This window comes from Salvelinus namaycush, chromosome 1, assembly GCF_016432855.1.
Source record: "Salvelinus namaycush isolate Seneca chromosome 1, SaNama_1.0, whole genome shotgun sequence".
NCBI classification, from domain to species: domain Eukaryota; kingdom Metazoa; phylum Chordata; class Actinopteri; order Salmoniformes; family Salmonidae; genus Salvelinus; species Salvelinus namaycush.
Window position 1 is genome coordinate 7,562,341 of NC_052307.1, and position 72,089 is coordinate 7,634,429.

The window sequence follows — 72,089 nt, forward strand, 5'->3', positions numbered from 1 at the left end:
ATGTCAACACAGCTAACTGCAGGAGGAAGAGCAACAGGTGATGCCAACTCAGCTCACTGCAGGAGGAAGAGCAACAGGTGATGTCAACACAGCTCACTGCAGGAGGAAGAGCAACAGGTGATGTCAACTCAGCTCACTGCAGGAGGAAGAGCAACAGGTGATGTCAACCCAGCTCACTGCAGGAGGAAGAGCAACAGGTGATGTCAACACAGCTAACTGCAGGAGAAAGAGCAACAGGTGATGCCAACTCAGCTCACTGCAGGAGAAAGAGCAACAGGTGATGTCAACTCAGCTCACTGCAGGAGGAAGAGCAACAGGTGATGTCAACACAGCTAACTGCAGGAGGAAGAGCAACAGGTGATGTCAACACAGCTAACTGCAGGAGAAAGAGCAACAGGTGATGCCAACTCAGCTCACTGCAGGAGGAAGAGCAACAGGTGATGCCAACTCAGCTCACTGCAGGAGGAAGAGCAACAGGTGATGTCAACACAGCTCACTGCAGGATCTGAGGAAGAGCAACAGGTGATGTCAACTCAGCTCACTGCAGGAGGAAGAGCAACAGGTGATGTCAACTCAGCTCACTGCAGGAGGAAGAGCAACAGGTGATGTCAACTCAGCTCACTGCAGGAGGAAGAGCAACAGGTGATGTCAACTCAGCTCACTGCAGGAGGAAGAGCAACAGGTGATGTCAACACAGCTAACTGCAGGAGGAGGAGCAACAGGTGATGTCAACACAGCTAACTGCAGGAGGAATAGCAACAGGTGATGTCAACACAGCTCACTGCAGGAGGAAGAACAACAGGTGATATCAGCTCACTGCCCACTGTTCCAGACGTCGCTGCGTGCTCCCTACTATTCCCAGAGGTTTCACATCAAGTTCTTAAATTATTTTGTTTCTCCTTACCAGTCAGTGATTAGGGAGTACCATGGCAGTAAATGGTTTCTTAGCACAGAGAAATGCTCTACGTCCCAAATGGCACCCTATTCCCTATTTACAGTAGTGCACTATATAGGGAATAGTTCCATTTGTGATGCAGCCTTGGTCTTGGCTAAGAGTGAGCAGGTGAAGTATAAGATAACAGGAACCATACTGGATAGTGATGGAGTCCTTTTCCTGGAACCATATTGGATTGTGATGGAGTCCTTTTCCTGGAACCATATTGGATTGTGATGGAGTCATTTTTCTGGAACCATATTGGATTGTGATGGAGTCATTTTCCTGGAACCATATTGGATTGTGATGGAGTCATTTTCCTGGAACCATATTGGATTGTGATGGAGTCCTTTTCCTGGAACCATATTGGATTGTGATGGAGTCATTTTCCTGGAACCATACTGGATAGTGATGGAGTCATTTTCCTGGAACCATATCGGATAGTGATGGAGTCATTTTTCTGGAACCATATTGGATTGTGATGGAGTCATTTTTATGGAACCATACTAGATAGTGATGGAGTCATTCTTCTGGAACCATATCGGATAGTGATGGAGTCAATTTCCTGGAACCATACTGGATAGTGATGGAGTCATTTTCCTGGAACCATTTTGGATAGTGCATTAAGTAATGATGACAATAAAGTGAAATGTGATGCGTTCAATGCATATACACTGTTTAACATACAATCGTGCGTGTGTGTATTTGTACGTGCATGCCTGTCTATGTATGTGTGTGTGTGCACATTCGTGTCTGCGTGTTATTATGTACATATCTATGTACGTCAAATTCTCTTCCGACTTCCGCGTATTTCCAAAGTAGTGAACGGTAATTATCCCAGTTAACGTTCTGATGAACTCCTCTAACGACCAGATCAATGTGCTACAAGGATCTAAGTTAGAATCATACGCTGGGTATTCATTATGAATGACAGAGACTCCAGCATATATCCCACATGGCACCCTACTCCCTTCATAGTGCACTATTTTTGACCAGAGCCCTATGGATTATAGTACGCTAAATAAGGAATAGGGTGCCATTTGGGATGCAAATACTTTCCTCTGACTACAAAGGAGAAACACGGAGAAGAGGATTGTTTCTGCCCCATGCTTGGTTAAGTCATAATGCCAACCCCATGTCTCCTACTAATTCATCTTCCAAGGGTGCGTCAGTGCCAAGAGCAGTACTAGCAAGACATGGCAGTAAATGCATCATAAAATCATTACCCTCGGAAGTCTGGCAATTAAATTGTCTGAGTGGAGCCGAATGGCAAGCAAGATGGCATCGGGAAAACACCTTGGGACATGGACCACCTTCCGGTGCCTTCTGAAGGTGAGGATATGCAAATTAACACTCCAATTTAATGGGAATTAACACAGGAAGGGAGGACAGATAGGGACACTGGAGTGAGAAATGGAAACGAGGCAGCGACCGGCCCCGCTACATGGCCGTCGTTCATGCTCTGCTTATGAACATCAGCCAGACTGACAAACGCAGGAAACCGTGAGGAAATTTATCACACTGAAAGTGACAAGAGAAGTGTGTATGTGAAAAGGGTGTAAATGAGGTGAAGTGAGGTGGTTCAGAGGCATTCTGCTGTACAGCTGGATATCACATTACACCACATAAGGCAGCCTGGTCTCATAGACTGGACTTAACATAGTAAACTTAAATCCGAGACACTCAATTAGTACAATTTGTTACGTTTGATATGGTTGCATAAGACAGATGGTTATCTAAGACAAAAATTAAAGTAGGGTGGTTGTTCGAGGTGGATGGGTGGGCGTGTAACGTGAACATCTAGTAACCTGAAGGCAGCGAGTTCGAATCTCATCACGGACAAATGTAGCATTTTAGCAAATTAGCAATTTTTCAACTACCTACTACTTTTTAGCTGCTTTGCAACAACTTAGCATGTTAGCTAACCCTTCCCCTAACCCTAACTTTAAGCCTTTCAGCTAACCCTTCCCCTAACCTTAACCCTTTAACTTCACTAGGGTAGGGGGCAGCATTCGGAATTTTGGATGAAAAGCGTGCCCAAATTAAACTGCCTGCTACTCAGCCATAAAAGCTAGAATATGCATGTAATTAGTAGATTTGGATAGAAAACACTCTGAAGTTTCTAAAACTGTTTACATGATGTCTGTGAGTATAACAGAACTCATATGGCAGGCAAAAACCTGAGAAAAAATCCAACCAGGAAGTGGAAAATCTGAGGTTTGTAGGTTTTCAAGTCATTGCCTATCGAATATACAGTGTCTATGGGGTCATATTGCACTTCTTAAGGCTTTCACTAGATGTCAATGGTCTTTAGAACCTTGTTTGATGCCTCTACTGTGAAGGAGGGGGGAATGGGAGCTGAATGAGTCAGAGGTCTGCCAGAGTGACATGAGCTGACCAAGCGCGTTCACGTGAGAGTTAGCTTGCGCTCCATTGCATTTCTACAGACAAAGGAATTCTCCGGTTGGAACATTATTGAAGATTTATGATAAAAACAACCTAAATATTGATTCTATGCTTCGTTTGACATGTTTCTGCGAACTGTAATATGACTTTTCGTCTGAACTTTCGCCTGGACCTGCCTGCGCGTCATGATTTTGGATTGTGAACAAAATGCGCGAACAAAAAGGAGGTATTTGGACATAAATTATGGATTTTATCGAACAAATCAAACATTTATTGTGGAACTGGGATTCCTGGGAGGGCATTCTGATGAAGATCATCAAAGGTAACTGAATATTTATAATGCTATTTCTGGCTTCTGTTGACTCCACAACATGGCGGATATCTGTATGGCTTGGTTTTGTGTCTGAGCGCTGTACTCAGATTATTGCATGGTGTGCATTTTACGTATTTTTTTAAAAATCTGACACAGCGGTTGCATTAAGGAGAAGTGGATCTAAAATTCCATGCATAACAGTTGTATCTTTTATCAATGTTTATTATGAGTATTTCTGTAAATTGATGTGGCTCTCTGCAAAATCACCGGATGTTTTGGAACTACTGAACATAATGTGTCAATGTATACTGAGATCTTTGGATATAAATATGAACTTTATCGAACAAAACATACATGTATTGTGTAACATGAAGTCCTATGAGTGTCATCTGATGAAGATCATCAAAGGTTAGTGATTAATTTTATCTCTATTTCTGCTTTTTGTGACTCCTCACTTTGGCTGGAAAAATGGCTGTGTTTTTCTGTGACTTGGCTCTGACCTAACATAATCGTTTGGTGTGCTTTCGTCGTAAAGCCTTTTTGAAATTGGACACTGTGGCTGGATTTACAACAAGTGTATCTTTAAAATGGTGTAAAAAGTTGGATGTGCGTCCCACATACCCTAGTGAGGTTAACCAACTCCTAAACTTAACCCCAACCTTAACCCATAACCCTAACCCCTAGCCTAGCTAACGTTAGCCAGCTAGCTAATGTTAGCCATCTAGCTACCTAGCTGTAAATCGAAACATATAATACGTTTTGCAAATTTGTAACATATTTTATGTTTTTCAAATTCGTAACATATTGTATGTTTTGAAATTCCTAACATATCATACGAAATGTGTGATGGAGAACCACAAATGAAAACAGCATACTAAATGGAGGCTCTTGCGTTTTACGTACAGAGTAATACGAAATGCCCTGAGACCAGGTTGCATAAGAAGGTTAAGAACTGTATACCATGAAAAGAGAGCGCAGTTATTCATCAGATGCAGACCTTGTGTGACAGAATGCTCTTCACAGTGAGTGAATTAATATAACTTTAGATATGAAATCAAATGGATTGCAATCTGGAGTCAATAAAACAAGCTTTGAACACCCACGATACACTCAAAGGCATTTTTTTTCACCTTTATTTAGCCAGGTTAGCTAGTTGAGAACAAGTTCTCATTTACAACTGTGACCTGGCCAAGATAAAGCAAAGCAGTGCGGCAGAAACAACAACACAGAGTTACACATGGAATAAACAAGGGTACAGTCAATAACACAATAGAGAAAAAAAAGAAAGTCTATATACAGTGTGTGCATATGGCATGAGGAGGTAAGGCAATAAATAGGCCATAGTAGCAAAGTAATTACAATTTAGCAGATTAACACTGGAGTGATAGATGAGCAGATGATGATGAGCAGATGATGGTGTGTAAGTAGTGATACTGGTGTGCAAAATAGCAGCAAAGTAAATAAAAACAATATGGGGATGAGGTAGGTAGATTGGGTGGGCTATTTACAGATGGACTTTGTACAGCTGCAGCGATCGGTTAGCTGCTCAGATAGCTGATGTTTAAAGTTAGTGAGGGAAATGTAAGTCTCCAGCTTCAGCGATTTTTGCAATTTGTTCCAGTCATTGGCAGCAGAGAACTGGAAGGAAAGGCGGCCAAAGTAGGTTTTGGCTTTGGGGATGACCAGTGAGATATACCTGCTGGAGCGCGTGCTACGGGTGGGTGTTGTTATCGTGACCAGTGAGCTGAGATAAGGCGGAGCTTTACCCAGCATAGACTTATAGATGACCTGGAGCCAGTGGGTCTGGCGACGAATATGTAGCGAGGGCCAGCCGACTAGAGCATACAGGTCGCAGTGGTGGGTGGTATAAGGCGTTTTGGTAACAAAACGGATGGCACTGTGATAGACTGCATCAAGTTTGCTGAGTAGAGTGTTGGAGGCTATTTTGTAAATGACATTGCCGAAGTCAAGGATCGGTAGGATAGTCAGTTGTACGAGGGTATGTTTGGCAGCATGAGTGAAGGAGGGTTTGTTGAGAAATAGGAAGCCGATTCTAGATTTAATTTGGATTGGAGATGCTTAATTGTGAGTCTGGAAGGAGAGTTACAGTCTAACCAGACACCTAGGTATTTGTAGTTGTTGACATATTCTAAGGCAAAACCGTCCAGAGTAGTGATGCTAGTCGGGCGGGCGGGTGCAGGCAGCAATCGATTGAAGAGCATGCATTTAGTTTTACTAGCATTTAAGAGCAGTTGAAGGCCATGGAAGGTTGTGCGAACCTGCAGGTTCCAAGTGGAGGCAGAATCAACTCGCTAGCTGATGTAAGACAATACAGTGAAGTAGGCTGTAAATAGCTGAGCCATTATTCCACATTTTAATTGTATGCCATCATAATTAGCGTGGATGAAATTTGAAGAACCAAACTATAGACTTCTGTAGGGCTGAACATGCCAAATTGATGTATGCATTTTAGAATGTTTTAACTACAGTTGAAGTCAGAAGTTTACATACACCTTAGCCTTCGCATTTAAACTCAGCTTTTCACAATTCCTGACATTTAGTCCGAGTAAAAATGCCCTGTTTAAGGCCTGTTAGGATCACCACTTTATTTTAAGAATGTGAAATGTCAGAAAAATAGAGAATTATTTCAGCTTTTCTTTCTTTCTTCTCATTCCCAGTGGGTCAGAAGTTTACCTAGACTCAATTAGTATTTAGTAGCATTGCCTTTAAATTTTTCGGGTAGCCTTCCACAAGCTTCCCACACTAAGTTGGGTGAATGTTGGCCCATTCCTCCTGACAGAGCTGGTGTAACAAAGTCAGGTTTGTAATGCCTCCTTGTTCGCACACGCTTTTTCAGTTCTGCCCACAAATCTTCTATAGGATTGAGGTAAGAGCTTTGTGATGGCCACTCCAATACCTTGACTTTGTTGTCCTTAAGTAATTTTGACACAACTTTGGAAGTATGCTTGGGGTCATTGTCCATTTGGAAGACCCATTTGCAACCAAGCTTAACTTCCTGACTGATGTCTTGAGATGTTGCTTCAACATATCCACATAATTTTCCTTTCCTCATGATGCCATCTATTTTGTGACGTGAACCAGTCCCCCCTGCAGCAAAGCACCCGCACAACATGATGCTGCCACCCCCGTTCTTCACGGTTGGGATGGTGTTCTTCGGGTTGCAAGCCTCCCATTTTTCCTCCAAACATAACGATGGTCATTATGACCAAACAGTTCTATTTTTGTTTCATCAGACCAGAGGACATTTCTCCAAAAAGTACGATCTTTGTCCCCATGTGCAGTTGCAATCCGTAGTCTGGCTATTTTATGGTGGTTTTGGAGCAGTGGCTTCTTCCTTGCTGAGCGGACTTTCAGGTTATGTCGATATAGGACTCATTCTACTGTGGATATAGATACCTTTGGGCCTTTTTCTTCCAGCATCTTCACAAGGTCCTTTGCTGTTGTTCTGGGATTGATTTGCACTTTTTGCACCAAAGTACATTCATCTCTAGGAGACAGAACGCGTCTCCTTCCTGAGCAGTATGACAGCTGCGTGGTCCCATGGTGTTTATACTTGCGTACTATTGTTTGTACAGATGAACGTGGTACCTTCAGGCGTTTGGAAATTGTTCCCAAGGATGAACCAGAATTGTGGAGGTCTACAACTTTATTTCTGAGGTCTTGGCTGATTTCTTTTGATTTTCCCATGATGTCAAGCAAAGAGGCACAGGTACACCTCCAATTGACTCAAATGATTTCAATTAGCCTATCAGAAGCTTCTAAAGCCATGACATAGTTTTCTGGAATTTTCCAAGCTGTTTAAAGGCACAGTCAACTTAGTGTATGTAAACTTCTGACCCACTGGATTTGTGATACAGTGAATTATAAGTGAAATAATCTGTCTGTAAACAGTTGTTGGAAAAATTACTTGTGTCAAAGTTACATGCACAAAGTTAACAAGAAATTTGTGGAGTGGTTGAAAAACGAGTTTTAACAACTCCAACGTAAGTGTATGTAAACTTCCGACTTCAACTGTATATGCCAGGGATTTTCTCAGCTTTATTTTACAATTTGCATCATGTTAAATATTAGCTAGCCACTATGGGGACCACCCATAACTAGCCAAGTCAGTTAAGAACAAATTCTTATTTACAACGATGGCCTACCAAAAGGAAAAAGGCCTCCTGCGGGGACGGGGCCTGGGATAAAAAAATAAAAAAATAAAATAGGACAAACACACATCATGACAAGAGAGACAACACATCACTACATAAAGAGAGACCTAATACAACAACATAGCAGGGCAGCAACACAACATGACAACAACATGGTAGCAACACAACATGACAACAACATGGTAGCAACACAACATGGTAGCAGCAAAAATCATCATCCATGGTACAAACATTGCTGTTCAACCCCTACTGTAAACTTTTTTCCCACCTTCCAATATTTCATAGATTGAACTTGAATATGAAGACTTTCAGGATGAATCAAACCACTGTATTTTTGATTCTTCAATATATTTAGTGTGTAAAGGCTCTCCAACCCTGTTTTTTTATGATTTATACATACTTTCCTAACCCTAACATTTGTCAAAATGTTTCTAGAAGATCAGAGTATTTTTAAATCTACCAGTTGGTGCTGAATCGGAGAAAAATATGCATATATTTAGATTAATTTCTTTAATTGATCCCTAATATTCTGAACCTGTTCTCTAGATGTATTCTACTGAGACTGTCGACAAAATTCTAATTAAAGGTACAGCATATTTAAAAGGTTAAACTGATCCTAGATCAGCCCTCTGTTCTGAGAATATCAAGGTATTAGAATATCCCTCCATGTTGAGTGTTGACAAACAGGAGTCTGTGTGCGTGATACTGAGCATCTCATCCAGCATCTCATCCAGCATCTCATCCAGCATCTCATCCAGCATCTCATCCAGCATCTCATCCAGCATCTCATCCAGCATCTCATCCAGCATCTTATCCAGCATCTCATCCAGCATCTCATCCAGCATCTCATCCAGCACAGGAAAGTAACAACGCTCAGACTGGCAGGTGGGAATATTCACGTGGTAATTGGGATGGGTGAACATTTTATATTCTGTAGTAGCATTTCATCTGGATTTTCTTATAGTTTGTTAAAGCAGAAGTTCACCCAAATTATAAACTGAAAAAAGTTAGCATTTGAGACAATGTTTCAACAGGCCAGGTGAACAACACCAAAGCATGGATTGCTGTCTTTCTTGTCTTGTTCATGGAATGTTTACATTGTAAGAAAACCAATATGTAGTTTCTTAATTTGGGTGAAGTAATACAATTGGTATTTCTTGGATTCCTGGATGGATTCCTTGGTACTCCCTGTATATAGCCATATTATTACCTCGTACCCCTGCACATCAACTCAGTACTGGTACTCTCTGTATATAGCCATGGTATTACCTGGTACTCCCTGTATATAACTACGGTATTACCTGGTACTCCCTGTATATAGCCACGGCATTACCTGGTTCTCCCTGTATATAACCATGTTATTACCTGGTACTCCCTGTATATAGCCATGCTATTACCTGGTACTCCCTGTATATAACCATGTTATTACCTGGTACTCCCTGTACATAACCATGTTATTACCTGGTACTCCCTGTATATAACCATGTTATTACCTGGTACTCCCTGTATATAACCATGTTATTACCTGGTACTCCCTGTATATAACCATGTTATTACCTGGTACTCCCTGTATATAACCATGTTATTACCTGGTACTCCCTGTATATAAGCATGTTATTACCTGGTACTCCCTGTATATAGCCATGTTATTACCTGGTACTCCCTGTATATAACCATGTTATTACCTGGTACACCCTGTATATAACTGGTACTCCCTGTATATAGCCATGCTATTACCTGGTACTCCCTGTATATAGCCATGCTATTACCTGGTACTCCCTGTATATAACCATGTTATTACCTGGTACTCCCTGTATATAACCATGTTATTACCTGGTACTCCCTGTATATAGCCATGTTATTACCTGGTACTCCCTGTATATAAGCATGTTATTACCTGGTACTCCCTGTATATAAGCATGTTATTACCTGGTACTCCCTGTATATAACCATGTTATTACCTGGTACTCCCTGTACATAACCATGTTATTACCTGGTACTCCCTGTATATAACCATGTTATTACCTGGTACTCCCTGTATATAACCATGTTATTACCTGGTACTCCCTGTATATAACCATGTTATTACCTGGTACTCCCTGTATATAAGCATGTTATTACCTGGTACTCCCTGTATATAACCATGTTATTACCTGGTACTCCCTGTATATAAGCATGTTATTACCTGGTACTAACTGTATACACTTGAGTGGCGTAGCGGTCTAAGGCACTGCATTGTATATCTTAATCTCACTTTCTATATACGAACTAAAAATACTTTCCTGCAACCCGCCTCACCCAATGTGGTACGGATCTCCTATTTTCATTTTTATTCCTTATAACTGGAACTTCCATCAGGAGCTAGCCAGCTAACTAGCTATTCGTCTTTGTTAGCCACGGCTAGCGGTCCTCGCCTTTTTTCCCGTCATCAGCCAGCCTTAGCTCGGACAACACCTGCCAGTCTGCACAGCGCGACATCAACCCAGAGCATATCAGACTGCTTCTCTCTACCATATCACCGGATTTCTGACGCTCTGGATCATTACACCGGATCATTACTCCGGATCATCGCAGCTACACCACCTCCTTTGCCAATTGGCCTGGACCCTTTATTGTCGACACGGAGCCCCACCGATCCATCACGACTGGACTGCCGACGTGATCGCCCGATGTGGTCTCAACAGGCTATTCTGTTACGATGTCGCAGAAGAATCAGCTACTAGCCCGGGCCCGCTAGCTATTCTGAACGCTGTGTTCCCTGCTCTACTAGCGTAGTAGTGACGACCGAACAGCACCCTGACTCACCTATTGCTGCTCTTTGACCCTATGATCCCTCGGCTACACAGCTGATGCCCCCTAGACTGTTTCAATAACACGGTACCTCATTTTGTTTACCTGTCGGTCCCAGCCTCGGACTCAGGTCTTGTATGTACCTAACTGACCCGCTCTGCCCATTCATCGCCATTTACCCGTTGTTGTCTTAGCTCTCCTGATCGACACCTGTGATTGCTTTATGCCTCTCTCGAATATCAATATGCCTTGTCTACTGCTGTCTTGGCTAGTGTGTACTGTTTTATTTCACTGTAGAGCCTTCAGTCCCGCTCAAAATGCCTTAGATAGCTCTTTCGTCCCACCCCACACACATGCGGAGACCTCACCTGGCTTAACTTGTCCCTCCAGATACGAAACCTCTCTCATCATCACTCAATGCCTAGGTTTACCTCCACTGTACTCACATCCTACCATTCCCTTGTCTGTACATTATGCCTTGAATCTATTCTTCCGCGTCCAGAAATCTGCTCATTTTACTCTCTGTTCCGAACGCGCTAGACAACCAGTTCTTATAGCCTTTAGCCGTACACTTATCCTACTCCTCCTCTGTTCCTCTGGTGATGTAGAGGTTAACACAGGCCCTGTAGCCCCTAGTTCCACTCCTATTCCCCAGGCTCTATCATTTGTTGACTTCTGTAACCGGGGGTGAAGTTGCAATCTACGGCAGAGATAGCCTGCAGAGTTCTGTCATGCTATCCAGGTCTTTGCCCAAACAGTTTGAGCTTCTACTTTTAAAAATCCACCTTTCCAGAAATAAGTCTCTCAATTTTGCCACTTGATATAGACCCTCAACTGTGCCTTGCACACCATATGTGAATGAATTGCCCCCCATTTATCTTCAGAGTTTGTACTGTTAGGTGACCTAAACTGGGATATGCTTAACACCCCGGCCATCCTACAATCTAAGATAGATGCCCTCAATCTCACACAAAAAATCATGGAACCTACCAGGTACAACCCTAAATCTGTAAACATGGGCACCCTCATAGATATCATCCTGACCAACCTTCCCTCCAAATACACCTCTGCTGCCTTCAACCAGGATTTCAGCGATCACTGCCTCATTGCCTGAATCCGTAATGGGTCCGCGGTCAAACGACCACCCCTCATCACTGTCAAATGCTCTCTGAAACACTTCGGCGAGCAGGATATTGACCTCATTCCGTCAGTAGAGGATGCCTGGTTATTCTTTAAAAGTGCTTTCCTCACAATCTTAATTCATTAAATAAGCATGCCCCGTTCAAAAAAATGTAGAACTAAGAACAGATGTAGCCCTTGGTTCACTCCAGACCTGACTACGCTTGACCAGTACAAAAACATCCTGAGGTGTTCTGCATTAGCATCGAATAGCCCCCGCGATATGTTACTTTTCAGGGAAGTTAGAAACCAATATACACAGGCAGTTAATAAGAAAGCAAAGGCAAGCTTTTTCAAACAGAAATGTGCATCCTGTAGCTCAAACTCCAAAAAGTTCTGGGACACTGTAAAGTCCATGGAGAATAAGAGCACCTCCTCCCAGCTGCCCACTGCACTGAGGCTAGGAAACACTGTCACCACCGATAAATCTACGATAATCGAGAATTTCAATAAGCATTTTTCTACGGCTGGCCATGCTTTCCACCTGGCTACCCCTACCCCGGTCAACAGCCCTGCACCCCCCACAGCAACTTGCCCAAGCCTCCCCCATTTCTCCTTCACCCAAATCCAGATAACTGATGTTCTGAAAGAGCTGAAAATCTGGACCTGTACAAATCAGCTGGGCTAGACAATCTGGACCCTCTCTTTCTAAAATTATCCCCTGAAATTGTTGCAACCCCTATTACTAGCCTGTTCAACCTCTCTTTCATATCGTCTGAGATCCCTAAAGATTGGAAAGCTGCCGCAGTCATCCACCTATTCAAAGGGGGTGACACTCTAGACCCAAACTGTTACAGACCTATATCTATCCTACCCTGCCTTTCTAAAGTCTTCGAAAGCCAAGTTAACAAACAGATCACCGACCATTTCCAATCCCACCGTACCTTCTCCACTATGTATTCTGGCTTCCGAGCTGGTCATGTGTGCACCTCAGCCACACTCAAGGTTCTAAACGATCAAGGTTCAATCACCGCATTCTTATCGGCAGACTCAACAGCCTTGGTTTCTCAAATGACTCCCTCGCCTGGTTCACCAACTACTTCTCAGATAGAGTTCAGTGTGTCAAATCGGAGGGCCTGTTGTCCGGACCTCCGGCAGTCTATATGGGGGTGCCACAGGGTTCAATTCTTGGGCTGACTCTTTTCTCTGTATACATCAATGATGTCGCTCTTGCTGCTGGTGATTCTTTGATCCACCTCAACGCAGACGACACCATTCTGTATACTTCTGGCCCTTCTTTGGACACTGTGTTAATAACAAACCTCCAGACAAGCTTCAATGCCATACAACACCCCTTCTGTGGCCTCCAACTGCTCTTAAATGTAAGAAAAACTAAATGCATGTTCTTTAACCGATCGCTGCACGCACCTGCCCGCTCGACTAGCATCACTACTCTGGACGGTTCTGACTTAGAATATGTGGACAACTACAAATACCTAGGTGTCTGGTTAGACTGTAAACTCTCCTTCCAGACTCACATTAAGCATCTAGAATCCAAAATTAAATCTAGAAGCGGCTTCCTTTTTCGCAACAAAGCATCCTTCACTCATGCTGCCAAACATACCCTCGTAAAACTGACCATACTACCGATCCTTGACTTCGGCGATGTCATTTACAAAATAGCCTCCAACACTCTACTCAGCAAACTGGATGCAGTCTATCAGTGCCATCTGTTTTGTCACCAAAGCCCCTTATACCACCCACCACTGTGACCTGTATGCTCTCGTTGGCTGGCCCTCACTTCATATTCGCCAAACCCACTGGCTCCAGGTCATCTATAAGTTTCTGCTAGGTAAAGCCCCACCCTATCTCAGCTCACTGGACACCATAGCAGCACCCACCCGTAGCACGCGCTCCAGCAGGTATGTTTCACTGGTCACCCCCAAAGCCAACTCCTCCTTTGGCCGCATTTCCTTCCAGTTCTTGCTGCCAATGACTGGAACAAATTGAAAAAAATCACTGAAGCTGGAGACTTCTATCTCCCTCACTAACTTCAATCATCAGCTGTCAGAGAAGCTTACCGATCATTGCACCTGTACACAGCCCATCTGTAAATAGCCCACCCAACAACCTCATCCCCATATTGTTATGAATTTCCTTTACACACCAGTATCTCTACTTGCACGTTCATCATCTACACATCTATCACTCCAGTTTTTAATTGCTAAATTGTAATTATTTCACCTATTATTGCTTTACCTCCTTAATCTTACTACATTTTCACACACTGTATATAGACTTTTCTTTTGTGTTATTGACTGTACATTTGTTTATTCCATGTGTAACTCTGTGTTGTTGTTTGTGTCACACTGCTTTGCTCTATCTTGGCAAGGTCGCAGTTGTAAATGAGAACTTGTTCTCAACTGGCCTACCTGGTTAAATAAATGTGAAATATATATATTTTTTAAATAAATCTCAGTGCTAGAAGCGTCACCACTGACACCCTGTTTCGAATCCAGGCTGTTTCACAACCAGCCGTGATTGTGAGTCCCACTGGATACTGGTTTTATTTAATTGTATTAATTTAACCTGTATTTAACTAAGCAAGTCAGTTAAAAACAAATTCTTATTCACAATGACGGCCTAACCCGAACGACGCTGGGCCAATTGTGCGCCACCCTATGGGAATCCCAATTACAGCCGTATGTGATACAGCCTGGAATTGACCTAGGGACACACAGTAGTGACACCTCTTGCACTGAGATGCAGTGCCTTAGACCGCTGCGCCACCCGGGAGCTAAATTGTGTTCTGATTGCGTAACTGTAACAAATCAGATTACTTCTAAATAGATACGAATCATAGTCATCACATTTTTGAGTAATATTTCTAAAATGATTATTTGATGACATGTCTAATGGTAAATGTTATTCACAATATACATAGCATATTTGCTTGGTCTCTTAATGTGCATCTCTGAGCTAAGTTTAACTCAACCATTTAATGCTAGGACATTGATTTCAAGATATTAGCTCCTTGTCCCTCAGTCTCTAAATAATTGCATAATGGTAAACCAAGACACGTGCATCTTATAGTATTCCGAGTCGTGATGCAAGGCCCGCAACCTTGGCTATACCAGGTGGATACGATTATAGGACTATAGCATTCACATGGTAATGGGGTCAGATGGTACAGTGCCTTACAAAAGTATTCACCCCCTTGGTGTTTTTCCTATTTTGTTGCATTACAACCAGTAATTAAAATTTATTTTTATTTGGATTGCATGTAATGGACATACACAAAATAGTCCAAATTGGTGAAGTGAAATTAATAAAATAACTTGGTTCAACAACAAAAGAATTACATTTAAAAAATGGAAAAGTGGTGCGTGCATATGTATTCACCCCTTTTGCTATGAAGCCCCTAAATAAGATCTGGTGCAAACAATTACCTTCAGAAGTCACATAAATAGTTAAATAAAGTCTACCTGTGTGCAATCTAAGTGTCACATGATCTGTCACATGATCTCAGTATATATACACCTGTTCTGAAAGGCCCCTGAGTCTGCAACACCACTAAGCAAGGGGCACCATCAAGCAAGCGGCACTATGAAGACCAAGGAGCACTCCAAACTGGTCAGGGACAAAGTTGTGGAGAAGTACAGATATGGGTTGGGTTCTAAAAAAATATCAGAAACTTTGAACATCCCACGGAGCACCATTAAATCCATTATTAAAAAATGGAAAGAATATGGCACCACAACAAACCTGCCAAGAGAGGACCGCCCACCAAAAATCATGGACCAGTCAAGGAGGGCATTAATCAGAGAGGCAACAAAGAGACCAAGGATAACCCTGAAGGAGCTGCAAATCTCCACAGCGGAGATTGGAGTATCTGTTCATAGGACCACTTTAAGCCTTACACTCCACAGAGCTGGGCTTTACGGAACAGTGGCCAGAAAAAAGCCATTGCTTAAAGAAAAAAAGGGCGTTGGGAGACTCCCCAAAAATATGGAAGAAGGTACTGTGGTCAGATGAGACTAAAATTGAGCTTTTTGGCCATCAAGGAAAATGCTATGTCTGGCACAAACTCAACACCTCTCATCACCCCGAGAATACCATCCCCACAGTGAAGCATGGTGGTGGCAGCATCATGCTGTGGGATGTTTTTCATCGGCAGGGACTGGGAAACTGGTCAGAATTGAAGGAATGATGGATGTCGCTAAATACAGGGAAATTCTTGAGGGAAGTCTTCCAGAGATTTGAGACTGGGACGGAGGTTCACCTTCCAGCCAGGACAATGACCCTAAGCATACTGCTAAAGCAACACTCAAGTGGTTTAAGGGGAAACAATTAAATGTCTTGGAATGGCCTAGTCAAAGCCCAGACCTCAATCCAATTGAGAATCTGTGGTATGACTTAAAGATTGCTGTACACCAGCGGAACCCATCCAACTTGAAGGAGCTGGAGCAGTTTTGCCTTGAAGAACAGATCAAAAATCCCAGTGGCTAGATGTGCCAAGCTTATAGAGACATACGCCAAGAGACTTACAGCTGTAATTGCTGCAAAAGGTGGGTGAATACTTTCCACTGTATATCATACTAGGGTCATAAACCCTCTACACTAATTCTCTGTCATCCTCAGACCAATTTAATTTTCTCTATTCAACACCTCCCATGAGGAAACTGATAGTGAATTAGTTACAATAAGCAGTACAACAGAAGATTTTGTATTTTAGACCTCCCTATGGCTCTTACAAAATAAGAATGTAAATGGAGAGAGTAGTAAAGTAAAATCTACATTACATTTATACACTCTTTGAAGTTTCTCCAATCAACTTTTGTGTCTCGTCTTCCTTGTGCATTCATCCCATTTCCATATAAAGCAGCCCCTTGTGAAAAACATCTATCTGTTCTAAACAGAATACACAGAGATAACAACTTTCTGCTCAATTAAAACCCACTCGCTGAAGAAGGAAATGATAACTTTGATCATTGTGGGGGGGGGGGGGGGGGATTCAAGACCAGATCTGGCACTTAGAAGCCGACCCATTCCTTCTGTCCTTCTTCTGCCCCCCTCTGTCTGTTTTCATATCTTTTCCCCTCCTCTTCTCTTTTTCTGGGTCCCTTGTTTTGCTCCTCTTTGAAATGTGGCGGCTGGATGATGTGTGTGTGTCTAGGCATATGGCCATGGTGAGCCAAGTCTCAGAGTCCTTTGGTGAGCGGCGTCTATCTGCCTTCCTCAGACGGCAGGCGGGCCACTGAGCTGACAGCGATTAGACCGCTCCCCTGCTGGTGGCAGACGGAATGAAGCGGCCTGATAACGACCCCTCCCCCCCACACTTCCCCCATCCTGCACCCACGCTCACCATGGGTGGTGAGTTTAGGGGGGCGCTCGCTCACAGAACGCACTGTTTCCTTTGAACCTTTTAAAGCCAGCCTGATGGAGTATTCACAGCACGTGGAAAGGAAGCATTTGAACCCGTAGTGGGATTGTGAAATTCAAGCTGGAGAAGAGCTGAGACGGTCATGGCAGTGGTGAATAAATCAGAGCAGAGATAGAGGTAAAGAGAGTGGGGATCACGGGTGGATTAACAGTGGCTGTGGCTGACAGCAGCTTTGAAATAGTAACTGTTGAAAGTTTCTCCTGCTCTCAGGTCTACAGGGAGGTGAGGATGTCTGGGGTTAGGTCAAAGGGGATACAGTCCTTCCACTGCATAATGGTGTGTAAATGAATGCTTTGGAGTCAGAGCAGAGCTTCCAGGCATGGCGGAGAATGAAGTCTTCAACTCCAAGGTATGACACTGAACAACATCCCTACATTAATTGTGTGTGTCTGGCATGTGTGTGTGTGTGTGTGTGTGTGTGTGTGTGTGTGTGTGTGTGTGTGTGTGTGTGTGTGTGTGTGTGTGTGTGTGTGTGTGTGTGTGTGTGTGTGTGTGTGTGTGTGTGTGTGTTAGCATTACAAGAAATAACTCAATGTGTTGAATCTAATTAACTTTTTTATTGGTTAATTTGATTACGGTTTAAAGTATAATTTTTATGAGGGTATAAAAACATATGCAATGAAGTATGAACTGAAAAAAAAACGCATTAAAAAAATAACATAGCCAGAGGCATTAGTAGCTTTGTGCAGTCCACTTGGTGTCTAAACACCCCAGAGGCTTCATGTCCCATCAATCATGCTCTTCACAAATTAATTAATGTCAACCGTGCCTGTATCAGACTAGGGAGGGAAAACAACAGCCCACTAAACAAACGTACCAAGCAGCACAAACCAATCCACATATAATACCCTCCTCGTCATTGTGTTAACCCTGCGACCCCCCTGTGGAATAATTCTCATTATTGTTATTATTATTATTAATATTATTATTTGGGAGGAGAGGGTAATCAGGCAGAAATAGATGAGCAAGGGTGAGGAGGTTCTCATTTATCTCAGCCATTATCTGTAATGAGCCACTCGTCGCTGTGCCCTGTGGCAATGGGGCTCTGCCATTAGGAAAACATCCCCCACCCAACACCACCCTGTGGCCACTGGGCCCCACTCTCTCCTTCTCTCTTTCTCTCTGTAATTGAGGGGGGAATAGACATGCTCGGCCGAACACACAGGGGCACACTTCTTATTGACACAGTGTTAAAGACTCATTAACACAACGATTGGAAGAACAGAGGGAGAAAGGACCAAATGAACTCTATATGGTAATCAGGTGAATAGCCTCGGGCTAAAAGTGCAGTTGTCTGTCAGACTGTGTTGTACCTGCAGTGTCTGGGGGATCGGTTCGTCTGTCAGACTGTGTTGTACCTGCAGTGTCTGGGGCATCGGTTCGTCTGTCAGACTGTGTTGTACCTGCAGTGTCTGGGGGATCGGTTCGTCTGTCAGACTGTGTTGTACCTGCAGTGTCTGGGGGATCGGTTCGTCTGTCAGACTGTGTTGTACCTGCAGTGTCTGGGGGATCGGTTCGTCTGTCAGACTGTGTTGTACCTGCAGTGTCTGGGGGATCGGTTCGTCTGTCAGACTGTGTTGTACCTGCAGTGTCTGGGGGATCGGTTCGTCTGTCAGACTGTGTTGTACCTGCAGTGTCTGGGGGATCGGTTCGTCTGTCAGACTGTGTTGTACCTGCAGTGTCTGGGGGATCGGTTCGTCTGTCAGACTGTGTTGTACCTGCAGTGTCTGGGGGATCGGTTCGTCTGTCAGACTGTGTTGTACCTACAGTGACTGGGGGATCGGTTTGTCTGTCAGACTGTGTTGTACCTACAGTGACTGGGGGATCGGTTGCCACAGTCAGTGCTGTACTGAGCTCCTGGATAAGTTTTTCTCAGTGGAGCCAATGTTGAGAGCTGAGGAATATGCATGGAAAGTAGATAAGCATGGATGCGCATCACAATGGTCAACTGGAGACTGTTATTGACACGACATTACTACTCTAACTGGCAAAACAGTGTAGAAGTGACTGACTGTAAACCATTTTAGCCTGCTAGCTAATCATCTTGGCCAATTTTGGGGCAAAACAATTGACTTATTTACCGTTAATTAGGCAACGCAAACACCTTAGCTTGTAAACGAGATGCTGTCACCAATATTTAAGGTGTCTACAGTAATCCTTACTTTTTGATGTTCTATAACAGCTCCACAGGAGGCGGGCTGCCTCCTGAGAATTCATAGGCGATCAAATAAACCCCAACTTCCTTCCATTCTGCTAGCAAACGTGCAATCTTTGGAGAATAAAATAGATGACGTACGGGGAAGATTAAACTACCAACGGGACATTCAAATCTGTAATATCTTATGCTTCACAAAGATGTGGCTGAATGACGACCCTATCAACATACAGCTGGCTGGTTACACGCTGTGTCGGCAGGATAGAACAGCGGTGTCTGGTAAGACAAGGGCAGCAGACTATGTATTTTTGTAAATAACAGCTGGTGCACGATATCTAAGGAAGTCTCGAGCTATTGCTCGCTTGAGGTAGAGTATCTTATGATAAACTCTAGACCACACCACCTACCTAGAGAGTTTTCATCTGTATTTTCCATAGCTGTTTATACTTACCACCCAGTCCGATGCTGGCACTAAGAGAAAACGCTCACCCAGAGGCGGCGCTCCTAGTAGTCAATGACTTTAATGCAGGGAAACTTAAATCCGTTTTACCAAATTTCTATCAGCATGTTAAATGTGCAACCAGAGGGAAGAAAACTCTGGACCACCTTTACTCCACACACAGAAACGCATACAAAGCTCTCTCTCACCCTCCATTTGGCAAATCTGACCATAATTCTATCCTCCTGATTCCTGTTTACAAGCAAAAATGAAAGAAGGAAGCACCAGTAAAAAAGTGGTCAAATGAAGCAGATGCTAAACTACAGGACTGTTTTATTAGCACAGACTGGAATATGTTCCGGGATTCCTCCGATGGCATTGAGGAGTACACCATGTCAGTCATTGGCTTCAACAATAAGTGCATCGATGACGTTGTCCCCACAGTGACTGTACGTACATACCTCAACTAGAAGCCATGGATTAAAGGCAACATCTGCACTGAGCTAAAGGCTAGAGCTGCCGCTTTCAAGAAGCCGGAAGGTTATAAGAAATCCCGCTCTGCCCTCCGATGAACCATCAAACAGGCAAAGCGTCAATACATGACTAAGATCGAATCGTTTAACACCAGCTCTGACACTCGTCGGATGTGGCAGGGCTTGCAAACCATTACAGACTACAAAGGGAAGCACAGCCGAGAGCTGCCCAGTGACACGAGCCTATCAGACAAACTAAACTACTTCTATGCTCGCTTCGAGGCAAATAACACTAAAACATGCATGAGAGCACCAGTTGTTCTGGAAGACTGTGTGATCACGCTCTCCGCAGCCGATGTGAGTAAGACCTTTAAACAGGTCAACATTCTGGCCGCAGGGCCAGACGGATTACCAGGACGTGTACTGCGAGCATGCGCTGACCAACTACCAAGTGTCTTCACTGACATTTTCAACCTCTCCCTGTCCGAGTCTGTAATACCAACATGTTTTAAGCAGACCACCATAGTGCCTGTGCCCAAGAACACTAAGGCAACCTGCCTAAATGACTACTGACCCGTAGCACTCACGTCAACAGCCATGAAGTGCTTTGAAAGGCTGGTCATGGCTCACATCAACACCATTATCCCAGAAACCCTAGACCCACTCCAATTTGCATACCGCCGCAATAGATCCACAGATGATGCAATCTCTATTGCACTCCATACTGCCCTTTCCCACCTGGACAAAAGGAACACCTATGTGAGAATGCTATTCGTTGACTACAGCTCAGCGTTCAACACCAGAGTGCCCTCAAAGCTCATCACTGAGCTAAGAACCCTGGGACTAAACACCTCACTCTGCAACTGGATCCTGGACTTCCTGATGGGCCACCCCCAGGTGGTAAGGGTAGGTAACAACTCATCCGCCATGCTAATCCTCAACACATGGGCCCCTCGGGTGGGTGCTCAGTCCCCTCCTGTACTCCCTGTTCAACAAGAACTTCTACCTCAATGTGATCAAGACAACGGAGATGATTGTGGACTACAGGAAAAAGAGGACCGAGCACGCCCACATTCTCATTGACGGGGCTGTAGCTGAGCAGGTTGAGAGCTTCAAGTTCCTTGGTGTCCACATCCCCAACAAACTAATATGGTCCAAGCACACCAAGACAGTCGTGAAGATGACACGACAAAACCTATTCCCCTCAGGAGACTAAAAAGATTTGGCATGGGTCCTCAGACCCTCAAAAGGTTCTACAGCTGCACCATCGAGAGCATCCTGACTGGTTGCATCACTGCCTGGTATGGCAACTGCTCGGCCTCTGACCGCAAGGCACTGCAGAGGGTAGTGCGAACGGCCCAGTACATCACTGGGGCCGAGCTTCCTGCCATCCAGGACCTCTATACCAGGCAGTGTCAGAGGAAGGCCCTAAAAATTGTCAAAGACTCCAGCTACCCTAGTCATAGACTGTTCTCTCTGCTACCGCACTGCAAGCGATACCGGAGCGCCAAGTCTAAGTCCAAGAGGCTTCTAAACAGCTTCTACCCCCAAGTCATAAGACTCCTGAACACCTAATCAAATGGCTATCCAGACTATTTACGTTGCCCCTCCTCTTTTTCACCGCTGCTACTCTCTGTTGTTATCATCTATGCATAGTCACTTTAATAACTCTACCTACATGTACATATTACCTCAACTAACCAGTGCCCCCGCACATTGACTCTGTACCGGTACTCCCCTGTATCTCGCTATTGTTATTTTATTGCTGCTCTTATATTACTTGTTACTTTTATTTCTTATTCTTATCCACATTTGTTTTTAAACTACATTGTTGGTTAGGGGCTCATAAGTAAGCATTTCACTGTAAGGTCTACACCTGTTGTATTCGGCGCATGTGACTAATACAATTTGATTTGATTTAAGCCAGGTATAACAGCCCAAGAGATCAACAATATTTTCAATACACTTTGCTACAAACTATGAGCTGTACAGACAGACAGAGACTGATTTATAGGTCGTCATGCATTGACTCTGAAGTTGTGTTCCTTCCTGTTTCAGAGGCTAATGCATTTGCACACACACACACACACACACACACACACACACACACACACACACACACACACACACACACACACACACACACACACACACACACACACACACACACACACACACACACACACACACACACACACACATCATCTCCACAATTTCAGCTTCCTCTACTGTAATTCTCAAAACTTTCATGGCTAGTTCATTTAGAGCAGACCTTCATTTTCAGCTTGTATCCTATCCCCTACAATTGTCAGCCCTCAAAGTTGTGTGAAACAAAGGAATGGGGAGGAATAGTCCTGCAGCCTGAGGCAAGGATGACTCCAAACACTTAGCTTCCGGATGCTCTCATCTTTCAACGGGGGCCACTTCCACAGACCTGACATACTCTTGACAGTAATCAGTGGCCAATTCTGTTCAGTGACCAACGGCTATTGTGTATAACAAAAACCTTGAAGCAATTTAGAAAAAAGCACTTTCGAGAAAAGTGAGACCACAAGACATTGCTGTCATAGAAAGCAATGTCATCAGCAAAGCAGCCTGAGTACTGTATCCAACGAAGGCTGAGTACGAGTACTGTATCCAACGAAGGCTGAGTACGAGTACTGTATCCAACGAAGGCTGAGTACGAGTACTGTATCCAACGAAGGCTGAGTACGAGTACTGTATCCAACGAAGGCTGAGTACGAGTACTGTATCCAACGAAGGCTGAGTACGAGTACTGTATCCAACAAAGGCTGAGTACAAGTACTGTATCCAACGAAGGCTGAGGACGAGTACTGTATCCAACGAAGGCTGAGTACGAGTACTGTATCCAACGAAGGCTGAGTACGAGTACTGTATCCAACGAAGGCTGAGTACGAGTACTGTATCCAACGAAGGCTGAGTACGAGTACTGTATCCAACGAAGGCTGAGTACGAGTACTGTATCCAACGAAGGCTGACTACGAGTACTGTATCCAATGAAGGATGAGTACGAGTACTGTATCCAATGAAGGATGAGTACGAGTACTGTATCCAACGAAGGCTGAGTACGAGTACTGTATCCAACGAAGGATGAGTACGAGCACTGTATCCAACGAAGGATGAGTACGAGCACTGTATCCAACGAAGGCTGAGTACGAGTACTGTATCCAACGAAGGATGAGTACGAGTACTGTATCCAACGAAGGCTGAGTACGAGTACTGTATCCAATGAAGGCTGAGTACGAGTACTGTATCCAACGAAGGCTGAGTACGAGTACTGTATCCAACGAAGGATGAGTACGAGTACTGTATCCAACGAAGGCTTTAGCTTTCATTTACTCGATAGCAGGGTTGTGGTCAATTCCATTTAAATTCAGTCGATTCAGGAAGTAAACTGAAATTCCAATGTCAATTCCACACTTTCTCATTGAAAGGCATTGAGGAAAATTGGCATTGAAACCAACACACCCCAATTAGACCTGGGTTCAAATACGATTTCAAATACAGTATCTCAATTACTTCCACATACAATCGAAAATAAGTATTCTAGATATATTTGATTTGAAAAGTAGTTTAATATTGTAAAGGCTTCATAATGCCTTCACAAGCACTACATCAGTTTGTTACAAATAATCTATAACCTTATGTCATACTTTATAAAGGGCTCATAAATGTGGCATAACTGTGTGACATAAACATGTGCTTTATAAAGGGTGACATGTTGTGCTGAAGGATGGCACACGCTCTAAAGTGAAGTCATGTTAGTCACATTACACCTAATCTCGTTCCCAGACACTTCCGCTCAAATGTCTGGTGGACCGACGCATCAACGTGACCTTCTTTAGTAGGGTTAGGTTTCACATCACATCTTAAGAGGATAAACACTCATAAAGGTAGGGTTAGGTTTCACGTCACAACACCGGTTTAGTAGGGTTAGGTTTCACGTCACAACACCGGTTTAGTAGGGTTAGGTTTCACATCACAACACCGGTTTAGTAGGGTTAGGTTTCACATCACAACACCGGTTTAGTAGGGTTAGGTTTCACATCACAACACCGGTTTAGTAGGGTTAGGTTTCACATCACAACACCGGTTTAGTAGGGTTAGGTTTCACATCACATCTTAAGAGGATAAACACTCATAAAGGCTTAATGGTGTAAACACAAATGTATTAAGACTTAGGGAATTCCCTAACAGCCCAAATAAAGTAAACATTAAAGGATCATTTCAAAAATGTTCAATTTCTTATTCATCGTCTCCAGCACCACCACAGCGACAACATCATCAACCAATTAGTTTAAAAAAGCCTACTCATAAAATTGGTAAAATCACACGATACACACCGATGATGTCATTGAAAAACATTTATCTTCCTCTATCTTTTTTTACTACAAAACATTGAAATGTGCAATTTTCACATAGGTTAATGTTGGGGTGATGCTGGAGATGATGAATATGAAGTTGAACATTTTAAAATGTTCCCTTAAATATATGTTTAAACCCATACTTTTTCTATTATTGTTTTTCTTTTTAAACAATACAAATACATTAAGTTTCAAAAAGTCCAGCAATGCAATTACATTGAACATTACACATTAATAGTTTAGCTTCTTCCTCAGCTGACGGACGAATGGTTCTTACCTCTCTGCCTGCTGGAGGTACTGCATGTTGGTTAAACCTTATTAAAAGTAACAACAAAGAAAGTTAGCAGGTCTGTTAGGAAATGCCTTTCCGTCTGGATATGCTGGCTCCCAAGTGGCGCAGGGTCTAAGGCCGTGATTGGGAGTCCTATAGGGCAGCGCACAATTGGTCCAGTGTCGTCCGGGTTTGGCCGGTGTAGGCCGTCATTGTAAATAAGAATTTGTTCTTAACTGACTTGCCTAGTTAAATATAAATTAATGAGGGCATTTCTGCACCAAAGATAATATAAATGGGGAGATGGGAAACTACATTTGATCAGTTTTATTATATTCCTCTTTCATTTACAAATCTCATGACGTGACTATGAGACATAGCTGTTACTAGGGGGATTTTATTTAGCTGAGCCTGCTAGCTAGTTACATTTTCATTAGCTAGCTAGCTAGCAATTGCTGTAAAGCCACCAAAATGATTTAAAATAACGATTGAGGTAGTGATGTAATCTAATTTAAATTACAATAAATCTTACTCGTTTTTCGCTGTCCAGTGGCACCACAAGAGAGCATTTGATTTGCGAACTCATCACATATGTGATTACTGCGCTACAGAAACACTGCTAACCAAACAACAGTGCACGCGCACTAAATGAAAGGGAAACTACACTCAAAAATCAACGTTTATTTTGTTAGATTTTTCCCAGACCTCCCAGACCTAACTTCACTTGATGTGGTTTAAGCATTGTTGTAAATACATAAAATCCAATTTTGTTGTTTTTCTATAAAAATGTAAAAGGTGTGAAACTCGGACAATATACTGTATATATTACAATAATAATTCAAAGGCCCTACCAAAGTATTTTGCTGTGTATGACTGCACTTTGTGTCATCCTGCAGCACAGCATTTTGGGGAAAGTTGAGGTCGGGTGCAATATTGGCTACGCATCCAAAAGGGAAAGAGGTTGTGCCATCCTAGAAATGTTTTCGAGTAATATAATTTACCAGACACTTCTATCCAAAGTGACTTACAGTCATGCGTGCATACATTTTTACGTATGGGTGGTCGCGGGAATCGAACCGACTATCCTGGTGTTGCAATGCTGTACCAAGATGCACGATGAGGCTATAAATGCCCTGTGAAGCCTCAATGTAATACGATGTATAAAGCCTTTATTAGAGCAGCGCTTATGCCACCCTTTATAAAGGTTTATGTCATATTTGACCAAGTGGGTTATGTCACATTTGACATTATTGGTTATGTCACACAGTTACGCCACGTTTATGAACCGTTTATAGAGCATGACATACGGTTATAGATGATTTGTGACACATTTACATAGTGTTTATGGAGGTTTTATGAAGGCTTTATGAAGCCTTTATAAGCTGCAATTCATTTAAAGCGGGACCAAATATTTTAATGCATTTGGTAATACACTTGGAAAGTATTTGAAAATACTCAAATACACTGACTCAAATACACTCCCATGCATTTAACCCAGTAATGTGAAAATAGTGTTTGAGAATACTCTCAAATTTGGTAGACTATTTGGTTTTTACAAATAACCATTCAAATACTCAAATAAAAGTACTTGTTTTGGGCTGTGTATTTTGAAAATACTCATTTGAACCCAGCTCTGACCCCAATACGGTTCTCCTGATCCAACCATAAAGTGTGGTCCACCATAATTGTCTTGACTCCCTTGGACTTCCCCCTACCCTCCACTCTCCTGGCTCCCCGTCACCCTCCACTCTCCTGGCTCCCCGTCACCCTCCACTGGAAGTCGATTAGGGACCATCATCGATGCGGACTAGTCTGAATCGTCAGGCCGGGACGACGGAGCTGAAGTTGACTGCGCCGTGACCTTTTTCACGCCCTCTCCCTGTGAAGGTAATGAATAATACATGTAGGTTAATACCTAAAAGCAGCTCCATGACTGAGGTGTGATGTGTCCGTGTGCATTAGCAGCCGGCTAAGGAAGGCCACTGGACTCACTCTCGGCCCCAGGAGGGCTGGCATGGGCAGCCAAGAGCACTCCACGTTGACTTTGTCCCCTCTGACCCTGTCTGAGAGCTCCTATCCTCCTCAGATAGCCCCTCTGGTTTTACCAGAGTAAAGGGAGAAGCAAAGTTGCATAAAGAGGGCAAATGTTATTATTTTTCATGTCTGCTGATGTCTGCTCACATTCCAGGGATATCTGTCTGAGTTTGATTGAATATTTATCCGCTTTTAGCAATTTTCCGTAGTTGACAGATTGAGTAGGTGTGACTCATATATCCCGTTTTCTTCAACGGAATATGTTTGCACATGAGCCTGACAGTTGAATAGTGAACAGTGTTGTACTAGCTACAGGTTTACAAATGACTACATCGGCATTAAAATTAAATGGCACATGCTTCCACTGTTCTTATTCTTCTTCCATTATACTCTGAGAACATGAGAAAGTCTTACCATAAAAACCTCCAAAAGGACTAATTGGAGGTAAATGTGTTTGCTGAAGTGCAAAGACCCACCTGAATTCATACTCAGAGAACAGTTTGACATGTTCTCCAACACCTTATTACTCTAATCCCATCTCCTCCATGGCCTCTTTCCCCTCTCTGCAATCCCACACCTGCTTCATTGGCCAGACAGCCTTCTCATTAATCAGTAGTGCGGAGCCACAGCTCTCGTTCCCCTTTAAACCTCCCCAGCTCCCAGTTTCCAACGACCTTGCTCTGTCCTTGTAAAGAGGGATGGTTGTGGGAGGGGAGTGGGAGCACCCCAGAGGCCTAGCGCACCAGCCTGCGTCTCAGCGACTTTCACTCACCTGGAGCGCCCTGCGTCCCATCTCGCCGCTTTCGCGTGTCTCCTATGGCGTCGACCGGTCTGTCGTCAAGGCGACGGCATGCCAGGACCCAGGCTACTAACAGCGGCAGGTCTCCTGAAACAGCACATTCTCCTCCGGTTTCATCACAGGATATACAACGAGCTTAGTCGTCATGAAAAGCTACTGAATCACAGCACAGGTGTGTGTGCTTTTCAACATTACAGATTGGGACTGGGATTATTTCATGAAAGCTGATAATTTACCGAAATATTTAAACGCAACATGCAAACAATTTCAAAGATTTTACTGAGTTACAGTTCAAATCAGTAAATCAGTCAATTTAAATAAATAAATTAAGCCCGAATCTATCGATTTCACATGACTGGGCAGGGCTGCAGCCATGGGTGGGCTCCGGTGGACATTCCTTCAGTCAGCATGCCAATTGCACACTCCCTCAAAACTTGAGACCATCTGCGGCATTGTGTTGTGTGATAGATCTTCATATTTTAAAGTGGCCTTTTATTGTCCCCAGCACAAGGTGCACCTGTGTATTGATCATGCTGTTTATTCTGCTTCTTGATATGCCACACCTGTCAGGTCAATGGATTATCTTGACAATGGAGAAATGTTCACTAACAGGGATATAAATAAATTTGTGCACACAATTTGAGAAAAATTATCTTTTTTTGTGTATGGAACATTTCTGCGATCTTTTATAGCAGCTCATGAAACACTTTACATGTTGAGTTTATATTTTTGTTCATTGTAAGAAAAGAGTGCTGTTTTGCCTTCTGAACATACCAGAAAGGTAATATGCGAGTGTTATAGGACAAGATATAAAGGGAGGAGGAAATCTTTGTAACAGATGGTGTCGTATGCTCAGGTGTGCCGAGACATGCAGGGAGTATCAGGTGCCAAGACGGGTCACTCAACCAAGACTGCTCTCCTCTGTGTCACAGAGGCTCTCCACACTGCCAAAGCTGACTCTCTCTCCTCTCTTCTCATCCTCCTAACACCCTGAACCATCAGGTCCTCCTCTCCACCCTCTCAGGGCTGGGCGTCTCAAGCTCTGCACACTTAGATTGCATTCTACCTGGCAGGTCACTCCTACCAGGTGATGTGGAGAGGATCTGTGTCTGCACCACATACTCTCACTACTGGTGTTCTCTAGGGCTCGGATCTCGGCCATCTCCTCTCTATACCCCAAGTCACTCACCTCCGTCATATGCTCACATGGTCTCTCCTATCATTGCTATGCGGATGACACTGAACTACTTTTCTCCTTCCCCTCTTCTGACACCAAGATGGCGACACGCATCTCTGCGTGCCTGGCAGATATCTCAGCTTGGATGTCGGCCCACCACCTCAAGCTCAACCTCGACAAGACAGAGCTGCTCTTCCTCCCAGGGAAGGTCTGCTCACTCAAAGACCTCTCCATCACGGTTGACAACTCCACCGTGTTGCCCTCCCAGAGTGCAAAGAACTTGGTGTTACCCTGGACAACATCCTGTCATTCTCTGCAAACATCAAAGCAGTGACTCGCTCCTGCAGGTTCATGCTCTACAACATCCGTAGAGTACGACTCTACCTCACACAGGACGCGGCGCAGGTCCTAATCCAGTTACTTGTCATCTCCCGTCTGGACTACTGCATCTCGCTGTTGGCTGGGCTCCCCGCTTTTGCCATCAAACCCTTGCAATTTAATCAGAACGCTGCAGCCCGTCTGATGTTCAACCTTCCCAAGTTCTCCCATGTCATCCCGCTCCTCTGCACACTCCAATCAAACCTCACATCCACTACAAGACCATGGTGATTGCTTACGGAGCAGCAAGAGGAACTGCCCCTTCCTACCTTCAGGCTGTGCTCAAACCCTACACCCCCAACCCGAGCCTTCTGTTCCGCCACCTCTGGTCTCCTGGCCATCCCACTCCTATGGGAGGGCAGCTCCAGCTCAGCCCTCCCGTAGCTTTGCGCTGTCCTGGCACCCCAATGGTGGAACCAGCTTCCCTCTGAAGCTAGAACAGCAGAGTCCCTGCCCATCTTCCAAAAGCACCTGAAACCCTACATCTTCAAAGAGTATCTTAAATAATCCCCTCGCCTCGACCCCTCGACCCCTCGGCCCCTTCTAGCTCTGACTGTGCTGATAACTACTTTATTGAGGAAAAATGTACTTACTATGCCGGTGATGTGTGGTTGTCTCACCCAGCTATCTTAAGATGAATGCACTAACTGTAAGTCGCTCTGGATAAGAGCATCAGCTAAATTTAACCTTTAAGAGGGTTTTATAAATAAGTATAACCACTGGGTATACAGAGATGACCAGTTTACAGAGGAGTATAGAGTGCAGTTTTGGGGGATGAAACACAGAGAGGGAAAAGTGAAACCTCTGCTATATTCCATGAAGCTTCACCTTCATCTTCTTTTTCACCCGCAGAATCGATTTATCCATGAAACTGATTCAAATGAAAACATAGTCCACTCTTCAAGGGGACACAGCTAAGTTTCAGTGGGACCTTAGCAAAGTGTTATTTTGTCTGGAGGCTGTGGGGCTGGTGAGGAAGGTAGATGTAATGTGCCACTCAGCTCAGAGGGTGGGTCTGCTGCATTGGCTACAGCTCACTGCCTGCCTGAGACCACACGCTGAGACTCTCATCTATAACTGTCATCCTCTGGGCCTCCACCACACACACACACACACACACACACACACACACACACACACACACACTGACTGACACAAAGCAGGGTGACACACACACACACACACACACACACACACACACACACACACACACACACACACACACACACACACACACACACACACACAACCTTCTCCCCTCACTGAGCAGCAAAGAGCTATCTCTCTTACCCTAGCCCCCATCTACAGGGGACAGCCCAACATGACACTCAGATCATCCACAGGGGACACCCCAACATGATGCTCAGATTATAGATCTCCCTCCACCCCTCCCACCCCCCATATCTCCACTGGAATAAAACCTGATAAGGGTGAAGGTTGTTTGTAGCCCCTCCTCTCTGTGCTCAACTTCTCCTAAATCATCGCTGAGTTTCTATGATGGGTATTTATTGCAGTACAGGGCCTCTCTCCCCAGCAGTACAGGGCCTCTCTCCCCAGCAGTACAGGACCTCTCTCCCCAGCAGTACAGGGCCTCTCTCCCCAGCAGTACAGGGCCTCTCTCCCCAGCAGTACAGGGCCTCTCTCTCCAGCAGTACAGGGCCTCTCTCCCCAGCAGTACAGGACCTCTCTCTTCAGCAGTACAGGACCCCTCTCCCCAGCAGTACAGGACCCCTCTCCCCAGCAGTACAGGACCCCTCTCCCCCAGCAGTACAGGACCTCTCTCTTCAGCAGTACAGGACCCCTCTCCCCAGCAGTACAGGACCCCTCTCCCCAGCAGTACAGGACCCCTCTCCCCAGCAGTACAGGACCCCTCTCCCCCAGCAGTACAGGACCTCTCTCTTCAGCAGTACAGGACCCCTCTCCCCCAGCAGTACAGGACCTCTCTCTTCAGCAGTACAGGACCCCTCTCCCCCAGCAGTACAGGACCTCTCTCTTCAGCAGTACAGGACCCCTCTCCCCAACAGTACAGGACCCCTCTCCCCAGCAGTACCGGACCTCTCTCCCCCAGCAGTAGAGGATCCCTCTCCCCCAGCAGTACAGGACCCCTCTTCCCAGCAGTACAGGACCTCTCTCCCCAGCAGTACCGGACCTCTCTCCCCAGCAGTACCGGACCTCTATCCTTCTGAGCAGTGCTGGACCTCTCTCCCCCCGAGCAGTGCTGGACATCTCTCCCCCAGCAGTACTGGACCTCTCTCCCCCTGAGCAGTGCTGGACCTCTCTCCCCCCGAGCAGTACTGGACCTCTCTCCCCCCGAGCAGTACTGGACCTCTCTCCCCCTGAGCAGTGCTGGACCTCTCTCCCCCTGAGCAGTGCTGGACCTCTCTCCCTCCGAGCAGTACTGGACCTCTCTCCCCCCGTGCAGTACTGGACCTCTCTCCCCCTGAGCAGTGCTGGACCTCTCTCCCCCCGAGCAGTACTGGACCTCTCTCCCCCCGAGCAGTACAGGACCTCTCTCCCCAGCAGTACAGGACCTCCCTCCCCCAGCAGTACTGGACCTCTCTCCCCCCGAGCAGTACTGGACCTCTCTCCCCCCGAGCAGTACTGGACTTCTCTCCCCCCGAGCAGTACTGGACCTCTCTCCCCCCGAGCAGTACTGGACCTCTCTCCCTCCGAGCAGTACTGGACCTCTCTCCTCCGAGCAGTACTGGACCTCTCTCCCTCCGAGCAGTACTGGACCTCTCTCCCCCTGAGCAGTGCTGGACCTCTCTCCCCCCGAGCAGTACTGGACCTCTCTCCCCCCGAGCAGTACAGGACCTCTCTCCCCAGCAGTACAGGACCTCTCTCCCCAGCAGTACTGGACCTCTCTCCCCCCGAGCAGTACAGGACCTCTCTCCCCAGCAGTACAGGACCTCTCTCCCCAGCAGTACTGGACCTCTCTCCCCCAGCAGTACTGGACCTCTCTCCCCCCGAGCAGTACTGGACCTCTCTCCCCCCGAGCAGTACTGGACCTCTCTCCCCCCGAGCAGTACTGGACTTCTCTCCCCCCGAGCAGTACTGGACCTCTCTCCCCCCGAGCAGTACTGGACCTCTCTCCCCCCGAGCAGTACTGGACCTCTCTCCCCCCGAGCAGTACAGGACCTCTCTCCCCAGCAGTACTGGACCTCTCTCCCCCAGCAGTACTGGACCTCTCTCCCCCCGAGCAGTACTGGACCTCTCTCCCCCCGAGCAGTACTGGACCTCTCTCCCCCCGAGCAGTACTGGACTTCTCTCCCCCCGAGCAGTACTGGACCTCTCTCCCCCCGAGCAGTACTGGACCTCTCTCCCCCCGAGCAGTACTGGACCTCTCTCCCTCCGAGCAGTACTGGACCTCTCTCCCCCCGAGCAGTACTGGACTTCTCTCCCCCCGAGCAGTACTGGACCTCTCTCCCCCCGAGCAGTACTGGACCTCTCTCCCCCCGAGCAGTACTGGACCTCTCTCCCCCCGAGCAGTACTGGACCTCTCTCCCTCCGAGCAGTACTGGACTTCTCTCCCCCCGAGCAGTACTGGACTTCTCTCCCCCCGAGCAGTACTGGACCTCTCTCCCCCCGAGCAGTACTGGACCTCTCTCCCCCCGAGCAGTACTGGACCTCTCTCCCCCCGAGCAGTACTGGACCTCTCTCCCTCCGAGCAGTACTGGACCTCTCTCCCCCAGCAGCGTTTCATTTTCTATTCATGTGTCTTATTTGAACGTATTGAGAGTGTAATATTGTTTTCCCATTTCCCTTGTATATAAATATGCAGAGATCTGCAGGCCTCAGTACTTTGGGCTGTCCGCAGAAAGAAACAAACATCTCCTACCTGCACAGAGCAATAAATACGAGAGGAAGAAGGTCAAAGCAATTTATATTTGACATGCAGAGCTGAAATGCCGGTGTCACCATCTGAGAGTGTCCTGCCCCACAAAATACCCCTCCACCTCTCCCCCAGCAGTGCTGGACCTCTCTCCCCACTTTCTCTTATCGTTTTCTACACCCAGGGAAGATGGGTCGTAGATACTGACGATTTAATCTCTCTCTCCCTCTCTCTCTCTCTCTCTCTCTCTCTCTCTCTCTCTCTCTCTCTCTCTCTCTCTCTCTCTCTCTCTCTCTCTCTCTCTCTCTCTCTCTCTCTCTCTCATGTGCCTAACAATATTTGTACCATGTTGTGCTGCTGCTATGTGTTGCTACCATGTTGTGCTGCTGCTATGTGTTGCTACCATGTTGTGCTGCTGCTATGTGTTGCTACCATGTTGTGCTGCTGCTATGTGTTGCTACCATGTTGTGCTGCTGCTATGTGTTGCTACCATGTTGTGCTGCTGCTATGTGTTGCTACCATGTTGTGCTGCTGCTATGTGTTGCTACCATGTTGTGCTGCTGCTATGTGTTGCTACCATGTTGTGCTGCTGCTATGTGTTGCTACCATGTTGTGCTGCTGCTATGTGTTGCTACCATGTTGTGCTGCTGCTATGTGTTGCTACCATGTTGTGCTGCTGCTATGTGTTGCTACCATGTTGTGCTGCTGCTATGTGTTGCTACCATGTTGTTGTCAAATTGTGTTGCTACCATGGTGTGTTGTTGTCTCTATGTAGTGTTGCGATGTCTCTCTTGTCGTGATGTGTGTTTTGTCCTACATTTTTATTTTTAATCCCAGCAGGGGGCCTTTTGCCTCTTGGTAGGCCGTCATTTTAAATAAGAAGTTGTTCTTGATTGACTTGCCTAGTTAAATAAAGTTTCAATTAAAATATAATAAACAAAACCTCCCTCTCTCGCTGTCTCTGTGTCTCTCTGTCTTTATCACTCTGTGTCTCTCTGTCTCTATCACTCTGTGTCTCTGTGTCTCTATCACTCTGTGTCTCTCTGTCACTATCACTCTGTGTCTCTGTGTCTCTATCACTCTGTGTCTCTCTGTCTCTATCACTCTGTGTCTCTGTGTTTCTCTGTCTCTATCACTCTGTGTCTCTCTGTCTCTATCACTCTGTGTCTCTGTGTCTCTATCACTCTGTGTCTCTCTGTCTCTATCACTCTGTGTCTCTGTGTCTCTCTGTCTCTATCACTCTGTGTCTCTCTGTCTCTATCACTCTGTGTCTCTCTGTCTCTATCACTCTGTGTCTCTGTGTCTCTCTGTCTCTATCACTCTGTGTCTCTCTGTCTCTATCACTCTGTGTCCCTCTGTCTCTATCACTCTGTGTCTCTCTGTCTCTATCACTCTGGGTCTCTGTGTCTCTCTGTCTCTATCACTCTGTGTCTCTCTGTCTCTATCACTCTGGGTCTCTCTGTCTCTATCACTCTGGGTCTCTGTGTCTCTCTGTCTCTATCACTCTGTGTCTCTGTGTCTCTCTGTCTCTATCACTCTGTGTCTCTCTGTCTCTATCACTCTGTGTCTCTCTGTCTCTATCACTCTGGGTCTCTGTGTCTCTCTGTCTCTATCACTCTGTGTCTCTGTGTCTCTCTGTCTCTATCACTCTGTGTCTCTCTGTCTCTATCACTCTGTGTCCCTCTGTCTCTATCACTCTGTGTCTCTCTGTCTCTATCACTCTGGGTCTCTGTATCTCTCTGTCTCTATCACTCTGTGTCTCTCTGTCTCTATCACTCTGGGTCTCTCTGTCTCTATCACTCTGGGTCTCTGTGTCTCTATCACTCTGTGTCTCTCTGTCTCTATCACTCTGTGTCCCTCTGTCTCTATCACTCTGGGTCTCTGTGTCTCTCTGTCTCTATCACTCTGTGTCTCTCTGTCTCTATCACTCTGGGTCTCTCTGTCTCTATCACTCTGGGTCTCTGTGTCTCTCTGTCTCTATCACTCTGTGTCTCTCTGTCTCTATCACTCTGTGTCTCTCTGTCTCTATCACTCTGGGTCTCTGTGTCTCTCTGTCTCTATCACTCTGGATCTCTGTGTCTCTCTGTCTCTATCACTCTGGGTCTCTGTGTCTCTCTGTCTCTATCACTCTGTGTCTCTCTGTCTCTATCACTCTGTGTCTCTCTGTCTCTATCACTCTGGGTCTCTGTGTCTCTCTGTCTCTATCACTCTGTGTCTCTCTGTCTCTATCACTCTGTGTCTCTCTGTCTCTATCACTCTGGGTCTCTGTGTCTCTCTGTCTCTATCACTCTGTGTCTCTCTGTCTCTATCACTCTGTGTCTCTCTGTCTCTATCACTCTGTGTCTCTCTGTCTCTATCACTCTGTGTCTCTCTGTCTCTATCACTCTGTGTCTCTCTGTCTCTATCACTCTGTGTCTCTATCACTCTGTGTCTCTGTGTCTCTCCCTGTCTCTATCACTCTGGGTCTCTCTGTCTCTCTGTCTCTATCACTCTGTATCTCTCTGTCTCTATCACTCTGGGTCTCTCTGTCTCTCTGTCTCTATCACTCTGTATCTCTCTGTCTCTATCACTCTGGGTCTCTCTGTCTCTATCACTCTGGGTCTCTGTGTCTCTCCCTGTCTCTATCACTCTGTGTCTCTCTGTCTCTATCACTCTGGGTCTCTCTGTCTCTGTCTCTATCACTCTGTGTCTCTCTGTCTCTATCACTCTGTGTCTCTCTATCTCTATCACTCTGGGTCTCTCTGTCTCTATCACTCTGGGTCTCTCTGTCTCTCTGTCTCTATCACTCTGTGTCTCTCTGTCTCTATCACTCTGGGTCTCTGTGTCTCTCTGTCTCTATCACTCTGTGTCTCTCTGTCTCTATCACTCTGTGTCTCTCTGTCTCTCTGTCTCTATCACTCTGTGTCTCTGTGTCTCTATCACTCTGGGTCTCTCTGTCTCTATCACTATGTCTCTATCACTCTGTGTCTCTCTGTCTCTATCACTCTGGGTCTCTGTGTCTCTCCCTGTCTCTATCACTCTGGGTCTCTGTGTCTCTCTGTCTCTATCACTCTGTGTCTCTCTGTCTCTATCACTCTGGGTCTCTGTGTCTCTGTGTCTCTCTGTCTCTATCACTCTGGGTCTCTGTGTCTCTCTGTCTCTATCACTCTGGGTCTCTCTGTCTCTCTGTCTCTATCACTCTGTGTCTCTCTGTCTCTATCACTCTGGGTCTCTCTGTCTCTACCACTCTGTGTCTCTCCCTGTCTCTATCACTCTGGGTCTCTGTGTCTCTCCCTGTCTCTACCACTCTGGGTCTCTCTGTCTCTATCACTCTGTGTCTCTCTGTCTCTATCACTCTGGGTCTCTCTGTCTCTCTGTCTCTATCACTCTGTGTCTCTGTCTCTATCACTGGGTCTCTGTGTCTCTCCCTGTCTCTACCACTCTGTGTCTCTCTGTCTCTATCACTCTGTGTCTCTTTGTCTCTCGGTCTCTCCCTGTCTATTTCACTCCGTGTCTCTCCCTGTCTCTCTACCCTATGTCTTTCAATCACTCTATCACCCTATAAAAATTAAGTTTCTAATTATTCATATCTTCATGTCTCGAAGAGACTTACAGAAATGACAGTATGTACAGTTGAAATGACAGTATGTACAGTTGAAATGACAGTATGTACAGTTGAAGTCGGAAGATTGCATACACCTTAGCCAAATACATTTAAACTCAGTTTTCACAATTCCTGACATTTAATCCTAGTAACAATTCCCTGTCTTGGGTCAGTTAGGATCACCACTTTATTTTAAGAATGTGAAATGTCAGAATAATAGTAGAGAGAATGATTTATTTCAGCTTTTATTTCTTTCATCTTTCTTTCCCAGTGGGTCAGAGGTTTACATACACTCAATTAGTATTTGGTAGCATTGCCTTTAAAATGTTTAACTTGGGTCAAACGTTTCGGGTAGCCTTCCGCAAGCTTCCCACAATAAGTTGGGTGAATTTGGTCCCATTCCTCCTGACAGCTGGTGTAACTGAGTCAGGTTTGTAGGCCTCCTTGCTCACACATCCTTTTTCAGTTCTGCCCACAAATGTTCTATAGGATTGAGGTCAGGGTTTGTGATGGCCACTCCAATACCTTGACTTTGTTGTCCTTAAGCCATTTTACATAACTTTGGAAGTATGCTTGGGGTCATTGTTCATTTGGAAGACCCATTTGCGACCAAGCTTTAACTTCCTGACTGATGTATTGAGATGTTGCTTCAATATATCCACATAATTTTCCTACCTCATGATGCCATCTATTTTGTGAAGTGCACCAGTCCCTCCTGCAGCAAAGCACCCCCACAACATGATGCTGCCACCCCCATGCTTCATGGTTGGGATGGTGTTCTTTGGCTTGCAAGCCTCCCCTTTTTCCTCCAAATATAATGATGGTCATTATGGCCAAACAGTTCTATTTTTGTTTCATCAGACCAGAGGACATTTCTCCAAAAGGTACGATCTTTGTCCCCATGTGCAGTTGCAAATCGTAGTCTGTCTTTTTTATGGCGGTTTTGGAGCAGTGGCTTCTTCTTTGCTGAGCGGCCTTTCAGGTTATGTCGATATAGGACTCGTTTTACTGTGGATATAGATACTTTTGGGCCTGTTTCCTTCAGCATCTTCACAAGGTCCTTTGCTGTTGATTTGCACTTTTTGTACCAAGGTTTGTTAATCTCTAGGAGACAGAACGCATCTCCTTCCTGACCGGTATGACTGCTGCGTTGTCCCATGGTGTGTATATTTGTGTACTATTGTTTATACAGATGAATGTGGTACCTTCAGGCGTTTGTAAATTGCTCCTAAGGATGAACCAGACTTGTGGAGGTCTACAATTATTTTTCTGAGATCTTGGCTGATTTCTTTTGATTTTCCCATGATGTCAAGCAAAGAGGCACTGAGTCTGAAGGTAGGCCTTGAAATACATCCACAGGTATACCTCCAATTGACTCAAATGATGTCTATCAGCTCATAAAGCTCATAAAGCCATGATGGAATTTTCTGGAATTTTCCAAGCTGTTTAAAGGCACAGTCAACTTAGACCCACTGGCACAGTAAACTTCTGACCCACTGGAATTGTGATACAGCGAATTATAAGTGAAATAATCTGTTTGTAAACAATTGTTGGAAGAATTGTTGTATCATGCACAAAGTAGATGTCTTAACCGACTTGTCAAAACTATAGTTTGTTTAACAAGAAATTTGTGGTGTTTGAAAAATGTGTTATAATGACTCCAACCTAAGTGTATGTAAACTTCCGACTTCAACTGTATATATCAAGGGAATTTTGGATAATGTTGCATTCACTTTTAGCATGTGTCCCTGTGTGTTAAAGAATCAACACCATCGTGCCTCCTTGCACATGAAGCCTGCTTTTGTGGGTAGTGGACATAGAGATTGATTGGTGCCTGGGGGAGGATGTCTTTTCACATTAATAACCCAGAGAAGAGAAGGCAAGAATAGATACCAGCAGAACCAACAGATGAGGTGTAGGAGGAGAAAGAGTTGGAGGAGGTAAAGGGGGAGAAGGAGTTGAAGGAGATGACGGAGGTGAAGTAGGTGAAGGAGTTGAAGGAGGAGAGAGAGTTGAAGGAGATGAGTGAGGTGAACGGTATTTTCTCTCTGTCTGCTTTACTTTTATTCATTTCAAATGTAAATGCATATGCCTAGTTAAATCAAGGTTATATAAAAAATATCTACATGTCTCAGTGGGACATTCCCCCTTCTCAGTGGCACATTGACCCTTCTCAGTGGCACATTGACCCTTCTCAGTGGGACATTCCCCCTTCTCAGTGGGACATTCCCCCTTCTCAGTGGGACATTCCCCCTTCTCAGTGGGACATTCCCCCTTCTCAGTGGCACATTCCCCCTTCTCAGTGGGACATTCCCCCTTCTCAGTGGGACATTGACCCTTCTCAGTGGGACATTGACCCTTCTCAGTGGGACATTCCCCCTTCTCAGTGGGACATTCCCCCTTCTCAGTGGCACATTCCCCCTTCTGAGTGTGACATTCCCCCTTCTCAGTGGCACATTCCCCCTTCTGAGTGGGACATTGACCCTTCTCAGTGGCACATTCCCCCTTCTCAGTGGCACATTCCCCCTTCTGAGTGGGACATTGACCCTTCTCAGTGGGACATTCCCCCTTCTCAGTGGGACATTGACCCTTCTCAGTGGGACATTCCCCCTTCTCAGTGGGACATTCCCCCTTCTCAGTGGCACATTCCCCCTTCTCAGTGGGACATTCCCCCTTCTCAGTGGCACATTCCCCCTTCTCAGTGGCACATTCCCCCTTCTCAGTGGCACATTCCCCCTTCTCAGTGGGACATTCCCCCTTCTCAGTGGCACATTCCCCCTTCTCAGTGGGACATTCCCCCTTCTCAGTGGCACATTCCCCCTTCTCAGTGGCACATTCCCCCTTCTCAGTGGGACATTCCCCCTTCTCAGTGGCACATTCCCCCTTCTCAGTGGCACATTCCCCCTTCTCAGTGGGACATTCCCCCTTCTCAGTGGGACATTCCCCCTTCTCAGTGGCACATTCCCCCTTCTCAGTGGGACATTCCCCCTTCTCAGTGGGACATTCCCCCTTCTCAGTGGCACATTCCCCCTTCTCAGTGGCACATTCCCCCTTCTCAGTGGGACATTGACCCTTCTCAGTGGGACATTCCCCCTTCTCAGTGGCACATTCCCCCTTCTCAGTGGCACATTCCCTCTTCTCAGTGGCACATTCCCCCTTCTCAGTGGGACATTCCCCCTTCTCAGTGGGACATTGACCCTTCTCAGTGGGACATTGACCCTTCTCAGTGGGACATTCCCCCTTCTCAGTGGGACATTCCCCCTTCTCAGTGGCACATTCCCCCTTCTGAGTGTGACATTCCCCCTTCTCAGTGGCACATTCCCCCTTCTGAGTGGGACATTGACCCTTCTCAGTGGCACATTCCCCCTTCTCAGTGGCACATTCCCCCTTCTGAGTGGGACATTGACCCTTCTCAGTGGGACATTCCCCCTTCTCAGTGGGACATTGACCCTTCTCAGTGGGACATTCCCCCTTCTCAGTGGGACATTCCCACTTCTCAGTGGCACATTCCCCCTTCTCAGTGGGACATTCCCCCTTCTCAGTGGGACATTCCCCCTTCTCAGTGGGACATTGACCCTTCTCAGTGGGACATTCCCCCTTCTCAGTGGCACATTCCCCCTTCTCAGTGGGACATTCCCCCTTCTGAGTGGGACATTCCCCCTTCTCAGTGGCACATTCCCCCTTCTCAGTGGCACATTCCCCCTTCTGAGTGGGACATTCCCCCTTCTCAGTGGCACATTCCCCCTTCTCAGTGGCACATTCCCCCTTCTCAGTGGGACATTCCCCCTTCTGAGTGGGACATTCCCCCTTCTCAGTGGGACATTCCCCCTTCTGAGTGGGACATTGACCCTTCTCAGTGGGACATTCCCCCTTCTCAGTGGCACATTCCCCCTTCTGAGTGGGACATTCCCCCTTCTCAGTGGGACATTCCCACTTCTGAGTGGGACATTGACCCTTCTCAGTGGGACATTCCCCCTTCTCAGTGGCACATTCCCCCTTCTCAGTGGGACATTGACCCTTCTCAGTGGGACATTCCCCCTTCTCAGTGGCACATTCCCCCTTCTCAGTGGGACATTGACCCTTCTCAGTGGGACATTCCCCCTTCTCAGTGGCACATTGACCCTTCTCAGTGAGACATTCCCCCTTCTCAGTGGCACATTCCCCCTTCTCAGTGGCACATTCCCCCTTCTCAGTGGGACATTTCCCCTTCTCAGTGGCACATTCCCCATTCTCAATGGCACATTTCCCCTTCTCAGTGGCACATTCCCCTTTCTCAGTGGCACATTCCCCCTTCTCAGTGGGACATTCCCCCTTCTCAGTGGCACATTCCCCCTTCTCAGTGGGACATTCCCCCTTCTCAGTGGCACATTCCCCCTTCTCAGTGGCACATTCCCCCTTCTCAGTGGGACATTCCCCCTTCTCAGTGGGACATTCGGGGTAGCAGCGTAGCCTAGTGGTTAGAGAGTTGGACTAGTAGCCGAAAGGTTGCAAGATCGAATCCCCGAGCTGATAAGATACAAATCTGTCGTTCTGCCCCTGAACAAGGCATTTAACCCACTGTTCCTAGGCCGTCATTGAAAATAAGAATTTGTTCTTAACTGACTTGCCTAGTTAAATAAATACAGTGCTTTTGGAAAATATTCAGACCGCTTGACTTTTTCCAAATTTTGTTCTAAAATTGATTTTTTTTAAATTCCCTCATCAATCTACACACAATACCCCATAATGACAAAGCAAAAACAGGTTTTTAGAAAAGTTTGCAAATTTACATAAGTATTCAGACCCTTTACATTGTTGAAGCACCTTTGGCAGCGATTACAGCCTCAAGTATTTTGGGATATGACGCTATAAGCTTGGCACACCTGTATTTGGGGAGTTTCTCCCATTCTTCTCTGCAGAACCTCTCAAGCTCTGTCAGGTTGGATGGGGAGCGTCGCTGCACAGCTATTTTCAGGTCTCTCCAGAGATGTTCGATCGGGTTCAAGTCTGAGCTCTGGCTGGGCCACTCACGGACATTCAGGGACTTGTCCCGAAGCCACTCCTGCATTGTGTCGACTGTGTGTTTAGGGTCGTTGTGCTGTTGGAAGGTGAACCTTCGCCCCAGTCTGAGATCCTGAGCGCTCGAGAATCTCTCTGTACTTTGCTCCGTTCATCTTTGCCTCTATCCTAACTAGTCTCCCAGTCCCTGCTGCTGAAAAACATCCCCACAGCGTGATGTTGCCACCACCATTCTTCACCGTAGGGATGGTGTCAGGTTTCCTCCAGACGTGACGCTTGGCATTCAGGCCAAAGAGTTCAATCTTGGTTTCATCAGACCAGATAATCTTGTTTCTCATGGTCAGAGTCCTTTACCCTTAACCTTGTTCTGAACACCTCCAAAACAAAGTTCATGTGGTTTGGTAAGAAGAATGCCCCTCTCCCCACAGGTGTGATTACTAACTCTGAGGGCTTAGAGCTTAGTTACCTCATACAAGTACTTGGGAGTGTGGTTAGACGGTACACTGTCCTTCTCTCAGCACATATCAAAGCTGCAGGCTAAAGTTAAATCTAGACTTGGTTTCCTCTACAGTAATCACTCCTCTTTCACCCCAGCTGCCAAATTAACCCTGATTCAGATGACCATCCTACCCATGCTAAATTACGGAGAGTTTATAGATCGGCAGGTAAAGGTGCTCTCGAGGGGCTATATGCTCTTTACCATTCGGCCATCAGATTTGCCACCAATGCTCCTTATAGAACACATCACTAGAACACATCACTCTGCACTCTATACTCCTCTGTAAACTGGTCATCTCTGTATACCCATTGCAAGACCCACTGGTTGATGCGTATTTATTAAACCCTCTTAGGCCTCACTCTCCCCTATCTGAGATATCTACTGCAGCCCTTATCCTCCACATACAACACACGTTCTGCCAGTCACATACAACACCCGTTCTGCCAGTCACATTCTGTTAAAGGTCTCCAAAGCACACACATCCCTGGGTCGCTCCTCTTTTCAGTTCGCTGCAGCTAGCGACTGGAACGAGCTGCAACAAACACTCAAACTGGACAGTTTTATCTCCATCTCTTCATTCAAAGACTCAAACATGGACTATATATTTTCTAATACATTTTAGAATGAGGCTGTAACGTAACAAAATGTGGACAAAGTCAAGGGGTCTGAATACCTTCTGAATGCACTGTATGTGTGTGTAGCGGGATCTTGTGGGGCATCACACCCTCAGATGGTGACACCGGCGCTTCTGCTCTGCATGTCAAATATAAATTGCTTTGACCTTCTTCCTCTTGTATTCATTGCTCTGTGCAGGTAGGAGATGTTCTTGTCTTTCTGCAGGCAGCCCAAAGTGCTGAGGCCTGCAGATCTCTGCCTATTTATATACAAGGGAAATGGGAAAACAATATTTCACTCTCAATACGTCAAAAAAAGTCACATGACTAAAAAATAGAACTAGAATAGAGCTGAAACACCCGACCTCCCCCCCCCCCCCCCCCCCCCCCCCCCCCCCGAACCATACCTTCTCACCCTCCCTTACCGCACAAACAGTCACTAAAGTAAACGGACAAATATTTGGGTGGAGATTTCCTGGCTGTTTTACACCATGCTGATATAGAGTCGTGTGTTTGGATTCTCAAAGTGCTCAAAGTCACTTCAACGACACATGACTACAGTGTTGGTCACTTCAACGACACATGACTACAGTGTTGGTCACTTCAATGACACATGACTACAGTGTTGGTCACTTCAATGACACGTGACTACAGTGTTGGTCACTTCAATGACACATGACTACAGTGTTGGTCACTTCAATGACACATGACTACAGTGTTGGTCACTTCAATGACACATGACTACAGTGTTGGTCACTTCAATGACACGTGACTACAGTGTTGGTCACTTTAATGACACATGACTACAGTGCTGGTCACTTCAACAACACATGACTACAGTGTTGGTCACTTTAATGACACATGACTACAGTGCTGGTCACATCAACAACACATGACTACAGTGTTGGTCACTTTAATGACACATGACTACAGTGTTGGTCACTTCAATGACACATGACTACAGTGTTGGTCACTTCAATGACACGTGACTACAGTGTTGGTCACTTCAATGACACATGACTACAGTGTTGGTCACTTCAATGACACATGACTACAGTGTTGGTCACTTCAATGACACATGACTACAGTGTTGGTCACTTCAACAACACATGACTACAGTGTTGGTCACTTCAATGACACATGACTACAGTGTTGGTCACTTCAATGACACATGACTACAGTGTTGGTCACTTCAATGACACATGACTACAGTGTTGGTCACTTCAATGACACATGACTACAGTGCTGGTCACTTCAACAACACATGACTACAGTGTTGGTCACTTTAATGACACATGACTACAGTGCTGGTCACTTCAATGACACATGACTACAGTGCTGGTCACTTCAACAACACATGACTACAGTGCTGGTCACTTCAACAACACATGACGACAGTGCTGGTCACTTCAACAACACATGACTACAGTGTTGGTCACTTCAATGACACATGACGACAGTGTTGGTCACTTCAACAACACATGACGACAGTGCTGGTCACTTCAATGACACATGACTACAGTGCTGGTCACTTCAATGACACATGACTACAGTGCTGGTCACTTCAATGACACGTGACTACTGTGCTGGTCACTTCAATGACACATGACTACAGTGTTGGTCACTTCAACAACACATGACAACAGTGCTGGTCACTTCAACAACACATGACTACAGTGCTGGTCACTTCAACAACACATGACTACAGTGCTGGTCACTTCAACAACACATGACTACAGTATTGGTCACTTCAACAACACATGACTACAGTGCTGGTCACTTCAATGACACATGACTACAGTGCTGGTCACTTCAATGACACGTGACTACAGTGTTGGTCACTTCAATGACACATGACGACAGTGCTGGTCACTTCAACAACACATGACTACAGTGTTGGTCACTTCAACAACACATGACTACAGTATTGGTCACTTCAACAACACATGACTACAGTATTGGTCACTTCAATGACACGTGACTACAGTGTTGGTCACTTCAATGACACGTGACTACAGTGTTGGTCACTTCAACGACACATGACGACAGTGCTGGTCACTTCAACAACACATGACTACAGTATTGGTCACTTCAATGACACGTGACTACAGTGTTGGTCACTTCAACAACACATGACGACAGTGCTGGTCACTTCAACAACACATGACTACAGTGCTGGTCACTTCAATGACACGTGACTACAGTGTTGGTCACTTCAATGACACATGACTACAGTGTTGGTCACTTCAATGACACATGACTACAGTGTTGGTCACTTCAATGACACATGACTACAGTGCTGGTCACTTCAATGACACATGACTACAGTGCTGGTCACTTCAATGACACGTGACTACAGTGCTGGTCACTTCAATGACACGTGACTACAGTGCTGGTCACTTCAATGACACATGACTACAGTGCTGGTCACTTCAATGACACATGACTACAGTGTTGGTCACTTCAACAACACATGACTACAGTGCTGGTCACTTCAACAACACATGACTACAGTATTGGTCACTTCAACAACACATGACTACAGTATTGGTCACTTCAACAACACATGACGACAGTGCTGGTCACTTCAACAACACATGACTACAGTATTGGTCACTTCAACAACACATGACGACAGTGCTGGTCACTTCAACAACACATGACTACAGTGCTGGTCACTTCAACAACACATGACTACAGTGCTGGTCACTTCAATGACACATGACTACAGTGCTGGTCACTTCAATGACACATGACTACAGTGCTGGTCACTTCAACAACACATGACTACAGTGCTGGTCACTTCAACAACACATGACTACAGTATTGGTCACTTCAACAACACATGACTACAGTATTGGTCACTTCAACAACACATGACGACAGTGCTGGTCACTTCAACAACACATGACTACAGTATTGGTCACTTCAACAACACATGACGACAGTGCTGGTCACTTCAACAACACATGACTACAGTGCTGGTCACTTCAACAACACATGACTACAGTGCTGGTCACTTCAATGACACATGACTACAGTGCTGGTCACTTCAATGACACATGACTACAGTGCTGGTCACTTCAACAACACATGACTACAGTGCTGGTCACTTCAACAACACATGACTACAGTGCTGGTCACTTCAATGACACATGACTACAGTGCTGGTCACTTCAATGACACATGACTACAGTGCTGGTCACTTCAACAACACATGACTACAGTGCTGGTCACTTCAACAACACATGACTACAGTATTGGTCACTTCAACAACACATGACTACAGTGCTGGTCACTTCAATGACACATGACTACAGTGCTGGTCACTTCAATGACACGTGACTACAGTGCTGGTCACTTCAATGACACATGACGACAGTGTTGGTCACTTCAACAACACATGACTACAGTGCTGGTCACTTCAATGACACATGACTACAGTGCTGGTCACTTCAACAACACATGACTACAGTGCTGGTCACTTCAATGACACATGACTACAGTGCTGGTCACTTCAACAACACATGCCTACAGTGTTGGTCACTTCAACAACACATGACTACAGTGTTGGTCACTTCAATGACACATGACTACAGTGTTGGTCACTTCAACAACACATGCCTACAGTGTTGGTCACTTCAACAACACATGCCTACAGTGTTGGTCACTTCAACAACACATGACTACAGTGTTGGTCACTTCAACAACACATGACGACAGTGCTGGTCACTTCAACAACACATGACGACAGTGCTGGTCACTTCACTAACTCTGTGACTTTAGACAATAACAGTCTAAATGTGTGTGAAAACATTTTGACCGTGTGCATTTACACATATACTTCAAATAACGTAATGATGACACCTTATGTTGGCAGATACGGCTACAAGTCAAATCAACAGCGTTTCTTGTGTACAAAGCAGAAAGCATTGTGTATTTAATCAGCAGGCAGTCCTGATGGATATAAACACGCAGGAGTTTCTAACAAAACAGGAGCTACTGTACAACACAGCTGTCCAAGTTCATCTCTGTCATCCTCGCTGTCCTCTGATACTATCCCCCCGAGGGAGGTGTCAACAGTCCAGATATCAGCTCCTCAACACAGCACAGCCGTGGGCAAGGACAATGTCAACTGTTATGTAAAGAGCATGGCTGGCCTCCACACTGCTTAATACTCCAGACAGCACCAGAGTGAGACGAGACCTGGGGGATAGAGCCGCCGACTGAACTGTGACTGCCACCACCTCCCATTGCAACAAAAAATGTGTGCGTGTGTGCGTGTGTGCGTGCGCGCGCGTGCGTGCGTGCGTGCGTGCGTGCGCGTGCGTGCGTGCGTGCGTGCGTGTGTGTGTGCGTGTGCACGTGCATGCCTGTCCCCATACATCCGTGTGTGGCAGTGCATTTTGTTCAGCTGAAACATAAAGACTGTCTTTGAACCTTTCTTGCCGTTTCAAGCAGGATGTAGCTGTATGAAACGGTGCTGGATGGAAGGTCTACGAATTCAACCCTGAGCTCTTTGCTTCAGATTACTGCCTTCACAAATAGGAAAGGATGTGGACAACTCCACCAAATCAACTTCTAGAACCACACTCCCCCACTGGCAACATTCAAACAGTGCATGGAATAATAGGAGAACTGACTGTCAGACACCCCATGCATGGATCAAGGCAGGATGTTTCCCTATTAATAATAGGAGAACTGACTGTCAGACACCCCATGCATGGATCAAGGCAGGATATTTCCCTATTAATAATAGGAGAACTGACTGTCAGACACCCCATGCATGGATCAAGCAGGATGTTTCCCTATTAATAATAGGAGAACTGACTGTCAGACACCCCATGCATGGATCAAGCAGGATATTTCCCTATTAATAATAGGAGAACTGACTGTCAGACACCCCATGCATGGATCAAGGCAGGATATTTCCCTATTACATCAATAAAGCAGCGGTAGCAACCAGTCTCCCAAATCACAAATCACAGTAGTGCAGATTCAGGACCAGTTTTGCCTTTGGATCAAAATGAATAAGATCATATCGCCAGTCAGGGAGACCGAGATCAGAACTCCGACTCTGAGACATTGGGCCCTGGAGCAGTTTGACAGGGAGCAAAGCTGTCCACTGGCCTGCAGAGCAGAGAAGCACCACTCTGGGTTCTATAACAGATCACCTTCAAATGAAAAGTGATTCCTCTGTCACCCGACACATAAATGTCCCTATTTAATGCTGGCTACTGCCACTCAGCGTTTGGGCTCTTTACCAGCCTCTAAAACTGTCAAAGACACAGTAAGAGACAGATATGAGAGATGGACTGCGGCTGCCCTCACACAAGGTTAAAGACAGAACGATGCCCAAGTGGGTATGGAGGTATAGCACAGCACTTGTACCAAAACCATTAGATCAAAGTGGATGGTTCACTGACATAATATCTAATGTCTTGTTACTGTGAAAAGCGGAAAAAGGTTTTGACTTACCTGTAACCCTTTGAAACAGAGACGGTAAGTGCATGCCCATTGGGCCAGTCTTGATTTTCAACCCCCCACTCTTTTACTTGGCTCTTTAGTCCAATAAAACTGCAAACAAATTAAAATCATGGTAACCCCTTTTTGTTTTACATCCTTGTAAGTACTAGGTATTTACTAGCTAAAATGGTAACTATTTGTAGTCCATAAGTTAAGCACAAAAAAACTAACTTAGTAAGTACTTACGCGGGATGTTGGTTTTAAAGTAAATGTTACTTACCAAATTACCAAATTAGACATATCTAAGTTCTAGGTAATTACTCATTATAATTCTATCATATTATTGCCAGCTTCCAATTAAATTTTTACAGCATTGGCACAGCCATAACTACATGGTAACAACACATATTTCTCTGCAACTATTTTCAGAGTACTTACTTAGTTTCTTTGTTAATACTTGCCTTTTGGACAAGAAATAATTACCCTTAAGGTCATTTTATTACGAAATATTTACCTAGAAAATATATTGTCCTTACCGAGCTGTAAAACAAAGGGTTACAAAAAGACTGTTGGAAAACGCCATTGACTCTTCTGTGAAGACTACACTCCTAACCACATTGACTCTTCTGTGAAGACTACACTCCTAACCACATTGACTCTTCTGTGAAGACTACACTCCTAACCACATTGACCCTTCTGTGAAGACTACACTCCTAACCACATTGACTCTTCTGTGAAGACTACACTCCTAACCACATTGACTCTTCTGTGAAGACTACACTCCTAACCATATTGACTCTTCTGTGAAGACTACACTCCTAACCACATTGACTCTTCTGTGAAGACTACACTCCTAACCACATTGACTCTTCTGTGAAGACTACACTCCTAACCACATTGACTCTTCTGTGAAGACTACACTCCTAACCACATTGACTCTTCTGTGAAGACTACACTCCTAACCACATTGACTCTTCTGTGAAGACTACACTCCTAACCACATTGACTCTTCTGTGAAGACTACACTCCTAACCACATTGACTCTTCTGTGAAGACTACACTCCTAACCACATTGACTCTTCTGTGAAGACTACACTCCTAACCACATTGACTCTTCTGTGAAGACTACACTCCTAACCACATTGACTCTTCTGTGAAGACTACACTCCTAACCACATTGACTCTTCTGTGAAGACTACACTCCTAACCACATTGACTCTTCTGTGAAGACTACACTCCTAACCACATTGACTCTTCTGTGAAGACTACACTCCTAACCACATGGACTCTTCTGTGAAGACTACACTCCTAACCACATGGACTCTTCTGTGAAGACTACACTCCTAACCACATTGACTCTTCTGTGAAGACTACACTCCTAACCACATTGACTCTTCTGTGAAGACTACACTCCTAACCACATTGACTCTTCTGTGAAGACTACACTCCTAACCACATGGACTCTTCTGTGAAGACTACACTCCTAACCACATGGACCCTTCTGTGAAGACTACACTCCTAACCACATTGACTCTTCTGTGAAGACTACACTCCTAACCACATTGACTCTTCTGTGAAGACTACACTCCTAACCACATTGACTCTTCTGTGAAGACTACACTCCTAACCACATTGACTCTTCTGTGAAGACTACACTCCTAACCACATGGACTCTTCTGTGAAGACTACACTCCTAACCACATGGACTCTTCTGTGAAGACAACACTCCTAACCACATTGACTCTTCTGTGAAGACTACACTCCTAACCACATTGACTCTTCTGTGAAGACTACACTCCTAACCACATTGACTCTTCTGTGAAGACTACACTCCTAACCACATTGACTCTTCTGTGAAGACTACACTCCTAACCACATTGACTCTTCTGTGAAGACTACACTCCTAACCACATTGACTCTTCTGTGAAGACTACACTCCTAACCACATGGACTCTTCTGTGAAGACTACACTCCTAACCACATTGACTCTTCTGTGAAGACTACACTCCTAACCACATTGACTCTTCTGTGAAGACTACACTCCTAACCACATTGACTCTTCTGTGAAGACTACACTCCTAACCACATTGACTCTTCTGTGAAGACTACACTCCTAACCACATTGACTCTTCTGTGAAGACTACACTCCTAACCACATTGACTCTTCTGTGAAGACTACACTCCTAACCACATTGACTCTTCTGTGAAGACTACACTCCTAACCACATTGACTCTTCTGTGAAGACTACACTCCTAACCACATTGACTCTTCTGTGAAGACTACACTCCTAACCACATTGACTCTTCTGTGAAGACTACACTCCTAACCACATTGACTCTTCTGTGAAGACTACACTCCTAACCACATTGACTCTTCTGTGAAGACTACACTCCTAACCACATTGACTCTTCTGTGAAGACTACACTCCTAACCACATTGACTCTTCTGTGAAGACTACACTCCTAACCACATGGACTCTTCTGTGAAGACTACACTCCTAACCACATTGACTCTTCTGTGAAGACTACACTCCTAACCACATTGACTCTTCTGTGAAGACTACACTCCTAACCACATTGACTCTTCTGTGAAGACTACACTCCTAACCACATGGACTCTTCTGTGAAGACTACACTCCTAACCACATTGACTCTTCTGTGAAGACTACACTCCTAACCACATTGACTCTTCTGTGAAGACTACACTCCTAACCACATGGACCCTTCTGTGAAGACTACACTCCTAACCACATTGACTCTTCTGTGAAGACTACACTCCTAACCACATTGACTCTTCTGTGAAGACTACACTCCTAACCACATTGACTCTTCTGTGAAGACTACACTCCTAACCACATTGACCCTTCTGTGAAGACTACACTCCTAACCACATTGACTCTTCTGTGAAGACTACACTCCTAACCACATGGACTCTTTTTACGGGATCCTAACCAACTGTGCCATTTTGTTTGTTTTTTCCGCATTGTTTTAACTCATTGTGTACATAATGTTGCTGCTACAGTACCGTCTCATGTGACCAAAAAGATGATCTGGACATCAGAACAGCAATTACTCACCTCCAACTGGATGAAGATTTTTTCTTTAGTGAGTCCGACACGAAGGATATACTGCTTTGTCAAGACAAGGCCCAAATCCCTGTCATCAGCGTGAAGAAAAGATGGAGGAAAGGGGGGGGGGAGGGCAGGGTGCATTGTAAGATTTGCAGACGAGTAGGTACACCACCTTTACCCTCCGTATTATTGGCCAACGTGCAGTCATTAGAAAACAAACTGGATGATATGCGATTAAGACTATCCTATGAACGGGACATTAAAAACTGTAATATCTTATGTTCCATCGAGATGTGGCTGAACGACGGCATGGATAATATAGAGCTGGCTGGCTTCTCTGTGCATCGGCAAGACAGAGCAGCTACATCTGGGTAGACGAGGGGCAGAGGTGTGTGTCTATTTGTTATTAACTGCTGGTGCGCGTTGTTTAATATTAAGGTAGTCTTGAGGTGTTTCTCACCTGAGGTAGAATACCTCATGATCAGTTGGAGACCACACTATCTACCAAGAGAGTTCTCATCTATATTATTCACAGCCGTCTAAGACCACACTCAACGAGCTGTATAAGGCCATTAAGCAAACAAGAAAATGCTAATCCAGAAGTGCCGCTCCTAGAGGCCGGGGACTTTACTGCAGGCAAACTGAAATCCATTTTACCTCATTTCTACCAAAATGTCACATATGCAACCAAAGGGAAAAACACTCAGGACCACATTTACTCTACTTACAGAGACGCATACAAAACTCTCCCTCGCCCTCCATTTGGCAAATCTGACCATAATTATATCCTCCTGATTCCTGATTACAATCAAAAACTAAAGCTGGAAGTACCTGTGACTTGCTCAATACAGGAAGTGGTCAGATGACGCGGATTCTACGCTACAGGACTGTTTTGCTAGCACAGACAGGACTATGTTCCGGGATTCATCCAATGGCATTAAGGAGAATACCACCTCAGTCACCGGCTTCATCAATAAGTGCATCAACAATGTCATCCCCACAGTGACTGTATGTACATTTCCCAACCAGAAGCCATGGATTACAGGCAACATCCGCACCGAGCTATAGGCTAGAGCTGCCGCTTTCAAGGAGTGGGACACTAATCCTGACGCGAATAAGAAATCCCTCTATGCCCTCAGACGAACCATCAAACAGGCAAAGCATCAATACAGGACTAAGATTGAATCCTACCACACCGGCTCTGAAAAATATTACAGACTAACAAAGGGAAACCCAGCATCGAGCTGCCCAGGGACGCTAGCCTATCAGACGAGCAAAATGCCTTATATGCTCGCTTTGAGCCAAGTAACACTGAAGCATACATGAGAGCACCAGCTGTTCCGAACGACTGTGTGATCATGCTCTCCGTAGCCGATGTGAGCATGACCTTTAAACAGGTCAACATTCACAAAGCCACGGGGCCACATGGATTACCAGGACGTGTACTCAAAGCATGCGCAGACCAACTGGCAAGTGTCTTCACTGATATTTTCAGCCTCTCCCTGACCGAGTCTGTAATACCTACATGTTTCAAACAGACCACCATAGTCCCTGTGCCCAAGAAAGCAGAGGTAACCTGCCTAAATGATTACCGCCCCGTAGCACTCACGTCGGTAGCCACGAAGTGCTTTGAAAGACTGGTCATGGCTCATATCAACACCATCATGCCAGAAACCATCATGCCAGAAGACCAACTCCAATTCGCATACCACCCCAACAGATTCACAGATGACGCAATCGCACTCCACACTGCCCTTTCCCATCTGGACAAAAGGAACACCTATGTGAGAATGCTGTTCACTGACTACAGCTCAGTGTTCAACACCATAGTGCCCACAAAGCTCATCAATAAGCTAAGGACCCTGGAACTAAACACCTCCCTCTGCAACTGGATCCTGGACTTCCTGATGGGCCAAGCCCAGGTGTTAAGGGTAGACAACAACACATCTGCAATGCTGATCTTCAACACTGGGGCCCCCTCAGGGGTGCGTGCTTAGTCCCCTCATGCACTCCCTGTTCACCCACGACTGCGTGGCCAAGCACAACTCCAACACCATCATTAAGTTTGCTGACGGCACAACGGTGGTAGGCCTGATCACTGACAACAATGAGACAGCCTATAGGGAGGTGGTCAGAGACCTGGCCGTGTGGTGCCAGGACAACAACCTCTTTCTCAATGTGATCAAGACAAAGGAGCTGATCATGGACAACAGGAAAAGGAGGGCCGAACAGGCCCCCATTAACAACGATGGGGCTGTAGTGGAGCGCATTGAGAGTTTCAAGTTCCTGGGTGTCCACATCACCAACAAACTGTCATGGTCCAAACACACCAAGACAGTTGTGAAGAGGGCATGAGAACACCTCAGAAGACTGAAAAGATTTGCCATGGGTCCCCAGATCCTCAAAAAGTTCTACAGCTGCACCATCGAGAGCATCCTGACTGGTTGCATCACTGCCTGGTATGGCAACTGCTCAGCATCTGACCATAAGGCGCTACAGAGGGTAGTGTGTACAGCCCAGTACATCACTGGGGCCAAGCTCCCTGACATCCAGGACCTATGTACTAGGCGGTGTCAGAGGAAGGTCCAAAAATGTGTCAAAAACTCCAGTCACCCGAGTCATAGACTGTTCTCTCTGCTACCGCATGGCAAGCGGTAACGGAGCGCCAAGTCTTGGACCAAAAAGCTCCTTAACAGCTCCTACCCCTAAGCCATAAAACTTTTAATCAAATGGCCACCCGCTATTCACTGCTGCTACTCGCTGTTTATTATCTGCGCACTTTACAAATTGCCTTGACTAACCTGTACCCCCACACGTTGACTCGGTACCAGTACCCCCTGTATATAGCCTCGTTATTGTTATGTAATTTTCTTGTGTTACTTTTTTATTAATATATTTATTTATTTTTTACTTTCGTTTATTTAGCGAATATTTTCTTAACTCTATTTCTTGAACTGCATTGTTGGTTAAGGGCTTGTAAGTAAGCATTTCACGGTAAGGTCTACACCTATTTGGCGCATGTGACAAATACAATTTGATTTTATTTTATTTGAAGAATGTTAGCACTAACTATTCTGAAGTGTAAAAGCAAGATACTTTCAGGCATGAGTGAAGTCTAATCACATTATTTTGAAGAAAGTAGAGGAAGGAGAACATATATTGGAGTAAATAGACCTCTTTCATCAATACTGAATAAGCACAACATTAACATCCTCCGTGCATTCAGGTCCACTTGGTGCCCGCTCTGTGTGCCCGCTCTGAAGCTAAATCTGGTGTGTTGCGTTGGAAACAGCTGTTGTGATGGTGCGTGGCATCGCTGGGTAAATGTGTTGAGCTGTTTTGTTAGACTTCAGTGTAGCTTTATTGATCTGTGATATGGCTTCGCATCCTCTGTCGTATTGTGGTGCTGTACCCTGCAGCTTAGGGACTGCTGCCCAATATACATAGTCATTGAACACTGATGTTTACATACCATTTATATATATACTGCTGTACAACATCTTTTATTCATTTCACATTTTGGATTATTTTGTCACAGGAATTCATTTACCATTAGGGGGTATTCAAATCAGATCAAATCAAATTGTATTGGTCACATACACATGGTTAGCAGATGGTAATGCGATTGTAGCGAAATGCTTGTGCTTCTAGTTCCGACCATGCAGTAATATCTAACAAGTAATATAACAATTTCACAACAACTACCTTATACACACAAGTGTAAAGGAATGAATAAGAATATGTACATATAAATATATGGATGAGCGATAGCCGAATGGCATAGGCAAGATGCAGTAGATGGTTTCGAACAGTATATACATATGAGATGAGTAATGTAGGGTATGTAAACATTATATAAAGTGGCATTGTTTAAAGTGACTGGTGATACACTTTAAACAATGCCACTTTATATAATGTTCACAGTATGTGTAGATTGATGAGGGGGAAAAAACGATGTAATCCTTTTAAAAATTACGCTGTAATGTAACAAAATGTGATAAAAGTGAAGGGGTCTGAATACTTTCCAAATGCACTGTACATGTCAGCTACCTCAGCAACATAGAGTTGTAGTCAGTTTTAGAATGGGTGGCTAGTAATAAACTAGTCCTAAATATATCAAAATTGAAAAGCATTATATTTGGGAAAAAAAACGTTTTCTAAACACGGAACCTCATCTAAATCTACTGATGAATAATGCAGCGATTGAGCAAGTTGAGGAGACTGAACTGCTTGCTGTAACCCTGGATTGTAAACGGACATGGTCAAAACATATTGATTCAACTGTTGCTAAGATGGGGAGAGGTCTGTTCATGATAAAGCGATGCTCTTTCTTGACATCACAATCGACCAAACAACTCCTACAGGCCCCAGTTTTATCACACTTATACTATTTCCCAGTTAAATGGTCAAGTGCTGCAAAGAAGGACACAGGCAAATTACAGAGCAGCACATGTGGCCCTTAAATGTACATGGAGCACTAACATCAACAACATTTCAGTCTCCCATGGCTCAAAGTAGAGGGGAGAATAACTGCATCACTATGTGTCTTTGTGAGAGAAAATAACAAACAGTCTGTTCAATCAGTTAACACACAGCTCAGACACCTATACATACCCCACAAGACATGCCACCAGGGGTCTCTTCGCGGTCCTCGGCCAAGTCCAGAACAGAGGCTAGGAAACGCAGAGTACTATATACAGTAGAGCCATGACTACATGGAACTCTCTCCCACTTCAGGTAACTCAAGCTAGCAATACAAACTGATTTTAAAAAAGATAAAACAACACCTCACCTCAGTTTGCACAAATATTCTGACAAAATTGTTTGATGTTTTTGTTCGTTTTGGTGTTCGGTGTTACTTAAATAGGTTCGGTTTGCTCCTAGCAGAACTCGGCTAGGAGAACTGATCTGTGCACTTATACTCCCTAAAGACCTCTACTTGAAAACTATAAAAAGCGGCAATATAACTGTTTGTCCATCTAGAGCCACTGTAGCAACAGCATAGCCAGAAACACTTTCCCAGAATAGTCAGAATTATTCTAAGATAAATCAAGAAATCTGTCATTAATTTTGACGTTTTTATAGAGGTCTTAGTCGGGCTATTTTACATTTAAGTAAATAAATGTGCATGAAAACTATTCGAATGACAACAAAACACTCATGTTCCCACTCATACTAGGAGTAGTACTGTTGACCAATTATCGACGAAGGGGAGTAGACTTCCAGCTACCGAACTTGCCTCAAGAAAAAAATGTGTGTGCTCGAACAGCCGGAAAAAACCTCTGCCGAACACCAAAACGAACCAAAACATCAAACAATTTTGTCAGAATATATGTGCAAACTGTTTCATCTGGGAAGCATAAGGTAAGCTTAACACACACACATTTATTCTTAGTGATGTAATATTGTAAAATTGTGATGTAGTGGTGGAGCAATATGGATTTGTATGATGTGATATTATATTTATTTGTGGACCCCAGGAAGAGTAAGTGCTGCCTTGGCAACAGCTAATGGGGATCCTAATAAAATACTAAAAATACTAAGCTGACACTGGAGGATGAAAATGTCCCTGTCACTGCTAAGGAAGGCCTGCTTCCACGTGGGAACCACATCCACAGACAGAATAATCTCTCTCTTCTCTTTGTCTGCCTCTCTCGCTCTGCATCTCTCTCTCTCTGTCTCTTTCCCTCTCCCTCTCTCGCTCTGCATCTCTCTCTCTGTCTCTTTCCCTCTCCCTCTCTCGCTCTGCATCTCTCTCTCTGTCTCTTTCCCTCTCCCTCTCTCTCTCGTTATCTCTCTCCCTTCATTTTTCCTCTCTCTCTCTCTGAATAATGCAACGCCACACAGGGACCCTGAAAATAAAGACTGACTTTAAATATTAAAACACATTCAGAAAAATTTCCAAAACATTCAAGCTTTCTGGAGATTTGGCCAATGAACAACTACATCACTCGCAGAGAGGGAAAGTTTAAAGTTTTCCTAAATGATTTCCTAATGAACAAATCATGCTTAAATCACACAAATGACAATGTTACAATTACAGCAATATGTATGTTGTGGGTCAACTTTATTTGGCTGGAGGTGTGAAATGAATATGACTGTCAAGAAGGCTGTCATCCTAATTGAATTGCCTCGTTTCCTTCTCATGCCCAGCAGACTTCTGACAGGAGCTGTCTGCTACTCTGACAGCAGATAAAGATGAGAGACAGTCCATATTCACATGACACGTCACAACAGCTCATTGGAGATGACAGTCGGCACTCCCACCACACAGAGGCACATTATCCCAGCCGTGCACTCGAACACACGTGTGCACAAACGCACACACACATACACACACCTGCTCCAATTGATTCCTTACCTGTTCCTCACCATCCCAGGAACACTTGCTCCCTCCCCTCTCTGCATACATTTACCTTTGTTTTCCTTGTTCTTGAAAAAGGTAACCTGCCTAAATGACTATCACCCCATAGCGCTCATGGCTCACATCAACACCATCAACCACCCGAATTTGCATAGCACCCCAACAGATCCACAGATGACACTATCTTTTTTGCACTCCACACTGCCCTCTCCCACCCGGTCATGAGGAACACCTATGTGAGAACGTTGTTCATGGACTACAGCTCAGCATTCAAGACCATAGTGCCCTGGGATGATGGTGTTGATGTACTGTAAGCCATGACTAGCCTTTTGAAGCATTTCATGGCTACAAATGGGAGTACTACGGGGCGATAGTAATTTAGACAGGTTACCTTGGTGTTCTTTGGCACAGGTACTATGGTGGTCTGCTTGAAACATGTAGGTATAACAGACTGGGTCAGGGAGAGGTTGAAAATGTCAGTAAAAACACTTGCCGGCTTGTCAGTGAATGCTCTGAGTACACGTCTTGGTAATCCGTAAATGTTACACAGCCTTGTGAATGTTAACCTACTTAACGGTCTTACTCACATTGGCTATGGAGAGTGTGATCACACAGTGTGATCATCTGGAACAGCTGGTGCTCTAATGCATGGTTCAGTGTTGCTTACCTTGAAGCAAGCATAGAAGGCATTTAGCTTGATTCACTTGGCAGCTCTCAGCTGGGTTTCTCTTTGTAACCAGTGGTAGTTTGCAAGTCCTTTCACATCTGATGAGCGTCAGAGCCGGCGTAGTAGGCTTGAATCTTAGTCTTGTGTTGATGCTTTTCCTGTTTAAAGGCTCGTCGGAGGTCGTAGCGGGATTTATTATAAGCCTCCGGATTAGTGTCCCACACCTTGAAAGCGGCAGCTCTAGCTTTTAGTTCAGTGCGAATGTCGCCTGTAAACCATGGCTTCTGGTTGGGAAATGTATTTGTGAGGATGACATCGTGGATGCACTTACTGTATTAATGAAGCCAGTGACTGTTGTGGTAAAGTACTCCCTGTTTGAGTTTTTGTTTATGAGCAGGACTCATGAGGATAGAGTTATGGTCAGATTTGCCAGATTGAGGGTAAAAGTGATCGAGAGAGTGTCTCCTTTAGTTGCACAAGTGACATGCTTCTAGAAATGAGGTAAAACAGATTTCAGTTTCCCTGCATTACAATCACTGGCCACTAGGTGCGTCGCTTCTGGATGAGCATTTTCTTGTTTGCTTATGGCCCTATACAGTTTGTTGAGTGTGGTCTTAGTGCCAGCATTGGTTTGTGGTAGTAAATAGACAGCTATGAAAAATATAGATGAAAACTCTCTTGGTAAATAGTTTGATCTACAGCTTATTATGCTTATTATGAGGTAGTCTAACTCAGAACCTCGAGACTTCTTTAAAATTAGAGATTACGCACCAGATGTTGTTAAAAACATATCCCTGTAACGCTTAGAGAAGATCTCATGTCAAGTGTTGTGGTCCACACGCATTGATCACATTGTTACTAATACAGTCAAACTTTGTTCTAAAGCTGTATCCATACCCATTGGATGCAGTGATCGCAACATAGTGGCTATATCCAGGAAAGCCAAGGTTCCAAAAGCTGGGCCTAATACAGTGTATAAGAGATTTAGCTGTGACTGTTATGTGGATAATGTAACAAAATATTTGTTGTTCTGATGTGATTAATGAGGAGCATCCAGACGCTGCACTTGATGAATGTATGAAATTGCTTCTTCCAATTATTGATAAACATGCACCTGTTAAGAGACTGACTGTTAGAACTGTTAAGGCTCCCTGGAATGATGAGGAAGTTAAAAATGGTATGTTTGAAAGAAATGTGGCAAATGGTGTGACTAATTAGTCTGGCTGCACATCTGATTGGCTGACTTACTGCAAATTGAGAAATTATGTGACTCAACTCAACAAAAAGAAGAATAAACTGTATTATGAAGCCAAGATCAATTATATAAAGTGTGGTTGAAAATAATAAATGAAATTACGACCTAAAAGGCAAATTCAACTCAATTTTTGAAGTGGGCAAATTTAGGCATGAAATGCCAACAACAAACAGTGAGCCATCATATTCATGAATAAAAAAACAAATAATGAAAGAAAATCAATGTAAGTTTGAATTTTGTAAAGTTAGTGTGGGAGAGGTGGAAAAATGATCGATCGATAATGAGAAAGCTCCTGGCATCGACAACTTATGTAGATGGAAAGTTGCTGAGGATGGTACTGTAGCTAACTCTATAGCCACTCCTATCTGTCATATCTTTAATCTGAGCCTAGAGGAAAGTGTTTGTCCTCGGGTCTGGAGGGAAGCCAAAGTTATTACGCTATCCAAGAATGGTAAATCGGCCTTTACTGGTTCTAACAGCCGACCTATCAGCATTCTGCCAGCTCTTAGCAAGCTGTTGGAAAACAATGTGCTTGACCAAATACAGTGCTATTTCTCTGTATACAAATTAACAACAGACTTTCAGTATGCTTACAGAGAAGGGCACTCAACATTTACTGCACTGACACAAATGACTAATGATTGGTTGAAAGAAATTGATAATAAGAAGATTGTGTAAGCTGTACTGTAAGATTTCAGTGCAGCCTTTGATATTATTGTCCATAACCTGTTGTTGAAAAAATGTACACTACCGGTCAAAAGTTTTAGAACAGCTACTCATTCAAGGGTTTTTCTTAATTTTTTACTCGTTTCTACATTGTAGAATAATAGTGAAGACATCATAACTATGAAATAACACATATGGAATCATGTAGTAACCAAACAAGTGTTAAACAAATGAAAATATATTTTATATTTGAGATTCTTCATATACCCACCCTTTGCGTTGATGACAGCTTTGCACACTCTTGGCATTCTCTCAACCAGCTACACTTTTCCAACAGTCTTGAAGGAGTTCCTACATATGCTGATCACTTGTTGGCTGCATTTTTGACTGGTTCTGTAAGTATTCACACCCCTGAGTCAATACATGTTAGAATCACATTTGGCATCAATTACAGCTGGGAGTCTTTCAGGGTAAGTCTGTAAGAGCTTTCCACACCTGGATTGTACAATATTTGCACATTATTATTTTTTACAATACTTCAAGCTCTGTTAGGTTGGTTGTTGATCATTGCTAGACAACCATTTTCAAGTCTTGACGTAGATTTTCAAGCCTACAGTATTTAGGTCGAAACTGTTACTAGGCCACTCAAGAACATTCAACTTCATCTTGGTAACTCCAGCGTATATTTGGCCTTGTGTTCTAGGTTTTTAAACCTCCAGTGTATATTTGGCCTTGTGTTCTAGGTTTTTAAAACTCCAGTGTATATTTGGCCTTGTGTTCTAGGTTTTTAAAACTCCAGTGTATATTTGGCCTTGTGTTCTAGGTTTTTAAAACTCCAGTGTATATTTGGCCTTGTGTTCTAGGTTTTTAAAACTCCAGTGTATATTTGGCCTTGTGTTCTAGGTTTTTAAACCTCCAGTGTATATTTGGCCTTGTGTTCTAGGTTTTTAAACATCCAGTGTCTGTAGGAAAGCAAACTGAACTCGGTTTTCTTCTTGGATTTTGCCTGTGCTTAGCACTGTTCTGTTTCTTTTGATCCCCAAAAACGTGCTAGTCCTTGCCGATGACAAGCATACCCATAACATGATCCATAACATGATCAACTATGTTTGAAAATATGAAGAATGGTATTCAGTGTTGTGTTGGATTTGCAGCAAACATAATGCTTTCTATTCGGGACTTTTTTTTGCAGTATTACTTTAGTGCCTTGTTGCAAACAGGATGTATGTTTGGGAATATGTTTATTCTGTACAGGCTTCCATCTTTTCTTTCTGTCATTTAGGTTAATATTGTATACTCTGTAACTGTTTTAAAGTCACCATTGGCCTCATGGTGAAATCCCTTAGCGGTTTCCTTTCCTCTCTGGCAAGTGAGTTAGGAAGGACACCTGTATCTTTATTGTCACTGGGTGTATTGATACACCATCCAAAGTGTAATTAATAACTTCACCATGCTCAAAGGGATATTCAATATCTGTTTCGTTTTTTTACCCATCTACCAATAGGTGCCCTTCTTTGCGAGGCATTGGAAAACCTCCCTGGTCTACGTGGTTGAATCTGTGTTTGAAATTTACTGCTCGACTGGGAGAATTAACAGATTATTTTATGTGTGGAGTACAGAGATGAGGTAGTCATTCAAAAATCATGTTAACCACTATTATTGCGTACAAGGTGAGTCCATGCAACTTATTATCAGACTTAAGCATATGTTTACCCCTGAACTTATTTAGGCTTGCCATAACAAAGGGGTTGAATAGTAAATTTCAGATTTTTATTTTTAAATCATTTGTAAACTTTTCTAAAAACATAATTCAGCTTTGACATTATGGGTTATTGTGTGTAGACCAATTTTAAATTCAGGCTGTAACACAACACAATGTGGAAAAGTCAAGGGGTTGTGAATACTTTCTGAAGGCTCTGTATATTATCCATGTCCTTGTTCAGCTACGACTCCGAAAAACATGGGATATTACAGTTGATAGGATAGTCTCAAACGGGCCTGTTTGTTATCCAGCGATCGCATGTTCACCAATAGAACGGACGGTACAGATGCATTCTTTACTTGTTGACGTCGTTTCGTCAGGGTGCCCGGACGTCAACGTCTCTTACGCCTTCTCTTCCTGTTCCGAGTGTCGGGGATCAGGGCCTGGTCCGGGGGTGAGCAGTATGTCCTGCCCTGTCAACTCATTCAAGTAGAAATCTTCATCCAAATTGAGGTTAGTCGTCACTGTTCTGATGTCCAGAAGCTCTTTTCAGTCATAGGAAACGATGGCGGAAAAATGATGTACAAAAAAACTTACGATCAGCGCAAAAAAACACACAAAATAGCAGAATTGATCGGGAGATCGTAATACGGCAGCTATACATTGCAGCACCATTCTTCCCATTCTTCTTATGGATGGCAGCGGTGGCCCCAGCGGGAATCAAACCCACAATCCACACATTGGACACCTATGCAGTATTGTACGTCCCCATGGCCAGGTCTTGTACAGTACAGTAGCATCATACCACCAAACAGATCTTTAGTCACCACAGTAGCCATATACTCGCAGCTTCCTCCTTCCCTCTACAGGATGATGTAGTACCATGGGCCATCCGGCCGTACGCTCGCTCTCCTCTGATTAATACTCTTGGGTCCTCCTCCACCCTCCGCCCGCTAGTGATCCACGATTGAGGAGCCCCATTACACACAGAGACCAAAATTGAATAAAATCATGAAAAATGGAGGAGCTTCTATCTCTAGGCTTCTGAGTTATGATGGAGGCAGATGGAGGCTTCAGAATCCCCTGCATGCCTCCTCCGGTGACAGGCTACGTCCTAGCACTCCTCACTGATAATTACCTCACACAGCAATCACATCGTCACCATGGTGAGAAGGTAAACAGATGTTGATTGATAGGTCAGCAGGATATGATACACACCCAACCCAGACAGCACTCTGATTCTTTGCTCACAGATTCTCCACTTGGCTTTCCCTTCCATCTCTTAGAATCTTTGATGTAATTTTCAGAGAAAATCTCACAGTTAGTGTGGACCTCTCATTTACAATGTGAAACTGAGGGACTAATTGAGTTTCTATTTAATATGAGAAAAGTCCAATTATGTTCAAAGATAATCCTCTTTTATTTATCAACTGAATATTATCAAAATGTCCAGTTGTGAATGTAAAATACATTATACTGTTATAACTGTAGCAAAACACAAGATGCAAGGAGGGAAGTCTGCAGCATGTACTCTGTTTGAAACGGCAGAAAGGGGCACACTCAAACTTTACTTCTTGAACTTCCCACAAAGTTAAGGAGGAAAACAGTCCTTCAGTTTTTTCTCTCCCCGAGAGAAGTAAAAGGAACGGGCACCTGGCCAGGAAGACATTCATGCAGAGATCAGTTTGAACAGCTTGCCTTGATGACTAATGAAGAGGGCCTTCAAGGACTATTACCTAGCCCAATTAAAATATAAAGCAATATGTTGTTTTCCAAGAGAGGATTTCAGCTTGCCTTATATTAACCCGTTGAGAGATCCCAGCCTCTTGTTGGCACAAATCAAATAAATACGGTTGAATACGTTACATGATGCCTCTTACTTATTCCTTAATCCTGGATAATGTATTGTTTTCAAGCAGGGTTAAATGCTCAATGAAACATTAAGTGATTTTGTCAGCCGTCGAGTCTTCAATGACTGTTTAGATTCATCTGGAAAAGCTGGTAGGGATGTTCAGTCAGGTTTAAATAAAGTGCTAAATGTCTTATTTTGTTTGTTGTATTTTCTCCCCTTTGTCTCCCCAATTTAGTGATATTCAATTGCGATCCCGTTTCATTGCTGCAACTCCCCAACGGGCTTGGGAGAGACAAAGGTTGAGTCATGTGTCTTCCGAAACATGACCCGCCAAACAGGGATTCTTAAAACCCGCCCGCTTAACCCGGGAAGCCAGCCGCAGACAAACGTGTCGGAGACCACGCCTGCAGGCGCCCGGCCTGCCACAAGGAGTCGCTAGAGCGCGATGAGCCAAGTAAAGCCCACCAGGCCGGCCAAACCCTCCCTTAACGACGCTGGGCCAATTGTGCGCCGCTGTTGTGACACAGCCTGGGATTGAACGCGGGTCTGTAGTGATGCCTCAAGCACTGTAATGCAGTGCCTTAGACAGCTGCGCCACTCTGGAGGCAAGTGTTACATATTTTATACATCTGTGCAGTGTGTTCATTTCATTTTCATTTCAAAGGCCTTTTTTGCAAATGTTGAACAAAAGCCAAGCGTATTTCTCCTCTTACTCACCGGCCAGAAACCTACTGCTGCATCTAATGAGCGGGTATAAATATAAAAAATAGAATTTAGGAAACGTATGTGGTGAAATAGGCCTACAGTATATGCCAGCCGGTTATGGGGTTGGGGGGGTATCAGCAGGACAGGCCTGAAGATTACACATCCAGCCCGGCACAACACGCAAGCCCACTACCCACAAATCTGCATGGCTGCACAGTCAGTGATGATGAGAAAAGTGGCTTTTTGAAGATCTCATTTTCAAGCACAGTCAAAATGCATGTCCAGACTGGAGAGGATGCATTTTCCCACATATAGAGGAGAAAACATCTATCCCTAAAATAGATACCTGTGTCAAACATACACTATACTTCATATTTTCAACAAGTAGACCATTATTCTGTTTTAAAGGCCACAGATCTGATATCCTGGTTATTAAAGTCCTCTCACATTCAGAATTTAAGAAAACACTCTGTTAGCATGCTACCAATCAGTCTCCAATGTCACTATGAAAGGTTTGTCTGTTTATTTTTATTTCAGTAACACTTTATTTTAAGGGTCCATTATAAACCATTTATAAGGCATTTACAAACAGTTTGAACACCATTTACAAACCATTTGAGCACCATTTACAAACAGTTTGCGCACCGTTTACAAACAGTTTGAGCACCATTTACAAACAGTTTGAGCACCATTTACAAACAGTTTGAGCACCATTTTCAAACAGTTTGAGCACCATTTACAAACAGTTTGAGCACCATTTACAAACAGTTTGAGCACCATTTACAAACAGTTTGAGCACCATCATTACCCCCACATTGGTAAATGTTAGTAACCTAGTTATTCACAAATGTGTATATATACAGTACTGTATATATTCCATTAAATACTCTGTTTTGTGTGCTTATACTTTTACCAGGTACTGCTGGAATGTCTGCCCATCTTTTTGAGAAATTACACTGGTCATTCAAAACATTTATCAAGTATTTATAAAGCATAAATATTGCTCACTTTAGATTAGGGGCTGCAAAAATACTTTACTAATGATTGGTAAACAGTTTATAAATGTGGGAGAAATTATTAAGAAACGGTGAACAGACTTTATAAATGCCTTATAAATGGTTTATTACGGACCCTTAAAATAAAGTGTTACCTTAATGTCTTCTGTCTGTTTCTTGGTCCGTCTGTTCCTTGCTGACTTCCATTCTCTCTGCAGTCCACAGTCATATTTTTTTATTTTTTTTACTTGGAAAATGTAAATTTCCTCACTTCTCGCCCGGTGACTGCAGGGCGACACTTTATCAAAACCAGCATCTAGCCAGCTTGTCTGAATGCTTTAGTGACTCACGGCACATCATAAATATGGCGGCGCATTAAGATGGACACAATGGGGTTTGAGAAACTGAAATAAATGGAAGAAAGTGACTCAACCACACACATCCACCTATCAGTACACAGACACAGGCACTGAGCATATAAAGTGAGCATAATATTTGAAATATATTTTACCCCCAATTTGTGATTTACTTGAAGTCATTCTTTTTTTGTTTAAATCAGCAGCTGTGGGGGGTAATATTTCCAATGCAAATTATTGACTTACATAATAGGGAATAACTTACGCCAGTGTGTTCCTTTAATTGGCAAAATGGCTAACTACAAGACACAAGCACCTGCACCACAGGCAGATGTAGAGTAGTCCATTGATCAGTCCATTGGGTCCCCTGAAGCACATGATCATTTGGCAATATATCACATGACAATGACATACTTGGCACCACATCTAGTGGAAATACTGTACTCTTCACAATTTATTCTCTCTCCATTTATGTCAACTTTAAAATAAAAGCACTCCTATATATACTGAGTATATCATGTAGAATTATAATGAATATGCTTTGTTTAACGGATTGAACAAACTTATATTTGTGGTGTGGTTTTCATATCAGCCCTTTTGCGCTTCTGACCTCAACTGCACACTGTTTTTACCAGGTTCTTTATCTGTACTGTTCTGTCTTTCACTTATTTTCTTTAGTGTGAATAAATAAATACAAAGTAAAATAAATGATAAAAAACCTGTTCCCAAAACTAAATAAAACATATCTGATGAGTCTGTTATTCAATCACTAGTCAATGACTTTACACTGGACCACAGAGGGTCTTGGTCCTGCTGTCCTGGGTACCTGTCCTGCTTCTGACATTGCCAGCTGAGGCCTCTGGGTAGCCAACACCAGAGGCAATCAATCAGTCTCTGTGAGACCTAGCGGAACTCACAGAGAAAGAGAGGGAGGGAGGGGGGGGGGCTTAGAAGAATGAAGGAAATGGAAAAGGAGAGAAAAGATTTAACGAGGGAAAATGAGACTGAAAGTAGGCTAATGGACAAAGAAAAACAAGACGTTAGAAAAATTGCATGCTACCTTCAAGAAATTCTTAAATGGAACACTGACCAGACTGCTATGGTAACATCCTAGTCATACTAATCATACCTTCGTCTGGAAAATTCTCCAGCTGAACCTGCAAAATCCTCTATTCTGTCCAGATGTCTCTGTATGTAGTTACAATCGCTGTATTCTCACGATCATAAGAACAGAAGGTGCACAGAGTCGTGTTCATGACTAAATCAGAAATTCGGATGCCAACTAGATCTGAAAGGAAGCGATGGCATCCTGAGCCAAAATGGTAAGTATAGTGTGTCAGTAATACTTCTGCTGTCTCTTGGTGTCTTAACAATGCATTATTTTCTTTCTTAATTTCATGTAATATTATCCTGTGTTGTTTTTGTCTATAACTGTTCTTTACTCTGTCATGTATTGTATGTTTTGTGAATAGAATGAATCGAAATTCTAAAGAGATTGTTTATGTGATAGTGTGTCTCCCTATTTTCCCCCCCTCAAACACTTCATTGTCCAAATGTGTCGGTAGACTACAGTCCATAACTGACGACCTATGTTCACTATCTTCAGATGATATTGCTGAGTCTCAGTAAACCATGCATTGGTGATTGCATCCTGTTATACCGACTCAGTAAAATTACCCTACGATATTTTAATACGAGCACTTGCCGTAACTGAAGTGAACTTGATAAAAAAAGGGACCCCCCCCCCCCCCCTTAGAAACCACTGTCAAGTAGACCACTCGTTTAAATGTTCTCTATGCTTATGTACTGTTCATATAGTCAGTAGGAATTCTTCCTGCATCTTTCCCAACCCGCTTACCTACAGTCCCAGCAATACATGAAGGGTTGTAAATCAAGGAGGATTTGTATTCAAATACCATACTAGCAAGATCAAATCAAACATAATTGGTTGAATGCATTATGTTGATTAATCTACTCTTCCGACTATAATAAGGAGCAGCCTTACATCTATTTTTCCTTTTAAGATCTTGACAAATGACATGAGAAATGAGAGTAGACTCATTGTCTCTGCCATTCCCCCTCCTGAAACAAGCTTTTAGTGGAGAACAATCATGGCTGCATACAAATGTATTTACTAATAAAATGTTTAAAAGAGTCATTTTTTCAATGGTGCTAATCATCGTGAGTTCATCGAGGCAGCCAATGCATGTTGTGCCCGAATGTTTAATTTAAGAGCCCCTGATATTATAACAGGCGAGATCTCCAACTTTCAAGTACTTTCCAGCAAAATAAACCTGACAAAACATAGCAAAGAGTTGGAGGAGCACAGGAGAATATTATGCATAATGGGTGTAAAGTGATGCTTGTTCGTTGGGGACGTCGGAGAAAATAGAGCTTTGAACCAAACGACGGGTCAGATTATGAAAGCGCTCCTGTTTGGTCCATTCTGAAGATTGACAGAAAATGATAATCCCAGAAGTGTCCCAAATTATACTTTATTTATTAGGCACTACTTTAGACCAGGGCCCATAGGGCTGTAGTGCACTACTTTAGACCAGGACCCATAGGGCTGTAGTGCACTACTTTAGACCAGGACCCATAGGGTTGTAGTGCACTACTTTAGACCAGGACCCATAGGGCTGTAGTGCACTACTTTAGACCAGGACCCATAGGGTTGTAGTGCACTACTTTAGACCAGGACCCATAGGGCTGTAGTGCACTACTTTAGTACTTATTAAAGGAATATGGTGCCATTTGGAATGCAGCCCCACACATTCAGTTCCCAAACGGTTTATTTTGTTACATTCACTTGTGTTCATCAGAGGTAATAACAGTATCAGCTATTCATATAATATAAATATGTCTCCTATTTAAAAATGATAATAACATTGTAACGCTCTGGGTGTCGGGGGGGTGTGAAGTCAGACGCAGGAACAACAGAGCTTCAATACGGTGCTTTCTTTTTAATGCACAACCGGCAAATCAATGTCCAATACGGACTTACTGGGTGTCATAAACAAACGTCCCAACACGGAAGACAAAACCCAGTCCACAATACATACATCCACTCCCGAATCCAAAAGTACAACTGAACAATCCCGCACAAGGAAGCGTACGGGCTGGCTGACTAATAAAGCCACACTAATTACTAATTACCTAAACACAGGTGTAACAAATAAACACATAAGGAGGGGGAGGAAAAAGAGTCAGTGGCAGCTAGTAGGCCGGTGACGACGACCGCCGAGCGCCACCCGAACGGGAAGGAGAGCCTGCCTCGGTTGAAGTCGTGACAAACATTAAACAATCTATGGATAACACAGTACCTAACAGAGTGCACACAGAGAGACCTTACCATTTGGATTGGCCAGAGCTTTCACATCACTACAGACATCTGCCTGTGATGTGGTCTGTAGCTGTTGGTCAGGCCTCACAGCTCACTGGGCTGCCATCCTGCCCTGAGGCCCATGTCACCCATCTCCCTGCCAGCTGTTGGGGGTTGGGCCCTGGTCCCTGCCCCATGTTGGAGGGCACAGGGCCAGTGGGAACTGGATGGTGAGGGACTGTGGGCCTGACAGGGACAGCACCGAGACAGACATGTGACAGTGACAGCACCAAGACAGACACATGACAGGGACAGTACCAAGACAGACATACCTAACAGGGACAGTACGAAGACAGACACATGACAAGGACAGTACGAAGACAGACACATGACAAGGACAGTACGAAGACAGACACATGACAAGGACAGTACCAAGACAGACACATGACAGGGACAGTACCAAGACAGACACATGACAGGGACTGTACCAAGATAGACACATGACAAGTACAGTACCAAGACAGACACAGGTCAGTACCAAGACGGACACAGGTCAGTACCAAGACAGACACATGACAAGGACAGTACCAAGACAGACAAAGAAGGGCACCTTGTGGTGGATGATGGGTAAAAATAGAAAAAAGCAGACATTAAATATCCCTTTGAGCATGGTGAAGTTATTAATTACACTTTGGATGGTGTATCAATACACCCAGTTACTACAAAGATACAGGCGTCCTTCCTAACTCAGATGCTGGCGATGAAAGAAACCACTCAGGGATTTCACCATGGGGCCAATTATGATAAGAGAAAACTGAGGATGGATCAAAAACATTGTATTTACTCCACAATACTAACCTAAATGACAGAGTGAAAAGAAGGAACCCTGTACAAAAATAAAAATATTCCAAATCATGCATCCTGTTTGCAATAAGGTTCTCAAATAAAACTTTTAATAATGTGGCAAAGAAATGAACTGTATGTCATGATTACAAAGGGAAATCCAATACAACACATCACTGAGTACCACTCTTCATATTTTCAAGCATGGTGGTGGCTGCATCATGTTATGGATATGCTTGTCATCGGCAAGGACTAGGGAGTTTTTTTAGGATAAAAATCAACGGAATAGAGGTAAGCATAGGAAAAATCCTAGAGGAAAACCTAGTTCAGTCTGCTTTCCAACAGACACTGTGAGACAAATTCACCTTTCAGTAAGACAATAACCTAAAACACAAGGCCAAATATAACCTGGAGTTGACTCACAGCTGTATTCACTTCCAAAGCTAATTCTAACATGTATTGACTCAAGGGTGTGAAACGTACAGTACCAGTCAAAAGCTGCGACACACCTACTCATTCCAGGGTTTTTCTTTATTTTTACTATTTTCTACATTGTAGAATAATAGTGAAGACGTCAAAACTATGAAATAACACATATGGAATCATGTAGTTACCAAAACAAGTGTTAAACAAATCAATATTTATTTTATATTTGAGATTCTTCAAATAGCCACCCTCTGTCTTGATGACAGCTTTGCACACTCTTGGCATTCTCTCAAACAGCTCATTGAGGTAGTCACCTGGAATGCATTTCAATTGACAGGTGTGCCTTGTTAAAAGTTAATTTGTAGAATGTCTTACCTTCTTAATGCGTTTGAGCCAATCAGTTGAAGTAAATTTATTTTGGGTAACAGACATATGCAACAAAATGTACACTTGAAATCACTTGAAAGTATGAATTAAAACGCTTGTTTCCAACGTGGCCCTCGATGATAAAAACAGTAACACATATAATGATTAAAACGTAAGACAAAATTACAAACAACCATAAATACATACATTTATATTGACATCCTAACAAGTGGCACTATTCACTGCACTTTTCCCGAACCTTAAAAATCAACCATATAGGCCTCCCGGGTGGTGCAGTGGTCTAGGGCACTGCATCGCAGTGCTAGCTGTGCCACCAGAGTCTCTGGGTTCGTGCCCAGGCTCTGTCGCAGCCGGCCGCGACCGGAAGGTCTGTGGGGCGACGCACAATTGGCATAGCGTCGTCCGGGTTAGGGAGGGTTTGGCCGGTAGGGATATCCTTGTCTCATCGCGCTCCAGCGACTCCTGTGGCGGGCCGGGCGCAGTGCGCGCTAACCAAGGGGGCCAGGTACACAGTGTTTCCTCCGACACATTGGTGCGGCTGGCTTCCGGGTTGGAGGCGCGCTGTGTTAAGAAGCAGTGCGGCTTGGTTGGGTTGTGCTTCGGAGGACGCATGGCTTTCGACCTTCGTCTCTCCCGAGCCCGTACGGGAGTTGTAGCGATGAGACAAGATAGTAATTACTAGCGATTGGATACCATGAAAATTGGGGAGAAAATGTGATAAAAAATAAAAATCTATTAAAAAAAATAAAAAAAATAAACCATATTCATTTCACATTGTGTTGTGAAAAGGTAGCAGTGGTATACAGAAGATAGCCCTATTTTGTAAAAAGACCAAGTCCATATTATGGCATGAACAGCTCAAATAAGCAAAGAGAAACGACACTCCATCATTACTTTAAAACATGAAGGTCAGTCAATCCAGAAAATTTCAAGAACTTTGAAAGTTTCTTCAAGTGCAAACGCAAAAACCATGAAGCGCTATGATGAAACTGGCTCTCATGAGGATCGCCACAGGAAAGGAAGTTACCTCTGCTGCAGAGGATAAGTTCATTAGAGTTACCAGCCTCAGAAATTGCAGCTCAAATAAATGCTTCACAGGGTTCAGTAACAGACACATCTCAACATTAATTGTTCACAAGAGACTGCATGATTCAGGCCTTGATGGTCGAATTGCTGCAAAGAAACCACTACTAAA

The 72,089-nt window shown here is 44.2% G+C and overlaps 1 protein-coding gene across 1 annotated transcript; it reads left to right on the plus strand.

Annotated features, from left to right (window-relative positions):
* Window positions 1-38,832: 38,832 nt before the first annotated feature.
* Window positions 38,833-40,839, plus strand: LOC120050261 (extensin-like). Its single transcript, XM_038996843.1, has one exon. It carries the CDS (start codon window positions 38,833-38,835, stop codon window positions 40,837-40,839), a length of 2,007 nt encoding a protein of 668 aa, XP_038852771.1.
* Window positions 40,840-72,089: the final 31,250 nt, after the last annotated feature.

Excerpts from the sequence above, each read along its gene's own strand:
- LOC120050261 (XM_038996843.1), top strand. The coding sequence starts at position 38,833 with ATGTCTCAGTGGGACATTCCCCCTTCTCAGTGGCACATTGACCCTTCT.